The 69322-nt window shown below is 48.8% G+C and overlaps 4 protein-coding genes across 4 annotated transcripts; 3 read left to right on the forward strand and 1 right to left on the reverse strand.

The window, feature by feature from the left end:
* The first annotated feature begins 2706 nt into the window (after window positions 1–2706).
* On the forward strand, window positions 2707–11805 carry LOC139315509 (BPTI/Kunitz domain-containing protein-like). Its single transcript, XM_070941871.1, has 5 exons — window positions 2707–2812; window positions 4341–4511; window positions 8347–8508; window positions 10245–10452; window positions 10887–11805. Exons 1-4 carry the CDS (start codon window positions 2707–2709, stop codon window positions 10403–10405), a joined length of 600 nt encoding a protein of 199 aa, XP_070797972.1. The 3' UTR covers window positions 10406–10452; window positions 10887–11805.
* Window positions 11806–14106: 2301 nt separating this feature from the next.
* LOC139315508 (BPTI/Kunitz domain-containing protein-like) lies at window positions 14107–23391 on the forward strand. The gene is made up of 5 exons (XM_070941870.1): window positions 14107–14212; window positions 15736–15906; window positions 19900–20061; window positions 21798–22005; window positions 22440–23391. Exons 1-4 carry the CDS (start codon window positions 14107–14109, stop codon window positions 21956–21958), a joined length of 600 nt encoding a protein of 199 aa, XP_070797971.1. The 3' UTR covers window positions 21959–22005; window positions 22440–23391.
* A 2267-nt stretch (window positions 23392–25658) lies between these two features.
* Window positions 25659–34583, forward strand: LOC139315510 (BPTI/Kunitz domain-containing protein-like). The gene is made up of 5 exons (XM_070941872.1): window positions 25659–25764; window positions 27288–27458; window positions 29893–30054; window positions 33264–33400; window positions 33870–34583. The coding sequence occupies exons 1-5, from the start codon at window positions 25659–25661 to the stop codon at window positions 33876–33878; spliced, it is 585 nt and encodes a 194-aa protein (XP_070797973.1). The 3' UTR covers window positions 33879–34583.
* Window positions 34584–40671: 6088 nt separating this feature from the next.
* On the reverse strand, window positions 40672–48792 carry LOC139315516 (eppin-like). Its single transcript, XM_070941878.1, has 4 exons — window positions 48708–48792; window positions 47455–47631; window positions 42657–42827; window positions 40672–41667 (listed from the first exon to the last, which is right to left on the reverse strand). The coding sequence occupies exons 1-4, from the start codon at window positions 48790–48792 to the stop codon at window positions 41663–41665; spliced, it is 438 nt and encodes a 145-aa protein (XP_070797979.1). The 3' UTR covers window positions 40672–41662.
* Between the last annotated feature and the right edge of the window lie 20530 nt (window positions 48793–69322).

The raw sequence follows: 69322 nt of genomic DNA on the forward strand, positions 1-69322 counted from the left end.
CTCTCGGCTCTCTCAGCAGCGTCGGCAGCGTTGGAGCGGCACAATTTCCACTCTCCCTTGCCGCTTCCAACTCCGGGAACGTCCAGGGGCAAGGAAGGTCTCAAAACCCTCGCCCCGGACCCATCTGACTAAACCAGGGGTTGCTGATGGTCGAGCTCCCCTGTAGTACCCCCTAAGGCCCCGAAAAGTCCTCCATCTCACCGCAGCGCTTCACCACGCGACCACCATCTTGCACATGCGTATAAAAAAAAAACCAAAAAAAACATGTGTGTGTGTGTGTGTGTGAGCTTGTGTGCATATGTATGTATTCTTGTGAACATACAGTTCTGCTGGGAGACTTCATTGAATTAACTCTATTGATAAGGTCTGTTTGCAGACCTTATCTTTTGATGTGTGGATTAGGTCTGGGTGTCTCAAAGGTGCTTTTTCAAGAGGCAGCTGGACTTTCTGGTTGACCTGGATGACTAAGAATCTCCGTAGACATTGGGTCAGGATAACATTTTGGGGTCTGAGGAAGTTTGCTCATTTGAGTAACTTGGAGACACAGATTCTCACACCATTCTGTTCATGTTTTAAGAGAAGATGGAAACAGCCTAAAGGATAAAACATATTTGAATATAAACCTTCTCACACACGCCACTCTCCCCCCCCACCCCCAATATGGGTGCTTGGGGGGCACCTTCCTCTGAGGGAAAGACCGATTCCACCTGTCCCAAAGGTGGTTCTTTGTTTTTCAAGACGCAACTGGACTTTCTGAGGTATTTTTCCTTTCCGCCTGTCTCTTCTTTTCATGATGGACGGATCTGGGATCAGGCAGGTTGCAGCTGACAGTGTGGAAACCTTGTGTAGAAACATAGCATCCACCATCACCCCACCCCACCCCACACACACAGAAGAATGAAATGTTTTGAGGAATATTTAAAAAGGGAGGATAAAATATTTCCCCTAAAAGAGAAATAAAAAATCGTAAGGGAGACAAAAGCTCAGAGCCACAGCTCCCTCCCCCCAGCAGATATTTGGTGCCCATTGGAAAAGACTGGGCCATCCTATCTACAAGTCATTCAGCCTCAGGGTGAAGGGATTAAGACCCTCCAGGACATAATAGGATTAAACCTCTAAGACATCGAGCTCACTACATCACGCAATCTCCTAAGGACATTGCATCACCCTCAAACTTCCACCAAACCTGGGAGCTCAGGCAACCTACAGAGCCAGCTGTGACCCCTACAACAGACAATAGAATGCATGTTCTTGCACAGGAACAGGAACTTCAAGTGCAAAGCCCAAGAGAAGGTATAAATAGCCCGCCCCCCCCCACTCTCAACTTCATGGGCAGCTACCCAGGTCCCACGTGGTTCTGCTTCACCATTAAACCATCTTTCCAATCAGCCTCCATGTTTCCAGAGTCTTTCTCCTGGTTTCGAACTGAACCCAGATGGACGTTTCTTCCCCCACTCACACCCCTTGTGTCTCCATAAGGGTTGGTGGTGGAGGTGCCCGTCTCTCTGGAGCCAGCACTAGCTTGCATGCTGCCCAAGGAAACCCTCCCTCTGCATGCTGGAGGGAGGGGAGGCCTCTGGTCTTAGCCCTCATCTGTGGCAATGTGCAGGTGGCCAGGAGGGTGGAGACAGTCCAGCAACGGCAGGTCCCACTTCCCAGCCAGATTCGGAAGACAATGAATCTGAAGCAGACTTTCCCTCGCCTGGCACAGATCCACCAGGTCCATGGAGCACAAGCAAGTGGAACAAAATGTTCCTCACACAGTTGTGACACAAACTGTGCTGTTTGCGTTCTCACACCTGACCTCGGGAAACTGACATGGAAGTCAAGATTTGCGTTGAGATCTTGGAATGCATGTTTTGTTATGATTGACAGCAGTATTGTTCAACCCTGGCAGCTTTAAGATGCTGGCTGAGGAATTGTGGGAGTTGAATTCTGCCTACTCAACCACTTTTTGAGGTCCATGCACTTTTGGGGAGCAAAAGTACCAAGAGCCTTGGTACTACAGTGGTTTAAAGCACCCTGTTATTAACACAGCTGCCTGCAATTTACTGCTGGTTCGAATCTCTCCAAGGCTCAAGGTTGACTCAGCCTTCCATCCTTTCTAAGGTAGGTGAAATGAGGACCCAGTTTGTGGGGGCAATAAGCTGACTTTGTATAAATATACAAAAGTATGAAGGCTATTGCTTAATGCACTGTAAGCCGCCCTGAGTCTCCGGAGAAGGGCGGCATATAAATCAAATTAAAAAAAAAAAAAAAAAAAAGACAGGTTCACCTGTTCCCCAAAGCCAAAGCTCCCACCACTTCGCTTTTGAACTTGGAGAACATAGGATTTGCTCCACCTCCACCACTCCCTTCCTAGTATCCTCTGGAAAGGGGTCTCTGTCCATCCCCCACAGCTCAGGACTCTTCAGCCAGCCCAGTCTATGTTGGATGTTGCCAGTCCAGGGGGGTTCAGCCCAACCCCAACCTCACCCCCATCCTTCTAGTCTGACCATTGCAATATGCACACATTACACAAGATTATTGCATTTCTGGAATCCACTGCTGTGTCCTTCCTCCTTCTGAGGTTGACTCTCCTGTCCAGAGGAAGCACTGCATTGGGAAAGTCCCACAAACCTGCAGTTAAACCGCCACCAGCCCCTTCCTCCAGCTTTATATACTCCTACTGCCTTGGCCAAGAGACCTCATTCCTCCTGAGAGACCATGTGGGCCAAGCTTCTTCTCGTTGGGGTGCTCCTCTCCTTCTCTGCTGACCTCCATGCTGCTGATCATGGAGATGGTGATGAAGAGAGCCTGAGACCTCTGAACAGTGAGTAGCCCCACAGGAAACCCCTGGTGGGAGATGGGCCTGAGAAGCCGGTTTGGCTGGGCTGGGACTATTTTCTCTTCTGGGGTTGCAGATTAACAGAGTTGGAAGAGACCTTGTAGGCCATCTAGTCCAACCCCCCACCCAAGCAGGAGACCCTACAGCATTTCTAACAGATGGCAGTCCAGCCTCTTCTTCAAAGCCTCCAGTGATGAAGCTCCCACAACTTCTGAAGGCAACTTCTGTTCCATCGGTTGATTGTTCTCACTGTCAGGAAATTTCTCCTTATTTCCAGGTTGAATCTCTCCTTGGTCAATTTCCATCCATTGTTTCTTCTCTGGCCTTCAGGAGCTTTGGAAAACAGCTTGACCCCCTTCCTCCTCTCTGTGGCAGGCAGCCCCTCAAATATTGGAAGGCTGCTCTCAGGTCTCCCCTGGTGAAACTTCCCTGGGGCGAGTTTCAGGCTCCGGCCCCCTTCCTTTCCTGCAGGGCCATCCCACCCCTCCCAAGGCAGAAAGCAAGCAGGCAGCTGGGCTTCTTGGCCTGCTGCAGAGTGAGACCCTCTCCTTCCCAGGACCCCTTTTCCAGCTGGCAGACCTTGCAGACCCTGTCCCAGGTTCTCACCTGGCCTCCCTCATTGCCAGGAGCATCTTCTGGCTGCTGCTGCTTGGTTGGGAGTTTGCTCTTATGCCTTTGGGGAAGGGGGAGATTCACATCCAGGACCTTTAAGGGTGACCAGCTTCTTCTGGCGTGGATTTTTCCAGGCAGCCCACATTCTTGGGGTGGCTTCTGTACTCTGGGGATAAACTTCCTTGCTCCCTCCATGGGCGAACCCAAAGGACACGGTGGTGTGACCTACTGGGAATTTATCCACTCATTTTCCCACCTGTAGTAAACATCCCACCGAAGGATTCATTTACTTTGCTAAAGTTTCTGCCATTTGTTAATCACTTGCAATGATTTATTCCATTTTCCCAGCCAAATGAAAAGACTTTGCATTCTCCAAAGCCCCTGAAGGCAGAACAAGAAGCACCAGAGACTGAGCAGCCACTTGTCTGAAATTCTACAGGATCTCCTGCTTGAATAGGAGGGTTAGACTAGAAGACCTCCAAGGTCCCTTCCAGCTCTAGTCTGATTGATTGAGTTGTTGGCCTTCCTCTGCCCCAGGAGCTACTGACGGAGGCTTTGCACCCCTCAGCCCCTTCCCCTCCTGCTAAGTATCTACCTGAAGCACAGAGAACCTGCTGCCTTGGCCATTGCTGTGCTGGAACATGGGCCCCACCCAGGGCCTCCAGGTGGAGGGGAGGACAGTAATCAAAGAGCACATTTATATAAAAATATTTATTTCTATATATTTATAAATATTACATTTTATGTTATATATTTATCAGTATTTATTTTATATATTTATTGAATTATGTATATCCTGCCTTTATTGCTTTTTTATAAATAACTCAAGCGTAGTTAGAAGTAGGTGAACATATCTAATCCACCTGACAATACCCCCCCCCAATCCCTCTGGGACCTCCAGGTTTCTGCCAGTTGCCTCCAGATCGTCAAAAATGCAGCGACGAGTCCTCCCTCCGGGTCTTCTACAACTCCCAGGCGGGCGTGTGTGAAAAGTTTGTCCATCAAGGCTGCAAAGGCAACGGAAACAACTTCGCAACACAGCTAGAATGCCTGCAGGCCTGTGCCAGCCGTGGTGAGCAAGCGGGTGGGGGGAGGGAGGGAGAAGGCTGAGCCGGGAGGGAATTGGGGCTCTTTTTATATATATATATATATATATATATATATATATTTATTTATTTATTTATTTATTTATTTATTTATTTATTTATTTATTTATTTAAAACAAAAACATGAAACACATCTTTTCAAAACAAAGCTTTTGCTCCAGTCACATATTCAAGCAAATCATTAACAAATCTTATTTTTCAATTGACACAACTAAATATGTTAAACAAATCTTTCCCTCAAATCTATCGATATAACTATGCCATTATCCCCAAAAACCCATTACTTAATCTTGAATCCTAACCAATTATCAATCCATCTTTCTCTTTCATTTGCTTAGATGGATATATTTTAACAATGTGAATCATACAATTATATTAAACATTCCAAAAATATCTAATTTCAACATACCCATTTTGTTTCTAATTATTAAACTCAAAATTTATACTCTTTATTTCTATTATTATTAAGCCGCCCAGAGTCCCTTGGGAGTTGGGCGGCATAGAAATATGATAAATTAAATTAAATTAAATTAAATTAAATTAAATTAAATTAAATTAAATTAAATTAAATTAAATTAGTTTAGTTTAGTTTAGTTTAGTTTAGTTTAGTTTAGTTTAGTTTAGTTTAGTTTAGTTTAGTTTAGTTTAGTTTAGTTTATTTGATTTGTATACCGCCGTACTCCCGAAGGACTCAGGGCGGTGAACAGCCAACAATAAAATACATAAATACACAAAATTTAAAAACCCGATAAAATCAAATTAAACTTTTTGGCCCAGACAAATTAAAATACCCCAATAATTTAAAAACAGATTAAAATTTACATATTTAAAAAGGGAAGAGGGAAAAATTAAATTAAATTAAATTAAATTAAACCTAACTTATTCATTTTATCTTAACTATCATTCTCAACATGCACCTCGTCAGTTTAATTATCCCACCTCATTTTATATTTTCCAAAAAAGAAAAAAAAACAATGTTATTATCATTTATCTTTACTGTTAAACCAATCATTTTTATTTCTTAACTATAACACAGCATAACCATTTATTTGGCTGTTGAACACAGCATATCCTTTTTTATTTTTTGGCTGTTAAACACAGCATTTCATTTTTATTTTTTTGGCCGTTACACGGCATATTCAGTTTTGTTTTGGCTGATACACAGCATAACCATTTTGTTCGGCTGTTCAACACAGCATAATATAACTTTTTGGCTGTTAAACAGAGCATTTTCATAATTGGTTTAACTTTCAATCTCTACTTAAACCTTTCTTTGTTGTTTCCACCCATTTATACATTGCTTTTTCACATAGTCATTATTTTTCTGTATCCCTTTTCATAACATTCATGACATTTTAACATTGAGACATGGTTCTTGCTTAAGACATATCTTTAAATGTATTTAATTCCTTTTAACATTTTCAGTTAATCATATTTATCCTTATTCTTTCCTTTAGCATTTTAACTTTAAAACATAGTTCTTGCATCAAGCATATCTTACATGTATTAATTAATTTCTTTTAACATTCTTAATTTTTGTAAAAACCTCCCTTTTAATATTACAATCCATTTTTACTTTATTTTATTTTTAATCACATTATTTTCATTTCCTCACCTGCAAACATATAATTCTTTCCATTCTCCAAGATTGGTTTTGTTCTCCATAAATCAAGTTAATTCTCTTTTCTTATTTTTATTCCAGACATAATATATCAAATCTTTTTCTTTTAGGGCTGCGCTTAATCCTTCTTCTGTTCCTGCGCCAGTGTTTAAATTATTATTATTTCATCTGTAGGAGTTCCATTGTAGATTTCTTTTCTTTTCAGCATTATTTTATTTTATTTTATTTTATTAAATTTCTATACCGTCCTTCTCCCGAAGGACTCAGGGCGGTGAACAGCCACGAGATAAAACACATAAATACAAAAAATTTAAAATGAATTAAAAACGAATTAAATAATTTGGCTGAATTTAAAATACCCATGATTTAAAACAAATTAAAATTTACATTTAAAAAATTTAAAAAATTTACATTTAAAAAGGGGAGAAGATTTAGGCCAGGCCACCTTGATGGAATAGGAAAGTCTTAAGCACGCGACGGAAGGTGCGCAGATCCGGGATCCTCCGTATCTCCGGGGGGAGCTCGTTCCAGATTGTAGGTGCCCCCACAGAGAAGGCTCTCCCCCTAGGGGCCGCCAGTCGACATTGTTTGGCCGACGGCACCCGGAGGAGCCCCTCTCTATGGAAGCGTACTGGCCGGTGGGAGGCTATTGGTGGTAGCAGGCGGTCCCGTAGATAACCAGGTCCTAAGCCATGGAGCGCTTTAAAGGTGATAACCAGAACCTTGAAGCGCACTCGGAAGACCACCGGGAGCCAGTGCAGCTCGCGCAGGAGAGGTGTTACATGGGAACTCCACGTTGCTCTCATAACCACCCGTGCAGCCGCACTCTGCGCCAGTTGGAGCCTCCGAGTGCACCTCAAGGGAAGCCCCATGTAGAGAGTGTTACAATAGTCCAGACGAGAGGTGACGAGGGCGTGAGTGACTGTGTGTAGAGAGTCCCGATCTAGAAAGGGACGCAGCTGGCGGATCAGGCGAACCTGATGAAAAATCCTCCCGGTCACGGCCGTCAAGTGCTCTTCTAAAGACAGCTGTGAATCCAGGAGGACACCCAAGTTGCGAGCCCTCTCCGTGGGGGCCAATGATTCGCCCCCAATAGTCAGCGATGGCACCAGCTGACTATATCGGGACATCGGAAACCACAGCCACTCGGTCTTGGATGGGTTGAGCCTGAGCCTGTTTCTCCCCATTCAGATCCGTATGGCCTCCAAGCACCGGGACATCACTTCAAGGGCATCGTTGGGGTGGTCCGGGGTGGAGATGTACAGCTGGGTGTCGTCAGCGTACTGATGTACTTCACCCCGAAACCACGGATGATCTCGCCCAGCGGCTTTACATAAATGTTGAACAAAAGGGGCGAGAGGACCGACCCCTGCATCATAAAACTGTCTGCATACAGGAAGGAAAAAACCTCCTCCACAAAGTTCAGTAATCTTTATCTGTAAAGCTCAGTTTCCCATAACAAAGGGAAGTTATAAAGTTCCTCTTTACGCCAGATGGTGTCTCTCTATAATCCACGTTTCCATTAGTCATGCAAGCCTCCATTTTATTTATTGTTATATAACCATCCAATCTTCTTCTTTTAATTAAAAAGGTATCAAATCTTCTTTTTCTATTCCTTGTAAAAATCCAATTCAAATTTTTAAAGTGCTTAGTCTTTTAACCATATCTCCAAATTAATTCTCATAGTTCTGTTCCAAAATTAGTTGTTTCATGGGTCTTTATCTCTTTAAAGTTGTAAATTTAAAAAAAAAAATGCCAAAGCCCTTTTGTTGCATAGCCGCTATTTTAGGTTAGGGGTCTTCTAATTATTAGTAATGCTCCAAATGTTGTTACAAGCCTGGGCTGTTGTTACTCACCCAGCTTCAAAAGGCTCTGTTTTTCTCCGCTTAACTCCAGCACTTTTCTTCCCCAGTTGTCCCAGCTTCGTGGCAGCCGCCATGGCTGCCGCCCCTGCCGCCGACTCACAGAGGGTTCCCTCTGACCTCTGAGGAACTTGCATGTTCCTCTTGGTCATCCGAGGTGCCCCTCTTCTTCCCCCGTCCCTGCAAGATGGGTTCAGTCTGAAGACCCATTGGCGGTGGTTCGGCAGCCGGGGTTTTCGCGGGACTCATCAGAGCCCACTATTTCTCCAACTGTCTCGCCGCGATGCCAAACCGGAAGAACTTTCTGCCTCCCTCCAGATATCTGCCAACTCCCAAGTGATTCTGGGTTTGGTGACGCCTTTCGGTCCCGCTTCTTCTACAACACCGTCTCCAAGGCCTGTGAGAGTTTCCTCTACAAAGGCAGCAGAGGAAACGCCAACAACTTTTGGGATGAGGAAACCTGCACCCAGTTCTGCACAGGTAAGGCGGGAGGGACCCCCAAGGCGCTTTGCTCCGCAGCAGAGGCCAGAAAAGGAAGCAGTCCCAGGGGAAAAGCAAGCCGTGTCCAGCAGAGGGAAGCGGGCTCCCTGTACGTAGGACCTCCACCTCAAGGAATTTTCTATCTTTCCCGTGGGCTCTTACAGGGAATGCTGGATTTACAACCACAATTGCACCCCAAATTTCTATCGCTAAGTGAGACAGTTGTTAAGTGTGTTCCTCCCCATTTTGCGACCTTCCTTGCCACAGTAGTGGGGCCACCTCCAAGCCATGTCCAGTTGCCTCCCTTCCCTGGGCCTCTCCTTCTCATCAGTTGATTCCTGGTCTGGGACTCTGTAGGTTCCCGCTGAAACTGCCACACCTAGAATCCTGCATCCAGTTTTGGTCCCCATACTATAAAAAAGATGTGGAGACTCTGGAAAGAGTGCAGAGAAGAGCAACCAGGATGATGAGGGGACTGGAGGATAAAACAAACGATGAACAGTTGCAGGAACTGGGTCTGGCTATTCTAGTGAAGAGAAGGACCAGGGGAGACAGGATAGCAGTGTTTTGATATTTGAGGGGCTGCCACAGAGAGGAGGGGGGGTCAAGCTATTCTCCAAAGCACCTTTGAAAGCCAGAGAAGGAACAATGGATGGAAACTGACCAAGGAGAGATTCAACCTGGAAATAAGCAGAAATTTTCTGACAGTGAGAACAATCAATCAATGAAACAGAAGTTGCCTTCAGAAGTTGTGGGAGCTTCATCACTGGAGGCTTTCAATAAGAGACCAGACTGCCATCTGTCAAAAATGGTGTAGGGATGTGATGGTGAACCTATGGCACGTGTGCCCAAAGTGGCATGTGGAGCCATGTCGCCTGGCACACACAGCATTGCCCTTTCCTCTTCCGGGTTTCTGGTGCACATGTGCCTGCAACAATCAGCTGGCCTTTGTGCGTGCAGCAGTGGTGGAAACTAGAAGAGCTGGTCTGTGAGCTGGGAATGGGGCTTCCTTGAAATCCGGAAGTGGGAGTGCCCAGAAAGAAGGAGGACCAATGAGAATTCTCCCTTCTGCAACGTCATCAGTCTCCAGGCAGAGTCTCCCTTGACTTCACCCACTGGAGGAGAGAATTCCGCGCAGAGAACCCCAAGTTGGTTCTTCAAGCCAAGATCCTACACCCACTTTTTCCACCTCTCTCTCAGCAGAACTGACTCTCCTCCTTCTGGTGAAGTCCCAAAGGATTCTGCCCGGAGACTGATGACGCTCAAGCAGGGAGAATTCTCATTGGTGCTGCCCCTCGTTCTGGCCCCTCCCATCTCAAAAGTCCGAGATAAACACGTCCTTCCCTCCCCCCAATGCAGAATTGCAGATTCTTCCACTGGGGCTGGACAAATCTGGCCAGACACACATGCGCGTGAGCATGCATGCCTTGAGTATGTGGGCCACCAGCTGATTGGCGCATGTGCGGCAGTAACCGGAAGACTTGCTGGCTGGTGCACATTCCAGAAACTGGAAGGACCTTATCCAGTGCACGCAAACCCCCTGGGCAGCTCCTCTTCCTGGTTGCGGCCCTGACAAGCATGTCCGCGCGAACATGCAAAGTATTCCTTTTTCGGCACTCGGTGCTGAAAAGGTTCGCCAACACTGGTGTAGGGTCTTCTGCTTGAGCAGGGAGTTGGACTAGAAGATCTCCAAGGTCCCTTCCATGTCTGTTGTTCAGCTGCCATCTTTCCTGCAGGACCACGAAGACGGTGTCCAACGCCCCATGGATTTGGCATCTGTATTTCACAATGCGAATCAGATGCCAACTGTGGAGGAGGGTTATTGTGCTGCCCCACCGGCTGTGGCACTGCCTGCCAAAGAGGAGTTTTGGAGGTAGGGCTCCCATTTCAGGAGTGAGGGAGGATGGAGACGGAGAAGGTGGAAGTGGATGCTTCAGGTCAGGGGTGGGTTCTACTTACCTTTACTACTGGTTTGTAACAGGAACATGTGCACATGCTCGCTTTGCTCACCTGAGCGCCTTGCTTCTGGTGATGTCAGGGTCAGTGGGTGGAGCCTCCCGCCGATTTTACTACTGGTTCTATAGAATCGGTCCGAACAGGGGGCAACCCACCACTGCTTCAGGTCCTCTTTGCTGTCCCGCCACCCCCATTGCTGTCGGATGGCAGATGGGGCCCCCACCTTTTCCTGGGCATCAGGAAACCTTCCCAGGAAGGACTGTCTGGGCAGTGAAGGGCTGCCTGATCGTGGCAGGGTGGGGGCAAGGGTTGACCGTGGGTCCCCTGGACCAGGAGCCCCAGGGGGGGTGAGGGGATTGTGAAGCCCCTTATCAGTGTCCCTGCTGCTTCCCAAGGTGAATCTCTCTCCTTTCCTTCGACAGGAGCGCTAATCCTCCCCCAGGAAGAAGGTCTGGCTCTCGGAATGGCCGTTCTTGGATCCAACTCAAAGTGAAGACCCAGCTATGCTGAAAGTCTTCCTCCTCCCTCCCTCCCTCCCTCCCTCCCACGCCCTCCTTCTCCTCCTCCCTCCCTGCTCCTCCTCCCCCTCTCTCCCTCCTTCTCCTCTTCCTCTCACTCTCCTTGCCCCTTCTCCTCCTCACTCACTCCTCCTCCCTTCCTCCCTTCCTCCTTGCTCCTCCTCCTCCTCCCTCCTTCCTTCTCCTCTTCCTCTGACTCTACTTGCCCCTTCTCCTCCTCACTCACTCCTCCTCCCTTCTTCCCTCCCTCCTTGCTCCTCCTCCTCCTCCCTCCTTCCTTCTCCTCTTCCTCTCACTCTCCTTGCCCCTTCTCCTCCTCACTGACTCCTCCTCCCTTCCTCCCTCCCTCCTTGCTCCTCCTCCTCCTCCCTCCTTCCTTCTCCTCTTCCTCTCACTCTCCTTGCCCCTTCTCCTCCTCACTGACTCCTCCTCCCTTCCTCCCTCCCTCCTTGCTCCTCCTCCTCCTCCCTCCTTCCTTCTCCACTTCCTCTGACTCTACTTGCCCCTTCTCCTCCTCACTCACTCCCTCCTTGCTCCTCCTGCTCCTCCCTCCCTCTCTCCCTCCTTCTCCTCTTGCTCTGACTCTACTTGCCCCTTCTCCTCCTCACTCACTCCTCTTCCCTCCCTCCCTCCCTCCTTGCTCCTCCTCCTCCTCCCTCCCTCTCTCCCTCCTTCTCCTCTTGCTCTGACTCTACTTGCCCCTTCTCCTCCTCACTCACTCCTCCTCCCTTCCTCACTCACTCCCTCCTTGCTCCTCCTCCATCCCTCCCTGTTCCATCTGAGGGGTCTTTGCTCCTCTGCCTGTTCCTGCTCCCTGCTCATCTTCTTGCCCTCCCCCCCTTGATGGAGATGATAACCCCTCCAATAAAAGATCTTTTCCTCTCACTCAAATCCCCTGCAGTCTTTCATTTTTCATCCTTGTAACCATCCTCAGTCTGGACCGTCCGTCTCGGGGGCAGCATCCTCGCTTTGCACACGTTTCCCCCGGATGAATCCTCAATCCTCTCAGCATCCCTGCTGCCAGCCTCCATCACTGGAGGGTTTCAAGCAGAGGTTGGCGAACATTGCTCTGAGGACCTCTGCCCTGGGCCGGGTTGGAATAGAGAACCAATGGCTGTCCATTTCCCCCTCCTCAGAATAACTGAATAACAGAGTTGGAAAGGACCTCAGAGGTTTTCTAGTCCATGTTCAAGTGCAAAGCCCAAGAGAAGGTATAAATAGCCCGCCCCCCCCCCCTCAACTCCATGGGCAGCTACCCAGGTCCCACGTGGTTCTGCTTCACCATTAAACCATCTTTCCAATCAGCCTCCATGTTTCCAGAGTCTTTCTCCTGGTTTCGAACTGAACCCAGATGGACGTTTCTTCCCCCACTCACACCCCTTGTGTCTCCATAAGAGTTGGTGGTGGAGGTGCCCGTCTCTCTGGAGCCAGCATTAGTTTGCATGCTGCCCAAGGAGACCCTCCCTCTGCAGGCTGGAGGGAGGGGAGGCCTCTGGTCTTAGCCCTCATCTGTGGCAATGTGCCGGGAGGGTGGAGACAGTCCAGCAACGGCAGGTCCCACTTCCCAGCCAGATTCGGAAGACAATGAATCTGAAGCAGACTTTCCCTCGCCTGGCACAGATCCACCAGGTTCATGGAGCACAAGCAAGTGGAACAAAATGTTCCTCACACAGTTGTGACACAAACTGTGCTGTTTGCGTTCTCACACCTGACCTCAGGAGACTGACATGGAAGTCAAGATTTGCGTTGAGATCTTGGAATGCATGTTTTGTTATGATTGACAGCAGTGTTGTTCAACCCTGGCAGCTTTAAGATGCTGGTTGAGGAATTGTGGGAGTTGAAGTCCACTCATTTTAAAACTGCTACGCTTGGGAGACTCTGGGTTTAAGAAGAAGGTTGTGGAAAGGGGCACCACTGACGGATACTCCACAGGCTGAGGGTGAAACCGGACTGGCATCCAACACGCCTTTTATAACATCCTCAGACAAATGCAAGGGAGCAAAAGTATTTCTTTTTCAAATCTTCGTCACCTTTTAGGTCTTTTCCCAGGTACCATCACCATCTAAAGTTTAAAAGAAAAACCTTAGGAGAAGCAAATATTTCTCAATAATTTGTAGCTGGAAAGGACAAAAGAAAAAGGGAGAAAATGCTTTAGCAGGATCTCTCACACCGACCATGTTGAAGGTCCCATGAACAATCCTATTGGGTTCCTCCAGTCCTAATACCCAGAATTCCCAGCCAGCACGAGGTTGTGGCTGAGAATGTTGTGCCTTGTGGTGATGAGACCCTGCAGAGACCAAGTGGGGTTCCACCCTGGATGAGAAGATGAAGAAGAAAGGATCCCTTCGCCTCTTGCTTGGTTGAAGGAGCTTGGTGGCCCCCAGCTTGTCTCTTCAGCCAGCACAAGTAGCCCCCAGACATCCCCCTCCAGCGAGAATTTACCTACATTCTGCCTACTCAACCTCTTTTTGAGGTCCATGCATTTTCGGGGAGCAAAAGACAGGTTCACCTGTTTCCCCTCCCCAAAGCCGAAGCTCCCATCGCTTCGCTTTTGAATTTGGAGAACATAGGATTTGCTCCACCTCCACCACTCCCTTCCTAGTATCCTCTGGAAAGGGGTCTCTGTCCATCCCCCAAAGCTCAGGACTCTTCAGCCAGCCCAGTCTGTGTTGGATGTTGCCAGTCCAGGGGGGTTCAGCCCAACCCCAACCTCACCCCCATCCTTCTAGTCTGACCATTGCAATATGCACACTGGGGAGAGTTATAACAGTATAACAGAGTTGGAAGGGACCTTGGAGGTTATCTAGTCCAACCCCCTGCTCACACAGGAGACCTACACTATGGATTCAAACTGCCAAACTGCCGACCTTTTTGATCGACAAGCTCAGTGTCTTAGCCGCTGAGCCACCTAGCCAGTCTAGAGTTCAATCATTACGCAAGATTATTGCGTTTCTGGAAACCACTGCTGTGTCCTTCCTGCTTCTGAGGTTGGCCCTCCTGTCCAATGGCAGCACTGGATTGGGAAAGTCCCACAAACCTGCGATTATACCGCCACCAGCCCCTTCCTCCAGCTTTATATACTCCTACTGCCTTGGCCAAGAGACCTCATTCCTCCTGAGAGACCATGTGGGCCAAGCTTCTTCTCGTTGGGGTGCTCCTCTCCTTCTCTGCTGACCTCCATGCTGCTGATCATGGAGATGGTGATGAAGAGAGCCTGAAACTTCGAAATAGTGAGTAGCCCCACAGGAAACCCCTGGTGGGAGATGGGCCTGAGAAGCCGGTTTGGCTGGGCTGGGACTATTTTCTCTTCTGGGGTTAAAGATTAACAGAGTTGGAAGAGACTTTGTAGGCCATCTAGTCCAACCCCCCACTCAAGCAGGAGACCCTACAGCATTTCTGACAGATGGCAGTCCAGCCTCTTCTTCAAAGCCTCCAGTGATGAAGCTCCCACAACTTCTGAAGGCAACTTCTGTTCCATGGGTTGATTGTTCTCACTGTCAGGAAATTTCTCCTTATTTCCAGGTTGAATCTCTCCTTGTTCAGTTTCCATCCATTGTTCCTTCTCTGGCCTTCAGGAGCTTTGGAAAACAGCTTGACCCCCTTCCTCCTCTCTGGGGCAGCCCCTCAAATATTGGAAGACTGCTCTCAGGTCTCCCCTGGTGAAACTCTCCTGGGGCAAGTTTCAGGCTCCGGTGCCCTTCCTTTCCTGCAGGGCCATCCCACCGCTCCCAAGGCAGGAAGCAAGCAGGCAGCTGGGCTTCTTGGCCTGCTGCAGAGTGAGACCCTCTCCTTCCCAGGACCCCTTTTCCAGCTGGCAGACCTTGCAGACCTATCCCAGGTTCTCACCTGGCCTCCCTCATTGCCAGGAGCATCTTCTGGCTGCTGCTGCTTGGTTGGGAGTTTGCTCTTATGCCTTTGGGGAAGGGGGAGATTCACATCCAGGACCTTTAAGGGTGACCAGCTTCTTCTGGCGTGGATTTTTCCAGGCAGCCCACATTCTTGGGGTGGCTTCTGTACTCTGGGGATAAACTTCCTTGCTCCCTCCATGGGCGAACCCAAAGGACACGGTGGTGTGACCTACTGGGAATTTATCCACTCATTTTCCCACCTGTAGTAAACATCCCACCGAAGGATTCATTTACTTTGCTAAAGTTTCTGCCATTTGTTAATCACTTGCAATGATTTATTCCATTTTCCCAGCCAAATGAAAAGACTTTGCATTCTCCAAAGCCCCTGAAGGCAGAACAAGAAGCACCAGAGACTGAGCAGCCACTTGTCTGAAATTCTACAGGATCTCCTGCTTGAATAGGAGGGTTAGACTAGAAGACCTCCAAGGTCCCTTCCAGCTCTAGTCTGATTGATTGAGTTGTTGGCCTTCCTCTGCCCCAGGAGCTACTGACGGAGGCTTTGCACCCCTCAGCCCCTTCCCCTCCTGCTAAGTATCTACCTGAAGCACAGAGAACCTGCTGCCTTGGCCATTGCTGTGCTGGAACATGGGCCCCACCCAGGGCCTCCAGGTGGAGGGGAGGACAGTAATCAAAGAGCACATTTATATAAAAATATTTATTTCTATATATTTATAAATATTACATTTTATGTTATATATTTATCAGTATTTATTTTATATATTTATTGAATTATGTATATCCTGCCTTTATTGCTTTTTTATAAATAACTCAAGCGTAGTTAGAAGTAGGTGAACATATCTAATCCACCTGACAATACCCCCCCCCAATCCCTCTGGGACCTCCAGGTTTCTGCCAGTTGCCTCCAGATCGTCAAAAATGCAGCGACGAGTCCTCCCTCCGGGTCTTCTACAACTCCCAGGCGGGCGTGTGTGAAAAGTTTGTCCATCAAGGCTGCAAAGGCAACGGAAACAACTTCGCAACACAGCTAGAATGCCTGCAGGCCTGTGCCAGCCGTGGTGAGCAAGCGGGTGGGGGGAGGGAGGGAGAAGGCTGAGCCGGGAGGGAATTGGGGCTCTTTTTATATATATATATATATATATATATATATATATATATATATATATATATATATATATATATATATATATATATATATATATATATATATATATATATATATATATATATATATATATATATATATATATATATATATATATATATATATATATATATATATATATATATATATATATATATATATTTATTTATTTATTTATTTATTTATTTATTTATTTATTTATTTATTTATTTATTTATTTATTTATTTAAAACAAAAACATGAAACACATCTTTTCAAAACAAAGCTTTTGCTCCAGTCACATATTCAAGCAAATCATTAACAAATCTTATTTTTCAATTGACACAACTAAATATGTTAAACAAATCTTTCCCTCAAATCTATCGATATAACTATGCCATTATCCCCAAAAACCCATTACTTAATCTTGAATCCTAACCAATTATCAATCCATCTTTCTCTTTCATTTGCTTAGATGGATATATTTTAACAATGTGAATCATACAATTATATTAAACATTCCAAAAATATCTAATTTCAACATACCCATTTTGTTTCTAATTATTAAACTCAAAATTTATACTCTTTATTTCTATTATTATTAAGCCGCCCAGAGTCCCTTGGGAGTTGGGCGGCATAGAAATATGATAAATTAAATTAAATTAAATTAAATTAAATTAAATTAAATTAAATTAAATTAAATTAGTTTAGTTTAGTTTAGTTTAGTTTAGTTTAGTTTAGTTTAGTTTAGTTTAGTTTAGTTTAGTTTAGTTTAGTTTAGTTTATTTGATTTGTATACCGCCGTACTCCCGAAGGACTCAGGGCGGTGAACAGCCAACAATAAAATACATAAATACACAAAATTTAAAAACCCGATAAAATCAAATTAAACTTTTTGGCCCAGACAAATTAAAATACCCCAATAATTTAAAAACAGATTAAAATTTACATATTTAAAAAGGGAAGAGGGAAAAATTAAATTAAATTAAATTAAATTAAACCTAACTTATTCATTTTATCTTAACTATCATTCTCAACATGCACCTCGTCAGTTTAATTATCCCACCTCATTTTATATTTTCCAAAAAAGAAAAAAAAACAATGTTATTATCATTTATCTTTACTGTTAAACCAATCATTTTTATTTCTTAACTATAACACAGCATAACCATTTATTTGGCTGTTGAACACAGCATATCCTTTTTTATTTTTTGGCTGTTAAACACAGCATTTCATTTTTATTTTTTTGGCCGTTACACGGCATATTCAGTTTTGTTTTGGCTGATACACAGCATAACCATTTTGTTCGGCTGTTCAACACAGCATAATATAACTTTTTGGCTGTTAAACAGAGCATTTTCATAATTGGTTTAACTTTCAATCTCTACTTAAACCTTTCTTTGTTGTTTCCACCCATTTATACATTGCTTTTTCACATAGTCATTATTTTTCTGTATCCCTTTTCATAACATTCATGACATTTTAACATTGAGACATGGTTCTTGCTTAAGACATATCTTTAAATGTATTTAATTCCTTTTAACATTTTCAGTTAATCATATTTATCCTTATTCTTTCCTTTAGCATTTTAACTTTAAAACATAGTTCTTGCATCAAGCATATCTTACATGTATTAATTAATTTCTTTTAACATTCTTAATTTTTGTAAAAACCTCCCTTTTAATATTACAATCCATTTTTACTTTATTTTATTTTTAATCACATTATTTTCATTTCCTCACCTGCAAACATATAATTCTTTCCATTCTCCAAGATTGGTTTTGTTCTCCATAAATCAAGTTAATTCTCTTTTCTTATTTTTATTCCAGACATAATATATCAAATCTTTTTCTTTTAGGGCTGCGCTTAATCCTTCTTCTGTTCCTGCGCCAGTGTTTAAATTATTATTATTTCATCTGTAGGAGTTCCATTGTAGATTTCTTTTCTTTTCAGCATTATTTTATTTTATTTTATTTTATTAAATTTCTATACCGTCCTTCTCCCGAAGGACTCAGGGCGGTGAACAGCCACGAGATAAAACACATAAATACAAAAAATTTAAAATGAATTAAAAACGAATTAAATAATTTGGCTGAATTTAAAATACCCATGATTTAAAACAAATTAAAATTTACATTTAAAAAATTTAAAAAATTTACATTTAAAAAGGGGAGAAGATTTAGGCCAGGCCACCTTGATGGAATAGGAAAGTCTTAAGCACGCGACGGAAGGTGCGCAGATCCGGGATCCTCCGTATCTCCGGGGGGAGCTCGTTCCAGATTGTAGGTGCCCCCACAGAGAAGGCTCTCCCCCTAGGGGCCGCCAGTCGACATTGTTTGGCCGACGGCACCCGGAGGAGCCCCTCTCTATGGAAGCGTACTGGCCGGTGGGAGGCTATTGGTGGTAGCAGGCGGTCCCGTAGATAACCAGGTCCTAAGCCATGGAGCGCTTTAAAGGTGATAACCAGAACCTTGAAGCGCACTCGGAAGACCACCGGGAGCCAGTGCAGCTCGCGCAGGAGAGGTGTTACATGGGAACTCCACGTTGCTCTCATAACCACCCGTGCAGCCGCACTCTGCGCCAGTTGGAGCCTCCGAGTGCACCTCAAGGGAAGCCCCATGTAGAGAGTGTTACAATAGTCCAGACGAGAGGTGACGAGGGCGTGAGTGACTGTGTGTAGAGAGTCCCGATCTAGAAAGGGACGCAGCTGGCGGATCAGGCGAACCTGATGAAAAATCCTCCCGGTCACGGCCGTCAAGTGCTCTTCTAAAGACAGCTGTGAATCCAGGAGGACACCCAAGTTGCGAGCCCTCTCCGTGGGGGCCAATGATTCGCCCCCAATAGTCAGCGATGGCACCAGCTGACTATATCGGGACATCGGAAACCACAGCCACTCGGTCTTGGATGGGTTGAGCCTGAGCCTGTTTCTCCCCATTCAGATCCGTATGGCCTCCAAGCACCGGGACATCACTTCAAGGGCATCGTTGGGGTGGTCCGGGGTGGAGATGTACAGCTGGGTGTCGTCAGCGTACTGATGTACTTCACCCCGAAACCACGGATGATCTCGCCCAGCGGCTTTACATAAATGTTGAACAAAAGGGGCGAGAGGACCGACCCCTGCATCATAAAACTGTCTGCATACAGGAAGGAAAAAACCTCCTCCACAAAGTTCAGTAATCTTTATCTGTAAAGCTCAGTTTCCCATAACAAAGGGAAGTTATAAAGTTCCTCTTTACGCCAGATGGTGTCTCTCTATAATCCACGTTTCCATTAGTCATGCAAGCCTCCATTTTATTTATTGTTATATAACCATCCAATCTTCTTCTTTTAATTAAAAAGGTATCAAATCTTCTTTTTCTATTCCTTGTAAAAATCCAATTCAAATTTTTAAAGTGCTTAGTCTTTTAACCATATCTCCAAATTAATTCTCATAGTTCTGTTCCAAAATTAGTTGTTTCATGGGTCTTTATCTCTTTAAAGTTGTAAATTTAAAAAAAAAAATGCCAAAGCCCTTTTGTTGCATAGCCGCTATTTTAGGTTAGGGGTCTTCTAATTATTAGTAATGCTCCAAATGTTGTTACAAGCCTGGGCTGTTGTTACTCACCCAGCTTCAAAAGGCTCTGTTTTTCTCCGCTTAACTCCAGCACTTTTCTTCCCCAGTTGTCCCAGCTTCGTGGCAGCCGCCATGGCTGCCGCCCCTGCCGCCGACTCACAGAGGGTTCCCTCTGACCTCTGAGGAACTTGCATGTTCCTCTTGGTCATCCGAGGTGCCCCTCTTCTTCCCCCGTCCCTGCAAGATGGGTTCAGTCTGAAGACCCATTGGCGGTGGTTCGGCAGCCGGGGTTTTCGCGGGACTCATCAGAGCCCACTATTTCTCCAACTGTCTCGCCGCGATGCCAAACCGGAAGAACTTTCTGCCTCCCTCCAGATATCTGCCAACTCCCAAGTGATTCTGGGTTTGGTGACGCCTTTCGGTCCCGCTTCTTCTACAACACCGTCTCCAAGGCCTGTGAGAGTTTCCTCTACAAAGGCAGCAGAGGAAACGCCAACAACTTTTGGGATGAGGAAACCTGCACCCAGTTCTGCACAGGTAAGGCGGGAGGGACCCCCAAGGCGCTTTGCTCCGCAGCAGAGGCCAGAAAAGGAAGCAGTCCCAGGGGAAAAGCAAGCCGTGTCCAGCAGAGGGAAGCGGGCTCCCTGTACGTAGGACCTCCACCTCAAGGAATTTTCTATCTTTCCCGTGGGCTCTTACAGGGAATGCTGGATTTACAACCACAATTGCACCCCAAATTTCTATCGCTAAGTGAGACAGTTGTTAAGTGTGTTCCTCCCCATTTTGCGACCTTCCTTGCCACAGTAGTGGGGCCACCTCCAAGCCATGTCCAGTTGCCTCCCTTCCCTGGGCCTCTCCTTCTCATCAGTTGATTCCTGGTCTGGGACTCTGTAGGTTCCCGCTGAAACTGCCACACCTAGAATCCTGCATCCAGTTTTGGTCCCCATACTATAAAAAAGATGTGGAGACTCTGGAAAGAGTGCAGAGAAGAGCAACCAGGATGATGAGGGGACTGGAGGATAAAACAAACGATGAACAGTTGCAGGAACTGGGTCTGGCTATTCTAGTGAAGAGAAGGACCAGGGGAGACAGGATAGCAGTGTTTTGATATTTGAGGGGCTGCCACAGAGAGGAGGGGGGGTCAAGCTATTCTCCAAAGCACCTTTGAAAGCCAGAGAAGGAACAATGGATGGAAACTGACCAAGGAGAGATTCAACCTGGAAATAAGCAGAAATTTTCTGACAGTGAGAACAATCAATCAATGAAACAGAAGTTGCCTTCAGAAGTTGTGGGAGCTTCATCACTGGAGGCTTTCAATAAGAGACCAGACTGCCATCTGTCAAAAATGGTGTAGGGATGTGATGGTGAACCTATGGCACGTGTGCCCAAAGTGGCATGTGGAGCCATGTCGCCTGGCACACACAGCATTGCCCTTTCCTCTTCCGGGTTTCTGGTGCACATGTGCCTGCAACAATCAGCTGGCCTTTGTGCGTGCAGCAGTGGTGGAAACTAGAAGAGCTGGTCTGTGAGCTGGGAATGGGGCTTCCTTGAAATCCGGAAGTGGGAGTGCCCAGAAAGAAGGAGGACCAATGAGAATTCTCCCTTCTGCAACGTCATCAGTCTCCAGGCAGAGTCTCCCTTGACTTCACCCACTGGAGGAGAGAATTCCGCGCAGAGAACCCCAAGTTGGTTCTTCAAGCCAAGATCCTACACCCACTTTTTCCACCTCTCTCTCAGCAGAACTGACTCTCCTCCTTCTGGTGAAGTCCCAAAGGATTCTGCCCGGAGACTGATGACGCTCAAGCAGGGAGAATTCTCATTGGTGCTGCCCCTCGTTCTGGCCCCTCCCATCTCAAAAGTCCGAGATAAACACGTCCTTCCCTCCCCCCAATGCAGAATTGCAGATTCTTCCACTGGGGCTGGACAAATCTGGCCAGACACACATGCGCGTGAGCATGCATGCCTTGAGTATGTGGGCCACCAGCTGATTGGCGCATGTGCGGCAGTAACCGGAAGACTTGCTGGCTGGTGCACATTCCAGAAACTGGAAGGACCTTATCCAGTGCACGCAAACCCCCTGGGCAGCTCCTCTTCCTGGTTGCGGCCCTGACAAGCATGTCCGCGCGAACATGCAAAGTATTCCTTTTTCGGCACTCGGTGCTGAAAAGGTTCGCCAACACTGGTGTAGGGTCTTCTGCTTGAGCAGGGAGTTGGACTAGAAGATCTCCAAGGTCCCTTCCATGTCTGTTGTTCAGCTGCCATCTTTCCTGCAGGACCACGAAGACGGTGTCCAACGCCCCATGGATTTGGCATCTGTATTTCACAATGCGAATCAGATGCCGACTGTGGAGGAGGGTTATTGTGCTGCCCCACCGGCTGTGGCACTGCCTGCCAAAGAGGAGTTTTGGAGGTAGGGCTCCCATTTCAGGAGTGAGGGAGGATGGAGACGGAGAAGGTGGAAGTGGATGCTTCAGGTCAGGGGTGGGTTCTACTTACCTTTACTACTGGTTTGTAACAGGAACATGTGCACATGCTCGCTTTGCTCACCTGAGCGCCTTGCTTCTGGTGATGTCAGGGTCAGTGGGTGGAGCCTCCCGCCGATTTTACTACTGGTTCTATAGAATCGGTCCGAACAGGGGGCAACCCACCACTGCTTCAGGTCCTCTTTGCTGTCCCGCCACCCCCATTGCTGTCGGATGGCAGATGGGGCCCCCACCTTTTCCTGGGCATCAGGAAACCTTCCCAGGAAGGACTGTCTGGGCAGTGAAGGGCTGCCTGATCGTGGCAGGGTGGGGGCAAGGGTTGACCGTGGGTCCCCTGGACCAGGAGCCCCAGGGGGGGTGAGGGGATTGTGAAGCCCCTTATCAGTGTCCCTGCTGCTTCCCAAGGTGAATCTCTCTCCTTTCCTTCGACAGGAGCGCTAATCCTCCCCCAGGAAGAAGGTCTGGCTCTCGGAATGGCCGTTCTTGGATCCAACTCAAAGTGAAGACCCAGCTATGCTGAAAGTCTTCCTCCTCCCTCCCTCCCTCCCTCCCTCCCACGCCCTCCTTCTCCTCCTCCCTCCCTGCTCCTCCTCCCCCTCTCTCCCTCCTTCTCCTCTTCCTCTCACTCTCCTTGCCCCTTCTCCTCCTCACTCACTCCTCCTCCCTTCCTCCCTTCCTCCTTGCTCCTCCTCCTCCTCCCTCCTTCCTTCTCCTCTTCCTCTGACTCTACTTGCCCCTTCTCCTCCTCACTCACTCCTCCTCCCTTCTTCCCTCCCTCCTTGCTCCTCCTCCTCCTCCCTCCTTCCTTCTCCTCTTCCTCTCACTCTCCTTGCCCCTTCTCCTCCTCACTGACTCCTCCTCCCTTCCTCCCTCCCTCCTTGCTCCTCCTCCTCCTCCCTCCTTCCTTCTCCTCTTCCTCTCACTCTCCTTGCCCCTTCTCCTCCTCACTGACTCCTCCTCCCTTCCTCCCTCCCTCCTTGCTCCTCCTCCTCCTCCCTCCTTCCTTCTCCACTTCCTCTGACTCTACTTGCCCCTTCTCCTCCTCACTCACTCCCTCCTTGCTCCTCCTGCTCCTCCCTCCCTCTCTCCCTCCTTCTCCTCTTGCTCTGACTCTACTTGCCCCTTCTCCTCCTCACTCACTCCTCTTCCCTCCCTCCCTCCCTCCTTGCTCCTCCTCCTCCTCCCTCCCTCTCTCCCTCCTTCTCCTCTTGCTCTGACTCTACTTGCCCCTTCTCCTCCTCACTCACTCCTCCTCCCTTCCTCACTCACTCCCTCCTTGCTCCTCCTCCATCCCTCCCTGTTCCATCTGAGGGGTCTTTGCTCCTCTGCCTGTTCCTGCTCCCTGCTCATCTTCTTGCCCTCCCCCCTTGATGGAGATGATAACCCCTCCAATAAAAGATCTTTTCCTCTCACTCAAATCCCCTGCAGTCTTTCATTTTTCATCCTTGTAACCATCCTCAGTCTGGACCGTCCGTCTCGGGGGCAGCATCCTCGCTTTGCACACGTTTCCCCCGGATGAATCCTCAATCCTCTCAGCATCCCTGCTGCCAGCCTCCATCACTGGAGGGTTTCAAGCAGAGGTTGGCGAACATTGCTCTGAGGACCTCTGCCCTGGGCCGGGTTGGAATAGAGAACCAATGGCTGTCCATTTCCCCCTCCTCAGAATAACTGAATAACAGAGTTGGAAAGGACCTCAGAGGTTTTCTAGTCCATGTTCAAGTGCAAAGCCCAAGAGAAGGTATAAATAGCCCGCCCCCCCCCCCTCAACTCCATGGGCAGCTACCCAGGTCCCACGTGGTTCTGCTTCACCATTAAACCATCTTTCCAATCAGCCTCCATGTTTCCAGAGTCTTTCTCCTGGTTTCGAACTGAACCCAGATGGACGTTTCTTCCCCCACTCACACCCCTTGTGTCTCCATAAGAGTTGGTGGTGGAGGTGCCCGTCTCTCTGGAGCCAGCATTAGTTTGCATGCTGCCCAAGGAGACCCTCCCTCTGCAGGCTGGAGGGAGGGGAGGCCTCTGGTCTTAGCCCTCATCTGTGGCAATGTGCCGGGAGGGTGGAGACAGTCCAGCAACGGCAGGTCCCACTTCCCAGCCAGATTCGGAAGACAATGAATCTGAAGCAGACTTTCCCTCGCCTGGCACAGATCCACCAGGTTCATGGAGCACAAGCAAGTGGAACAAAATGTTCCTCACACAGTTGTGACACAAACTGTGCTGTTTGCGTTCTCACACCTGACCTCAGGAGACTGACATGGAAGTCAAGATTTGCGTTGAGATCTTGGAATGCATGTTTTGTTATGATTGACAGCAGTGTTGTTCAACCCTGGCAGCTTTAAGATGCTGGTTGAGGAATTGTGGGAGTTGAAGTCCACTCATTTTAAAACTGCTACGCTTGGGAGACTCTGGGTTTAAGAAGAAGGTTGTGGAAAGGGGCACCACTGACGGATACTCCACAGGCTGAGGGTGAAACCGGACTGGCATCCAACACGCCTTTTATAACATCCTCAGACAAATGCAAGGGAGCAAAAGTATTTCTTTTTCAAATCTTCGTCACCTTTTAGGTCTTTTCCCAGGTACCATCACCATCTAAAGTTTAAAAGAAAAACCTTAGGAGAAGCAAATATTTCTCAATAATTTGTAGCTGGAAAGGACAAAAGAAAAAGGGAGAAAATGCTTTAGCAGGATCTCTCACACCGACCATGTTGAAGGTCCCATGAACAATCCTATTGGGTTCCTCCAGTCCTAATACCCAGAATTCCCAGCCAGCACGAGGTTGTGGCTGAGAATGTTGTGCCTTGTGGTGATGAGACCCTGCAGAGACCAAGTGGGGTTCCACCCTGGATGAGAAGATGAAGAAGAAAGGATCCCTTCGCCTCTTGCTTGGTTGAAGGAGCTTGGTGGCCCCCAGCTTGTCTCTTCAGCCAGCACAAGTAGCCCCCAGACATCCCCCTCCAGCGAGAATTTACCTACATTCTGCCTACTCAACCTCTTTTTGAGGTCCATGCATTTTCGGGGAGCAAAAGACAGGTTCACCTGTTTCCCCTCCCCAAAGCCGAAGCTCCCATCGCTTCGCTTTTGAATTTGGAGAACATAGGATTTGCTCCACCTCCACCACTCCCTTCCTAGTATCCTCTGGAAAGGGGTCTCTGTCCATCCCCCAAAGCTCAGGACTCTTCAGCCAGCCCAGTCTGTGTTGGATGTTGCCAGTCCAGGGGGGTTCAGCCCAACCCCAACCTCACCCCCATCCTTCTAGTCTGACCATTGCAATATGCACACTGGGGAGAGTTATAACAGTATAACAGAGTTGGAAGGGACCTTGGAGGTTATCTAGTCCAACCCCCTGCTCACACAGGAGACCTACACTATGGATTCAAACTGCCAAACTGCCGACCTTTTTGATCGACAAGCTCAGTGTCTTAGCCGCTGAGCCACCTAGCCAGTCTAGAGTTCAATCATTACGCAAGATTATTGCGTTTCTGGAAACCACTGCTGTGTCCTTCCTGCTTCTGAGGTTGGCCCTCCTGTCCAATGGCAGCACTGGATTGGGAAAGTCCCACAAACCTGCGATTATACCGCCACCAGCCCCTTCCTCCAGCTTTATATACTCCTACTGCCTTGGCCAAGAGACCTCATTCCTCCTGAGAGACCATGTGGGCCAAGCTTCTTCTCGTTGGGGTGCTCCTCTCCTTCTCTGCTGACCTCCATGCTGCTGATCATGGAGATGGTGATGAAGAGAGCCTGAAACTTCGAAATAGTGAGTAGCCCCACAGGAAACCCCTGGTGGGAGATGGGCCTGAGAAGCCGGTTTGGCTGGGCTGGGACTATTTTCTCTTCTGGGGTTAAAGATTAACAGAGTTGGAAGAGACTTTGTAGGCCATCTAGTCCAACCCCCCACTCAAGCAGGAGACCCTACAGCATTTCTGACAGATGGCAGTCCAGCCTCTTCTTCAAAGCCTCCAGTGATGAAGCTCCCACAACTTCTGAAGGCAACTTCTGTTCCATGGGTTGATTGTTCTCACTGTCAGGAAATTTCTCCTTATTTCCAGGTTGAATCTCTCCTTGTTCAGTTTCCATCCATTGTTCCTTCTCTGGCCTTCAGGAGCTTTGGAAAACAGCTTGACCCCCTTCCTCCTCTCTGGGGCAGCCCCTCAAATATTGGAAGACTGCTCTCAGGTCTCCCCTGGTGAAACTCTCCTGGGGCAAGTTTCAGGCTCCGGTGCCCTTCCTTTCCTGCAGGGCCATCCCACCGCTCCCAAGGCAGGAAGCAAGCAGGCAGCTGGGCTTCTTGGCCTGCTGCAGAGTGAGACCCTCTCCTTCCCAGGACCCCTTTTCCAGCTGGCAGACCTTGCAGACCTATCCCAGGTTCTCACCTGGCCTCCCTCATTGCCAGGAGCATCTTCTGGCTGCTGCTGCTTGGTTGGGAGTTTGCTCTTATGCCTTTGGGGAAGGGGGAGATTCACATCCAGGACCTTTAAGGGTGACCAGCTTCTTCTGGCGTGGATTTTTCCAGGCAGCCCACATTCTTGGGGTGGCTTCTGTACTCTGGGGATAAACTTCCTTGCTCCCTCCATGGGCGAACCCAAAGGACACGGTGGTGTGACCTACTGGGAATTTATCCACTCATTTTCCCACCTGTAGTAAACATCCCACCGAAGGATTCATTTACTTTGCTAAAGTTTCTGCCATTTGTTAATCACTTGCAATGATTTATTCCATTTTCCCAGCCAAATGAAAAGACTTTGCATTCTCCAAAGCCCCTGAAGGCAGAACAAGAAGCACCAGAGACTGAGCAGCCACTTGTCTGAAATTCTACAGGATCTCCTGCTTGAATAGGAGGGTTAGACTAGAAGACCTCCAAGGTCCCTTCCAGCTCTAGTCTGATTGATTGAGTTGTTGGCCTTCCTCTGCCCCAGGAGCTACTGACGGAGGCTTTGCACCCCTCAGCCCCTTCCCCTCCTGCTAAGTATCTACCTGAAGCACAGAGAACCTGCTGCCTTGGCCATTGCTGTGCTGGAACAGGGGCCCCACCCAGGGCCTCCAGGTGGAGGGGAGGACAGTAATCAAAGAGCACATTTATATAAAAATATTTATTTCTATATATTTATAAATATTACATTTTATGTTATATATTTATCAGTATTTATTTTATATATTTATTGAATTATGTATATCCTGCCTTTATTGCTTTTTTATAAATAACTCAAGCGTAGTTAGAAGTAGGTGAACATATCTAATCCACCTGACAATACCCCCCCCCAATCCCTCTGGGACCTCCAGGTTTCTGCCAGTTGCCTCCAGATCGTCAAAAATGCAGCGACGAGTCCTCCCTCCGGGTCTTCTACAACTCCCAGGCGGGCGTGTGTGAAAAGTTTGTCCATCAAGGCTGCAAAGGCAACGGAAACAACTTCGCAACACAGCTAGAATGCCTGCAGGCCTGTGCCAGCCGTGGTGAGCAAGCGGGTGGGGGGAGGGAGGGAAAAGGCTGAGCCGGGAGGGAATTGGGGCTCTTGAGTCATTTTACAGACTCTTCTGCATATCAAAGATCTCTCCTAATATTGTGCCAATTCTAAGATATTAATGCAAGCTGCATATTTTGAGATATAGCCTACTAACCTGGCATTTCCACCATTTGCTGAATTAATGGCTGATTATTGGCCAGCAATAATGATGCCCCCCTCTCACGGACGTGGCCTTCTGTTCTACCGAAGGCCTACCTTAAGGACGGGTTTTGGAACCCCGAGTGGTGGCATGCCTCGAAGCGTCGTCTGAGGGGGGTTTTAATTAGGGTTTTTAATCAACTTTTAAGGGGACCCGGGAGGAGGGTGGTGAGAGATGACGGCTCCTGCAGCTCAGCAACCTGGCCCGTCGGACGGTTGTGGGGGGAGGAGGGGAGGGGGGGAACGAAGAAGTTTGGTGGAGAGAGGGTTTTTCAATCCCGGTGATGGTGGGGAAGAGCAGGGCTGGTGGGAGGAGGGGGTTTGGAGAGCCCTGCCACTGTGTTCGAGCAGTGGGGCTCTCCTGTCCCCTCGGGCCATCCTGCCCCCCCGGCGGTGACGGAGTGCGGACCCCTAGATTCCGGCTGGTATACCTGAATGCCAGCTCTGTGGTGAATAAGGCCCTCCTCATCCAAGATCTTATTGACGAGGAGGAAGTGGACCTGGCTTGTATCATCGAGACCTGGTTAGGGACGGAGGGAGACTGGATCCAGGCTGTTGTCAACGCTTCGCTGAGGGAGGGGGTCTTCCCCGCTGCACTCAAAGAGGCGGTGGTTTGCCCCCTCCTCAAGAAGCCCAACCTGGACCCTGACTCCCTTAATAACTACCGTCCAGTCTCCAACCTCCGCTTTTTAGTGAAGGTTGTTGAGTCCGTGGTGGCACAGCAATTCCCTCAATTCCTGGAGGAAACTGACTACCTGGATCCTTACCAATCTGGTTTCAGGTGCGGTCACAGCATGGAAACGGCATTGGTCGCCCTAGTGAATGATCTCTGGCAGGCCCGTGATGGGGGTTGTTCCTCCATCGTGGTCCTTCTTGACCTCTCAGCGGCTTTCGATACCATCGACCATGGTATCCTACTGCAGTGACTCGGGAGGTTGGGGATAGGAGGCACTGTTCTGCAGTGGTTCTCCTCCTATCTCTTGGGCTACTTGCAGTTTGTATCAGCGGGGGGTCAGAGATCCTCCCAGAGACCCCTCACTTGTGGGGTGCCCCAGGGATCGGTTGTCTCCCCCCTGCTCTTTAATATCTATATGAAGCCGCTGGGTGAGATCATTTGTGGTTTTGGGGTGAGATGTCACCAATATGCGGCTGATACCCAGCTTTATATCTCCATCCCGGATCACCCTAGGGATGCCCTTTCTGTGATGTCCCTTTGCCTGGAGGCGATGCTGGCTTGGATGGGTAGGAACAGTCTCAGACTCAACCCATCCAAGACTGAGTGGCTGTGGATGCCGGCATCTCGGGATCTAGAGGTACCATCTTTAGTGATAGGAGGGGAGACTCTTACCCCCTCCGCTAGGGTTTGCAATCTGGGTGTCCTCCTGGATTCTCGGCTGTCCATGGATGACCATCTGACGGCCATAACCAGGGGAGCCTTCGCACAAGTACGTCTTGTGCACCAGTTGCACCCTTTCCTAGACCGAGATGCCCTCGCCAGAGTCACCCATGCCCTTGTTACTTCTCGGTTGGATTACTGCAACGCCCTCTCCATGGGGCTGCATCCGGAGGTTCCAGCTGGTCCAGAATGCGGCCGCACGGGTAGTTACGGGAGTTCCTCGTTACTCCTATGCAACACCTCTCCTGCGCAAGCTGTACTGGCTGCCGGTTGCTCTCCGGGTCTGTTTCAAGGTGCTGGTACTTACCTATAAAGTCCTACATGGCTTAGGCCTGGGGTACTTGCAAGACCATCTTCTGCCTTCTTCCCACCGTCCCGTGCACTCCCACAGAGCAGGCCTCCTCAGGGTGCCATCAGCCAAACAATGTCGACTGGCGGCCCCCAGGGGGAGAGCATTCTCGGTTGGAGCACCGACCCTCTGGAATGATTTGCCCACCAAGCTGAGGATAGCCCCGGACCTCCTCTCCTTCGCCGCGAACTGAAGAGGTGGCTCTTCCGTCAAATAAATTGATCTGCTAGAGGTTGCACAAACTGTAATAATTTTAAATATGGTTTTTAAGGGGTTTTTAACTTATTTTGTGATTTTGTGGTTTGTATTATTGATTGTTGTTGTAAGCCGCCCTGAGTCCTTCGGGAGAATGGTGGCATATAAATCGCAAAAATAAAATAAAATTAAATAAATAAATAAATAAATATTGGCAAGAAGAGATTGGGAGGGGGGGGCGGAATACACTTCAAGAAACACTTTGAATCTTCTGCCTCCCTCCAGATACCTGCCAACTCCCAAGTGATTCTGGGTTTGGTGACGCCTTTCGGTCCCGCTTCTTCTACAACACCGTCTCCAAGGCCTGTGAGAGTTTCCTCTACAAAGGCAGCAGAGGAAACGCCAATAACTTTTGGGATGAGGAAACCTGCACCCAGTTCTGCACAGGTAAGGCGGGAGGGACCCCAAGGGGTTTTGCTCCGCAGCAGAAGCCAGAAAAGGAAGCAGTCCCAGGGAAAAAGCAAGCCGTGTCCAGCAGAGGGAAGTGGGCTCCCCGTACGTAGGACCTCCACCTCAAGGAGTTTTCTATCTTTCCCGTGGGCTCTTACAGGGAGTGCTGGATTTACAACCACAATTGCACCCCAAATTTCTATCGCTAAGTGAGACAGTTGTTAAGTGCATTCCTCCCCATTTTGCGACCTTCCTTGCCACAGTAGTGGGGCCACCTCCAAGCCATGTCCAGCTGCCTCCCTTCCCTGGGCCTCTCCTTCTCATCAGTTGATTCCTGGTCTGGGACTCTGTAGGTTCCCGCTGAAACTGCCACAGTTGGAATATTGTGTCCAGTTTTGGTCACCACACTATAAAAAAGATGTGGAGTCTCTGGAAAGAGTGCAGAGAAGAGCAACCAGGATGATGAGGGGACTGGAGGATAAAACAAACGATGAACAGTTGCAGGAACTGGGTCTGGCTATTCTAGTGAAGAGAAGGACCAGGGGAGACAGGATAGCAGTGTTTTGATATTTGAGGGGCTGCCACAGAGAGGAAGGGGGTCAAGCTATTCTCCGAAGCACCTTTGAAAGCCAGAGAAGGAACAATGGATGGAAACTGACCAAGGAGAGATTCAACCTGGAAATAAGGAGTATTTTTCTGACAGTGAGAACAATCAACTAATGGAACAGAAGTTGCCTTCAGAAGCTGTGGGAGCTCCATCACTGGAAGCTTTCAAGAAGAGACCGGACAGACACCTGTCAAAAATGGTGTAAGGCCGTGATGGCGAACCTATGGCACGTGTGCCCAAAGTGGCATGTGGAGCCATGTCGCCTGGCACACACAGCATTGCCCTTTCCTCTTCCGGGTTTCTGGCGCACATCCACACACGACAATCAGCTGGTCTTTGTGCATGCAGCAGTGGTGGAAACCGGAAGAGCTGGTCTGTGAGTTGGGAACGGGGCTTCCTCATTCAGAGTGTCCAGAAAGAAGGAGGACCAATGGGAATTCTCCCTTCTGCAGCGTCATTGGTCTCCAGGCAGAGTCTCCCTTGACTTCACCCACTGGAGGAGAGAATTCCGCGCAGAGAACCCCAAGTTGGTTCTTCAAGCCAAGATCCTACACCCACTTTTTCCACTTCTCTCTCTCAGCAGAACTGACTCTCCTCCTTCAGGTGAAGTCCCAAAGGATTCTGCCCGGAGACTGATGACGCTCAAGCAGGGAGAATTCTCATTGGTGCTGCCCCTCGTTCTGGCCCCTCCCATCTCAAAAGTCCGAGATAAACACGTCCTTCCCTCCCCCCAATGCAGAATTGCAGATTCTTCCACTGGGGCTGGACAAATCTGGCCAGACACACATGTGCGTGAGCATGCGTGCCTTGAGTATGTGGGCCACCAGTTGATTGGCGCATGTGTGGCAGTAACTGGAAGACTTGCTGGCTGGTGCACATTCCAGAAACCGGAAGGACCTTATCCAGTGCACGCAAGCCCCCTGGGCAGCTCCTCTTCCTGGTTGCGGCCCTGACAAGCATGTCCGTGCGAACGTGCAAAGTGTTCCTTTTTCGGCACTCGGTGCTGAAAAGGTTCGCCAACAGGATATACATGAAGGAGAAGGTCTCAAAATGCCTAATTTAAGACTATATTATGAGGCAGCTGTTTTATCAGCAATGAGCGATTGGATGAATTTAACAGAAGAAAGAATATTGAATATTGAGGGATATGATTTGGTTTACGGCTGGCATGCTTATTTATTATATGATAAGAAAGTGGATAAGACTTAAAAGTCACATATTAAGGAATGCTCTATTGCGTGTCTGGAAAAAGTATAAGTATAAACTAAACGAGAAGTTACCAATATGGGCAATACCCAGACACGCGATAGAGAATATAAGTGTAGAGCAAAAACAAGATGTGACTACATATAAAGAGCTTCTTAACAAGGTAAGAGGTGTACTACAACTAAAATCTTTGAATCAACTAAGAGAAGAAAGGATAATTCAAGCATGGTTTCAGTATGGACAGCTGCAAGCTAGATGGAGAGAAGATCAGAAAATTGGTATCCTGCAAAATGAGGAGAACTTGGTAAAACAAATTAGAGATCAAAGTCAAATGCATATAAAAAGGTTGTATAATGCATTGGTAGAAATAGATTCAGAAACGGAGTTAGTTAAGGACTGTATGATAAAGTGGGCACAAAATATTGAAGAACCAATAATGATGGAAATGTGGGAAAAAATATGGGTTAGAAATGTGAAGTTTACGCAAGCCCAAAATTTAAGAGAGATTTTTATAAAATGTTTTATAGATGGCATCTAGAGCCTGTATGTATCCAAGTGTGCAACCTAAGTGTTGGAGATGCGAATGTGATGATGCCACGTATTATCATATATGGTGGACATGTAAAAAAATTAAGGCATTTTGGATAAAAATATGGTGGATTATCCAAAACATTCTTAAAAAGAAGATAAAATTTACTCCACAGTTCTTTTTGTTGGGTATAATTACAGACTGTACGGTCATAGAGACTAAATTGATTTTAAATTTAATAACAGCAGCCAGACTTTTGGTGGCACAGTATTGGAAGAAGGAAGACTTACCTACTATTGAAGAATAGACACTAAAAGTAGTGAATTTAGCAGAGATGGCAAAAATTTCAGCATACTTGAAGGACCATTCAAATGAAAGATATATATATCAGAATGGAGTAGATGGATTGACTATATTCAAAACAAATATCGGACTAAAAAGTTTCAAATAGCTTATGAATGAAACAAAAATTTTTGTTTTGAATTATGTTTTGTTAGTTGAAAGGGGAGTTAAAGAGCAAGAGGGAGTTTGGAGACTACAGAAAGTTAGCATATTTTAGTTTATGTTTGTTAAATGTTATACCCTGTATTTGCTCTGGGAAGTCCGGGGTGGGTGGGTGGGGGGAGGGGGATTGGAGGGAGAGGGGTGATGAGGGTTGTGGGGTGGGTGGAGGAGGGAAGGGGGGGAGGAGGGATGGGAAAAATTGTTGTATACCTGATAAAACTTTTTAATAAAAAGAAAGAAAGAAAAAAAGAAAAGGTTCGCCAACACTGGTGTAGAGTCTTCTGCTTGAGCAGGGAGTTGGACTAGAAGACCTCTGAGGTCCCTTCCAAGTTTGTTGTTCAGCTGCCACCTTTCCTGCAGGACCACGAAGACGGTGTCCAACGCTCGGTGGAAATGGCGAGTGTTTGATACAATGCGAATCAGATGCCGACTGTAGAGAACCGTCATTCTGCTGCTCCGACGGCTGTCGCTCTGCCTGCGTAAGAGGAGATGAGGAGGTAGGGGTCCCATTTCAGGAGTGGGGGAGGATGGAGAGGGAGAAGGTGGAAGTGGATGCTTCAGGTCCTCTTTGCTCTCCCGCCACCCCCATTGCTGTTGGATGGCAGATGGGGCCCCCGCCTTTTCCTGTGCATCAGGAAACCTTCCCAGGAAGGACTCTCTGGGCATGGAAGGGCTGCCCTGATTGTGGCCGGGTGGGGGCAAGGGTTGTCCTGGGGTCCCCTGGACCACAAGAGCAGGGGGTGGAGGTGGTGAGGGGATTGTGAAGCCCCTTATGGGAAGGGAAGAATCCCTGGTATGAAGCAGATGTTCCCACTCCCTCAGGACTGGACCTCTTCCCTGGTGGTCCTCCAGCCACTCGGTCAAGCTCAGGGCCTGTGAACTGGGAGGGGGGACCAGACTCTGCCCCCCACTGGGGGGGGTTCTCTGCTGCTTCCCAAGCTGAATCTCTCCCCTTTCCTTCGACAGGAGCTCTGATCCTCCCCCAGGGAGAAGGTCTGGCTCTGGGAACGGCCGTTCTTGGATCCAACTCAAAGTGAAGACCCAGCTATGCTGAAAGCCTTCCTCCTCCCTCCCTCCCTCCCCCTCCCTCCCTCCTTTTTCTCCTCCCTCCCTCTCTCTCTCTCTCCCTTCTTGCTCCTACTCCTCCCTCCCTCTCTCCCTCCTTCTCTTTCTCTCTCCTTGCCCCTCCTCCTCCCTCCTTCCCTCATTCTCCCTCCCTCTCTCCCTTCTTACTCTTACTCCTCCATCTCTCCCTCCTTTTCCTCTCACTGTCCTTGTCGTTCCTCCTCCTCCTTCCCTCATTCTCCCTCCCTCCCTCTCTCCCTTCTTACTCCTCCTCCCTCCCTCCCTCTCTCCGCCTCTCTCCTTTCTACTCCACCTCACTCACTCCCTCATTCTCCCTCCCTCTCTCCCTTCTTACTCCTACTCCTCCCTTCCTCTCACTCTCCTTGCCCCTCCTCCTCACTCAACTCCTCCTGTCCTCCCTCCCTCCCTCTCTCCCCCTCTCCTTTCTATTCCTCCTCTTCCTCACTCACTCCTCCTCCCTTCCTCACTCACTCACTCCTTGCTCCTCCTCCATCCCTCCCTGCTCCATCTGAGGGGTCTTTGCTCCTCTGGCTGTTCCTGCTCCCTGCTCATCTTCTTGCCCTCCCCCCTTGATGGAGATGATAACCCCCCCAATAAAAGATCTTTTTCTCTCACTCCAATCCCCTGCAGTCTTTCATTTTTCATCCTTGTAACCATCCTCAGTCTGGACCGTCCGTCTCGGGGGCAGCATCCTCGTTTTGCACAAGTTTCCCCCAGATGAAACCTTGATGCTCTCAGCATCCCTGCTGCCAGCCTCCATCACTGGAGGGTTTCAAGCAGAGGTTGGCGGCCATTGCTCTGAGGACCTCTGCCCTGGGCCGGGTTGGAGCACACACTACTTCTGGTGGCAAAATATTCCACTAATTAATTGTTCTTGCTGTCAGGAAATTCTTCCTCAATTCCAAGTTGCTTCTCTCCTTGTGTCAGCACTTCAACCTGCATTTACTCTAGTGCTGACATAAGAAGGAGAAGAGGGGGCAGCTGGCAAGAGGACGCTTGACTTCTCACCTACTTATTTTCCCTGAAGATAATGTTTCCGAGGAGATGAGATGGGAGGGGGGGACATTCCTGGGAGCTGAAGTGGGAGATATGGGGAGAGTGATTTGGGAAGAGGGCCAATGAGATGCAGAGAATTGGGGAATGGAAAGGGAAGGTTTTGGGGTCAGGAAGTCAGTGTTGGCTACGCCACAATCGGGGACAGGTTGTCGTGCTTAATAAAATGAAAGATTTCTTCAAAGACTATTTGTTTGGAAATGCAATTTATTTTAATTGAGACAACATCAAAACCTGACAGATAGCCAACACTCCTTTCCAAGCCAAGCTGGCTGACCTCCAAACCTCCAGCTCCCTTCCAGATGTATGGAGTGAATGGAGACGCAGCCCGGACGTCATGGCAGAAAGTAAGATGTCCGAAGAGAGCTTAATTCAGGCAACTGGAAAAGAGCCAGTTCTGATCCCAGCCAGCTTGGATGCTACGGGGCTTCAGGATATTATGGAGCCTCAAACCCCCCTCCTCCATCGAAGCTGCCAGACAGCCAAGATCAGACGATCGTGCCACAAACCAAGAAGAGAAAAGATGAGTATTCGGAGGTTTTGCCAAAAGCTGCAGAGTCTGAGTTTCCCATCCTGAGCGTTCAGGGGAAGGGGAAACCCCTAAGTGAATTGGGGAGGGCAGACTGGCTATGGGACTGGCAGCAGGCCAGGCACCAAAAAGCTTCAGGGAAGCCACTTGAGAGCCCCATAGATGAATTGAAGGAGAAACTTGACCGTGCCATCCTTGGGGAGGAGGGGCCATCATGCAGGCCAAAGGAGAAGAGGGAACCAATCTGGGCTGATGAACCAAGAGGCCGTAGACTGAAGCACAGCCCTTCCCCCCCCCACACCAGAAGGAGAAGAAGCCCAAAGATGCCTCCATGGGTTCCTCTCTTACACAGCAAGCAGAGCAGTCTGGATAGGACATCACCTCCCCACCCTAGAATGAGCGATGAAGAAGAGGACCAGCGGCACCGAGGCTAGGCTTACAGAGCCCCGCGCTGGGAGGAGAGGGCAGCGAGGGAGGACCCACCCCATTTCAGAGGGAAGTTCGATGGCGATCCAGACCAGCTAGCCCAATTCCTCGACACAGCTGAGATCTACATCGAGTGCTAGGGACACCTCTACCCATTTCCCAGAGCCCTAGTGAGTGCCATTTCAGAAGGGTTGGAGGGAGAAGCAAGGAGGTGGTCAGCAGCCCTCTACAAGAACAGGGCCCCCCAACTGCAAGACGCAGATGGGTTCTTACAACTACTACGAGCCCAGTTCGAGGAGGCAGAGGAGGACCCCTATGTGGAGGACGAGCTCAGGAACCTAATGTAGAAGGGGAGGCCCATCAGAGAGCATATCCGTGAATTCAGGAGAGTCATTGGGACCTTACCTCCCTTACCAGAGTGACTACTGGTGTATTTCTTTAGAACAAGCCTAGACAAGCAAATCGCCCAAGTGACCACTTATCGGGACATCCCGAACCGACTCTCTGAATGGTTCCAAGTAGCAATAAAAGTTGACAGAGGGTTGCGAGCCAACAACATGTCAAAGCAACCAGATGGCAAGCAGAGGGGCCAACCGGACCAGGGACCACCCATTAGACGAGAAACCACAGCATCACAGCCCACCCAGAGGCCTGTCGTCCCACGGAGCCCACTGAGGTGCTACAGGTGTGGGGGGATTGGTCACCTGGCTGCAGCGTGTGGAACCCCGAGCCCGAGATCAGACCCACCGCCCAAGGCACGACCAGAAAAAGGGCCCAAGTGCACCACCAACACGCCACGGAAAATCCCCCAGGGTCCAGAGGTCTTCACCCACCTAACCAAAACAAGGGGGACCCCAGATGATGGAAATCAATCCCCCGAACTGTATGACAGCGAGGACGAGGGTGAAGACGACCCAATGGTGAGTGGACCCATCCACCCTTTTCTTTTCCCTATACGCCTAACGGCTCCAAAAACAGGAACCCAAGGGACTTTCCAAACCCTAATAGATTCAGGCTGCATGAAGTGCCTGATTAACCTACCCACAGTCCTAAAATTAGGGATCCGAGTCAAAAAGCTCAACCACCCAATTTGATTTGAACAAGTTGATGGGTCTGTAGTGGGGAGAACTTACGCCACACATCTGACCAAACCAGTGAAGCTGGAGCTAGCAGATCACTGGGAAACAATTCAGTTCATAATAGCCCCCAAAATGACAGATCCAGTCATACTGGGACTCTCTTGGCTAGACAAATAGGGCCCCATCATCTGGTGGCAAGAGGGAACCCGCAGACTGAGGATAGCAAAGGGCCCCCAAATCCTGCCACTCCAACCAGGCGAGACGCCCCACACACAGGGGCCCCAATTCCTCCCGCCGCAACAAGGGTCCCTCCCTAAGGGTACACCAGAGCACCTGGCGGACGCATCCGACAGCTCCCATGAGACAGAACAAATCCCAGAGGAGTACCAAGACCTTGCAGAGGTGTTTAGCAAGGCCGAGTGTGACGTTCTGCCTCTCCACTGCGAGGCCAATTGTGCCATTGAGATCATCCCTGGGGCAAAACTACCTAAACCCAAATTGTATGCCATGACGCCCCGTGAAATGCAAGAAATGTGGAACTACATAGACAAGAACCTACAAAGGGGTTTCATTGAGCCAGCCAAACCACGGGTCGTGGCACCGGTCCTCTTCAAAGAGAAGAAAGACAGCTCTATGTGCCTGGTGGTTGATTTTAGAAGTATCAACACTGTCTGTGTACACAACTTATATCCCCTTCCCCTCATGAAAAACATGCTAGCTCACCTGGCCAAAGGGGAAGTTTTCACCAAATAGACCTCCGTGAAGCCTACTACCGGGTACATATCAGGGAAGGAGATGATTGGAAAACAGCATTCAACTGCCCCCTAGGGAGTTTCCAATTTAAGGTGATGCCATTTGGACTGCAGGGAGCCCCGGCGGTGTTCATGCAATTGATAAATGAGGTTCTACATGAGCACCTCTATAAGGGGGTCCTCGTCTACCTAGATGACAGTCTCATTTACACGGAAACCATACCCCTCGTCCGTCAAGTGCTGGAAAAACTTGTTCCGGTCGTGCCTTGGGCGGTGGGTCTGATCTCGGGCTCGGAGTTCCACATGCTGCAGCCAGGTGACCAATCCCCCCACACCTGTAGCACCTCAGTGGGCTCCGCGGGACAACAGACCTCTGGGTGGGCTGTGATGCTGTGGTTTCTCGTCTAATGGGTGGTCCCTGGTCCGGTTGGCCCCTCTGCTTGCCAGCTGGTTGCTTTGACATGTCGTTGGCTCGCAACCCTTTCGCAAGCCCCACATGAGAAAAGATGTAGACAGTTATGTGAAAAGTTGTACCATCTGTGCCACGATGAAAAAACAACCAGGAAGACCTTCCAGGCTGCTGCAGCCAGTAGCTGAACCGACAAGGCCATGGGAGGAGATTGCAATGGACTTTATAGTAGAACTACCGAAGAGTGGTGGAAACATAGTGATCTGGACTGTAATAGACTTATTCTCCAAACAGGCACATTTTATACCCTGCAGCGGGCTACCCTCAGCCCGCCAGTTGTCCAAACTGTTCCTGAAACACATCTACCGCCTGCATGGAGTACCCAGAAGAATAATCTCCAATCGAGGTGTCCAGTTCACAGCAAAATTCTGGAGAGAATTCCTACAGTCCATAGGGTCATCTCAAGGCCTCAGCTCAGCGTTTCACCCGAGCACCAATGGGGGGGCGGAGAGACTGAATGCCATGATAGAACAATACCTGAGGTGCTACGTCAACTACCAACAGTCTAATTGGGTGGACCTCCTATCTTTTGCGGAGGTCACGTATAATAATGCTGTCCACAGTAGCACAGGACTAACCCCATTTAAGGTAGTGAGTGGTATGGATTTTGTCCCCATGCCAGAGTACCCAAGGGAGCCCCCTTCCTCATTCAATTTGACCGATTGGATGGAAATGTTGAAAGAAACCTGGGAAAACGTCAAGAAGGCATTAGTCAAGGCAACACAATTCTATAAGAAACAAGCAGATAAGCACCGAACTCCCCAAAGACCATTCCGAGTGGGAGAGAAGGTCTACCTCTCCACCAAGTATTTGAGACTCAGACTCCCGAGTAGGAAACTGGGCCCGAAATTTATAGGACCATTCCTATAGTAAAAGTAATCAACCCGGTTACAGTACAACTGCAGCTGCCCCGACTACTAGGGAGGATACACCCCGTTTTCCACAGTAGCCTCCTGAAACCTGTGGTGGAGTCAACTTTAAGGCCGGTGCCACGTGACCCCCCCAGGCCCCTGGTCATTGGGGGCCACACTCACTATGAGGTACAGCGAATTCTCGATTTGAGGTGGCACAGGGGTCACCTCCAATACTTAATCAAGTGGAAGGGTTACCCCTTGTCAGAGGCTTCCTGGGTGAAAAGCAGAAACATCCAAGCTGACTGCCTTATAGCCAAGTTCCATGCAGATCACCCGGGCAAGGCGGGAGGGGGCGGGACCCACACCCCCGGATGGGGTAACGGTACTTAACTTGTTGTTTGTCTTACACAGGCCACCCTGGAAAAATGAAGGGGGAGGGGCCGGATGTCAGCACTTCAACCTGCATTTACTCTAGTGCTGACATAAGAAGGAGAAGAGGGGGTAGCTGGCAAGAGGACACTTGACTTCTCACCTACTTATTTTCCCTGGAGATAATGTTTCCGAGGAGATGAGATGGGAGGCGGGACATTCCTGGGAGCTGAAGGGGGAGATATGGGGAGAGTGATTCGGGAAGAGGGCCAATGAGATGCAGAGAATTGGGGAACGGAAAGGGAAGGTTTTGGGGTCAGGAAGTCAGTGTTGGCTACGCCACAATCGGGGACAGGTTGTCGTGCTTAATAAAATGAAAGATTTCTTCAAAGACTATTTGTTTGGAAATGCAATTTATTATAATTGAGATGACATCAAAACCTGACACCTTGATTCATTTCCACCCATTGCTTCTTCTCCTGCCCTCAGGTGCTTTGGAGAATAGCTTGAGCCCATCTTCTTTCTGGCAGCCCCTCAAATATTGGGACATTGCTCTCATGTGATGTCCTCCTGCTCCTCCTCCCTCCTTCCCCATTCCTTCCTTCCTTCCTTCACCTGACTAGGTGGCTCAGTGGCTAAGGCACTCAGCTTATCGATCAGAAAAGTCAGCAATTCAGCGGTTTGAATCCCTATGATAGGTCTCCTGCGTGAGCAGGGGGTTGGACTAGATGACCCCCAAGGTCCCTTCCAAGTCTGTTACTGAGTTCCTCCTTTTCCCTCCTCCTCCTCCCTCCTCTCCAATTCACCAGTGGAATGGCTTGTCCCCGGAGATGATGGGTGCTTCATCACTGGAGGCTTTCAAGAAGAGACTGGACAGCCATTTGTCCAGAATGGTATAAGGTCTCCTGTTTAAGCAGGGGGTTGGACTAGAAGTCCTCTGGGGTCCCTTCCATTATGCTGTTACTCCTTTTCCCTCCTCCTCCCTCCCTCCCTCCCTCCCCCCCTCCTCCTCCCTAATCCCCCACTCCTCCTCCTCACCCTGGAAGGTGGTCCCTCTGACTCCTTCTTGCTAGTAGCCCATCAACTGACCAACCACAAAACAAACTCTCTCACACCCAGGTTCAGACCATTTGGTAAAATTTCAGTGTCTTTAATGTGTGTTTTCTCTCATTATGTACAAGCAGAGCCCTATAGGGAACAGTTTGGGGTTGAATTGGTTGGTTGGTTGGTTGGTTGGTTGGTTGGTTGGTTGGTTGGTTGGTTAGTTTGGTCATTCATTCATTCACTTATTCATTCACTTATTCATTCATTCATTCATTCATTCATTCATTCATCAGCCTTCTATCCCAGCATGCATGCAGAAACACACAGAACACACATACACACACATGCCCCATCTTTTCCCCACCACTCTGCCCTCTAAGGCCCATTGGGCTGGTAAAGAGTGACCAGTGAGTGTCCGGGAGGGGATCTCCAGCTTCCAGTCCACCCTTCAGACATTGTTCATGTTCCTCTTTCCTCAGATTCAGGGCTGCCTGAGTCAGGATGGGGCCATTTTGTGCCTGCGATGACCCAAGGCTACCCCCCAGCTCTCTCCTCTGAAGGTGGAAGCTTTGGCCCCATTGCAGTCAAACTAGGAGTCAGGTCCCCAAGGGCCAGGGGCCCTCTGTGTTTGGAGAACTCTCTGTCCCTCTTTCTCCCGAGACCCCACTGCCTGGCAAGCAGGACCCTTCCTGGGGGCAAGCGGAGTGTGAGTGAGAGGAAGTCCCCTCTGGCCAGACTGACCAGGACTGCCAGTGCCTTCATCTAACCTGCAGGGATGGGAAAGAGGACCAGCCTATCTCACCACCCAGCCTGGGGAGGGACATAGCCAAGGCACCCGCCAACCAGGACCAGCCCAGGGAGTGTGAGGGAGGGTCGTTTGGGGGCAACTGCACAGAGACACAACACAGAGTATATGGAGGGGAAGGGGGAGGGAGGGGGATGCAGACAAGGCAGATTCCACCACTCGGAGGCATCACTCTATTCCCATCTGAGTCAGGGCTCCAGGAAAGCAGCTGAGTCGGGAGTCCAATCTGGTGATTTTGCCGGCTCTGTTCCAGCCAACAGTTAGGCGCTCCCTGGAAACGGAAGGATGGTGGGTCAGGCTAAGGAGGCAATGGAGACAAGACCGGATATTGGCAACCTCAAGAAACACAGGAATGTTGCATCCTAGTGTAGAAAGTTGGCACCCACCCCTCTCCTAGAAGAATGAAATGCTTTAGGAAATATTAAAAAGGCAGAATATTATATTTCCCCTAAAAGAGAAATAAAAAAATCGTAAGGGAGACAAAAGCTCAGAGCCACAGCTCCCTCCCCCCAGCAGATATTTGGTGCCCATTGAAAAAGACTGGGCCATCCTATCTACAAGACAAAAGTCATTCAGCCTCAGGGTGAAGGGATTAAGACCCTCCAGGACATAATAGGATTAAACCTCTAAGACACCGAGCTCACTACATGGTGCAATCTCCTAAGGACATTGCATCACCCTCAAACTTCCACCAAACCTCTCAGACAACCTACATGGCCCCATGGGAGTCTGACAACAGCCAATAGAATGCATGTTCTTGAACAGGAACAGGAAGCTTAAGTGCAAAGGCCAAGAGAAGGTATAAATACCCCTCACTCTCAACTCAAAATGGTCAGCTGCCCAGAACCACCCATGTGCTTCTGCTTCATCATTAAACCATCTTTCCAATCAGCCTCCAGCCTTCATTTTGTCTCCAGTGCCTTTCTCCCAGCTTGCAACTGAAGCAGATGGTATTTCTTCCAACGCTAGGTTTAAAATAGCAGGGGTGATACCCATTGGGCGAAAACTCTAAACCAGAGATGTCCAACCTTGGCAACTTTAAGAGTTGTGGACTTCAAGTCCCAGAATTCCCCAGCTAGAAAAAAATGTCAAAATCCAAGAAGGTATAAGTATTTCAGACCATGCACATCTTCACCAACTGAGAGGTGTCGTCAAAAGGGAGCTCCAGAGAAGATCTAGAGGACCAACACTGGTGTCCTCTGCTAGGCCCATGAGAAGTGCCTTCAACTGTCCAACTTCTGGATCCTCCTAATATTTGCTTTCGGCTGGCGAGAGGTTGGTACTCACCTTTGGTGAACCTGCAGGTTCCAAGACACTCGTCTTCAGATTCAAAATTGTTCTTGTTGCCACCACAGCCGCCATAGATGAACCGCTCACATTTGTGAGTGGAAGCATTGTAGAAGAAGCGTGGGAACATCGCCTTGCAGATGCCACAGACGGAGGGCAGCTGGCAAACATCTGCAGCAGCCAGAGAGACACAAGATGAGACAGGAGACAAAGGGAAATCGTCTCTAGAAGTTCTCTAAGGAGGAGAAATAGTCCTAGAAAGTTCCCTGATATTTAGAAGCTCATTTTTGATATATGGAATCTGCAGTGAGTTACATAATTTTTTTTTTTTAAAAAAAGAACATGCTAGAAGCATTTCACAGAGGCTGCAGTCAGTGGCGCCATCTTGAGGCCAATCCCCCCACCCACAGTCATTGAATTGAATTGAATCAAATACTTTATTTGACCTAGTGTGATTAGACATATAAGGAATATGTCTCCGATGAAGAAGCTCTCAGTGTACATGCAAAGCAACAGAGCAAAGCATTTAATGAAGGAGAGAAGCAACCTGGAATTAAGGAGAGGATAACTAACCAGTGGAACAGAAATCGTGGGTGCTCCATCACTGGAGGTTTTTAAGAAAAAACTGGACAGCCACCTGTCTGAAATGGTAGAGGCTTTTCTGCTTCAGCAAGGTCCTTCCAGCTCTACTCTGATTCTGAAATAATCTTACAATTTGCTAAAGAGTAGTAATCATCATCATCACCATAAGGCGTAAGAAAGAATGCATGTCATCAGCTGGACACCCATCTTCTCAGAAAGGTTGGGGGAGGTGAGATGTTTTGCAGGAGAAAGTTTAGCTGTCCCCAGCCCATAGTACGGTGGGATGTGTCATACGTGAGGCTATGAAAGTGGTGCATCGCTCTCCCTTGTATAAAGCCAGTCCTATCTTTGGGTGACGTGGTAGCCTCATGTCCTAAAGATGGCAGATGGCAGGTCTCCCACGAACCGGGCAAGATACATCGAGTTACCGTACTTTTCAGAGTATAAGACACACTTTTTCTCCCCCTAAAAGTGGGTGAAAATTGTGGTGAGTCTTACACACTGAATGTTGCCAAAGCCCCACCCACCCACCAGCCCCCCCCTTCAGCTGTTTTCGGCCTCCGCGCGTTGCATTTCTGACCTCCACGTGTTGCATTTATGGCCAGTTCCAGGAAGTGGGGATTGGCGGCAGTGAATGGGACGCGCCGAACAGGTGGTGGCAAACGGGTGGTGGCAAACAGGCCACAGCAAGCGGGCTGCAGTAAACGGGCCATGCCGTATGGGATGCGGTAAATGGGCCACACCAGTGGCGAACAGGCCACAGAGAATAGGTGGCAGCGAACAGGCCGTGCTGAATGGGCCTCGCTGAACAGGCCATGGTGGCAGCGAACAGGCAGCGGCAAATGGGTGGGGACGAATGGGCTGCAGTGAACAGGCTGCAGCAGCAGCAAATAGGCCACGGCAAACAGGTCATGGTGAAGGGGCCGTGGCAAATGGGTGGCAGTGAATGGGCAAAGGCAGATTTTTTTTCTTGTTTTCCTCCCCCAAAAAGGTAGGTGCATCTTATACTCCAGTGCATCTTATAGTCTGAAAAATATGGTACTTCCAAGTAGTTTTCTTTATGGTTCCTCACCTACAGACAGAATCTTGCCAGACTAAAGGTTATGATTTGCATATTACAAATAATACCCTGGAGAATCTCTAGGGAGGAGCCCTCTTAACTCCCTTCCTCCCAACCAAACTATCTGCTGTCTTTTTGCTCTCTGGAATGCAGCTTCTCCCTCCTGGAATCCAGACTACATTCCACCACACATCTGCCATCTGCTTGCTTGGCAGACTTCCTAGCGCTTGGCCAGGGACCCGGGGGGCCCACCTTTCAGGGGTCCATCACACAGTTGGGGAAATCAGTGTCTGGGACCCCACAGCTCATTCCCACTTCAGATTTGGCAATATCTGGTCAGTTGTTGGACAAAAGACAAGCACTAATGTCCGTGAAGCCACAAGCAGGGAATGTAAGCTGCAGTGCCTTTCTACCCCACAACCTCCTAAGTGCTCTGCTGGCCCCAGACCTATGCCATTGCAGACAAATGCTTGTCTAGTTTCTTCTTGAAAACCCTCAGTGTTGGAGCACCCACAACTTCTGGAGGTAAACTGTTTCACTGGTTAATTGTCCTCCCTTTTTGGAAGTTTCTCTTTCATTCCAGGTTGCTTCTCTCCTTGATGAGTTTCCATCCGTTGCTTCTTGCCCTGCCTTCCGGTGCTTTGGAGAATAGGTTGACCCCCTCCCTCCTCTTTGGGGCAGCCCCTCAAATACTGGAAGAACTCCTATCAAGTCAAACCTAATCCTTCTCTTCGTTACACTAGACATCCATTTCTTGCAACCATTCTTCATATATTTTAGCCTCCAGACCCTTTCTCATTTTTATAGTGATAAGTGTGGTGTTTATACAGAATAACAGAATTGAAAGGGACCTTGGAGGTCTTCTAGTCCACCCCCTGCTCGGGCAAGAGATCCTATACCATTCCAGACAGATGGTTGTCCAGGCTCTTCTTAAAAACCTCCAGTGATGGAGAACCCATGATTTCTGGAGGCAAATTGTTCCACTGGTTAATTGTCCTCACTGTTTCTCCTTAATTCCTGGTTGCTTCTCTCCTTGATTTATTTCCATCCATTGCTTCTTATCCTGCCCTCAGGTGCCTTGGAGAATAGGTCGACACCCCCCCCCCTCTTCTTTGTGGCAGCCTCTCAAATACTGGAAGGCTGCTATCCTGTCACCCCTGGTCCTCCTTTTCTCAGGACTCTCAGAAGGCAGAGAGGGAAAGAGGAAGGTGCGAAGGAAGGAGCAAGTGAGGGATAAACAAATCTGCAGAGCTGCCAAGCAAAGCAAGAAGCCAAGCAGGCTGGGCAGCTCCCTGGGGCCTGGGGGGGGGAGAGACCGGAACAAATGAAACCTCCGGAGCTCTGAGTCATCCCCTCCCCTGAGGAATGCCACACTGGCCACGTGCATCTGCTGAGTCAACAGCCCCACCCTGGCGATGACACACGGGGAGATTCCCTCCCAGCACTAAGCCCAGAAACTGGAAGAAATGTCAGGCATGCAACAGAGAAGTGTGGTGGGGCAGGTATCAGCATTCTCACCACCATCACCCCCAAAGAGCCAAGTCCTCCCTCCCTCCCTCCACGCCCTCCCCCGCCCCCCCGCTTCAACCTAAGGCTGGTGAGGAAGTTGCCATGATCTGGAAGGGGCTGGATTTCAAGCCCTGGGAAGGGCGGGGTTTCTGCAGGGGAGCTGGCACTGGGCACAGTTGCACCTGGCAGGATTGCCGCCACTTTGGGGTTTTCCAAAAGGCCGCTGGACTTTCTTGAGTTTTTCATCCAAGAATCTGGAGGCTTTGAAAGAGAGACTGGACAGCCATTCGTCCGGAATAGGGTTAGGGTTTCCTGTTTGAGCAGTAGGTTGGATAAAACAGCAATCCCCAACCTTTGTGGCTTGCTTGACTGACTGGAGGGGGGAAAGAGGGAAACTGGGCCATGTGAGCGGTGGGCCAGAGCACGTGGGCACATACACAGCCCTTACACAAATGCCAGGTGCCACCCACATGTGCAAGTGCCCACCAGCCTGCCACTTGTGCAAGTTGAGCTCTGTGTGTGCGCGCGCACTCCAGCCAGCCACTCGCAGAGCCCTATTTCAAATAGGCCATCGCCAGTAGTGGGCCACATCCGGGGAGGGTGGGGACCCCTGGATTAGAAGACCTCCAAGCTCCCTTCCTACTCTGTTATTCTGTTAAGAAGCTTCTTCAGTTCTCACTTCAGAATTCACCAAAGAAGCTTCTTAGATGGGAAGCGAAACGTTTTCAAGGGGGAAAAAATCCAGAATGTCCCATTGCCTTTTGGGGAAAAAAAATCACCTTTGGGACTACCATGACCTGGACTATGATGGAGAATCTCCGTAGACATCTACTCGGAGCCATTGCAAATAGGAACGGGGTACCCCAGTGGGAACCTCCGAAGAGTAGCAGAATCAGAGAGAAATTGAGGGGAGAGAGGAAAAGATCCATCCAAGAAAAGGGACCTGGAAGGTTGACCCTTGCAACATCTAAGCTTTGAGGATGGTCTCCTAGGAAGAGTTGATGGGGCATCATGAACTCTTTGGCTGCCTTGTTCTGCCTGGAGACAGGATTGCCAGAGTAGAGTCGTCAAACACTTTCAATTAGCAGTTGGCTGAGTCTGCTAAAAAGTATACAGAAAGGAACCTGGCAATCCAACTGAAAAGCAGTTACGAAAAACTAACAAAACTTACAAAACTTACAAAAACTTATGACGCCAATGGAGAACAAAATTTCTGTTGCTAAAATGTTAAGTGCCCCGTTTTATGGCCTTTCTAGACACGGTTGTTAAGTGAATGGCTGCAGCTGTGAAGTTAGTAAGACGGTTGTTAAGTGAATGGGGCTTCCCCATTGACTTTGCTTGTTAGAAGCTCACAAAAGGGGATCACGTGACCCTGGGACACTGCGACCATCATAAGAGTCCAACTTTGATCCCATGACCGCAGGGGTGCTGCAATGGTCATAAGTGTGAAAACTGGTCATAAGTCACTTTTTTTCAATGCTATTATAACAGTCACTAAACGAACTTTGTGAGGGCTGCTCTTGTTTCATTCAAGCCTTTCTGCTCTGGCTGGGAGTGGAGCCTGGGCCAAAGGCAGCCGTGAGGCTCCACAAAGGAGATTTGGCACCTGGCTAGGACTCCCTCCTCCTCCCACAGGCCCAGGCTCACCCGTAATGGCTTCCTCGCAGATGTAGCCACAGTCTCCCGGGCAGCATTTCTGGGTGCCTGGGCAGTGGTGATCCCTGGCGCAGGTGGAGCAGGACGCGTTCTTCTGGCAGGCGCTGCAGTCCTGGGTGTCAAAGACGTCTCCCAAGGGGGGCACGTTGTAGCAGTAGCCCTCCTTAGCTGTAAAGAACAAATGAGAAGTGAAGCCCAGGGAGAGGACAATGGGCAGAGGGGGCTCCATTTTGGGGAGAAGAGACTCTGGGAGCTAAGTCCACTTTGGAAGTATTTTGGCCAGAAACGTGAACGGTCCTGTGGGTCTTTAGAAAGGCTCCTGAGGGTCCCGGGTTTCAACCCCCTACCCCACGTCTTACGCTAACTCATAGGGCTGCTGGGAATGAATGAAGAAGGAAAAGGGGGCAAGGGAAACGCCCACCCTTGAACCCCAGAAGAAGGTCAGGATTCACAGGTCACCCAGAGTTGCTGTATGAGGAAGATGGGCAGTTTCTAAATATATTATCTATTTCTGTCTGTCTATTTCTATTTCTATTTCTATTTCTATTTCTATTTCTATTTCTATTTCTCTCTCTCTCTCTCTCTCTCTCTCTCTCTCTCTCTCTCTCTCTCTCTCTCTCTCTCTCTTTCCAAGGACTGCATCCTTGAGTAGCATCTAGCATTGCTGGAATGAACAATGTCCACAAAAATAGACCAATAATCTCTGCCCACCACAATCAAGCCTGGTCCAGGGAGAAGAGAAAGAATTGAGGTTTAGTCAAAAAAATTGCATATACACAAAGCAGTCTCAGCTTTCAAGGCTGCCATCCTAAAGTTTTGACCCCAGCTTGAGGGGCCCCTTTGAAAAAAGAGGCCCATCCAAAGGCCGATTCTTCCATTCCAGAAGACTTCCAGTATCCACCCCAGGAATAAGGGGAGCCTCCAGCTCTCAGGGAGTTTGGGGGACTGGGAACCTCCACAAGGGGCTCGGTCACCACGTAGCCAGTTCCGGGCACTGCAGGTAAGATCCAGGGGAGATTTGAAGGCTGCAGGGCTTGGATCTCCCACTGTTCTAAAGGTGTCCTGAGCCTGGAAACCCAACTATAAATAAGACATTTTGGGCTGCTGAAAGAGATGCAGCCGGAAGCAGTGCACAGGGGTGTGTGTCTGTGTCTGTGTGTGTGTGTGTGTGTGTGTGTGTGTGTATACACACAGGGGAACGCCCGTTTGGAGATGAGGCCCTCCCATTGGCTGCCTGCACTCACCTTGGTCCTCTTTGCCAGCCAAGGAAGCCCCCTGGGCGCCCAAGACAAGCAGAGCCAGGGCAAGGAGGAGCCCCTGGACCTTCATGGTGCTGCTGGAGCTGCTGCTTCTGCGTCTGAGCCCCAGAGCCCAGCCAGGCTGGATTTAAAGAGCCCGACAGGTGGGGCTGCCTGGATGCCGACTCTGACAGGAGCCTCTCCCAGCAGCTGTGTGGATTCCCCACTAAGCCCTGCCCAGACAGGTTCCCCGAACATGGAGGAGGAGGAGGAGGAGGAGGAGGAGGAGGAGGAGGAGGAGGAGGAGGAGGAGGAGGAGGAGGAGGAGGAGGAGGAGGAGGTGGCGCTGGGAGGCTCCCACACGTGGGCAGCCAGCTGGGCTGGAGGTGAGGGGCAGGCAAAGCAGGGGTGGCCCAAGCCAAGTGGACCTGTGCCTCAACCCTGCCGTTGCACTCTGCGTGGACTTGGCTTGGAGGTCAGAAAAGGCAGCCAGATGACCTCTTGGCTGCCAGGATAAACCCAGCTGGTGCAGGGGAGCTAAAGAAAGCCAGGCAGCCCACCAGAGTCCTTCTCCTAGAGGGAGAACCTCCGTGGCCACCTTCAGCCCATCTTCTCTGTGTACCCACCCCATCCTCAAGGATCCAGGGCTTTGCCAGGGCTGATGGCTGCATCCGGCATGGAAGATTGACCACTTCCTCCTTGAAACCAGCTGGGAGTCAACAGGAAAGGATTACGCCTTGTCCAGAAGCCAATTCTTGATGACTTCCAAGAGCTTCTCCAACTGGTTGGCCCACACAAAGGCAACCATGAAGGACACCAAATTATCTTTGTGCTTCCTGGTCCCGTCCCTGCTTCCACCTCCTCCAGTCTGCAGGATTCATGAGTTGCAACCTCCAACCTGCTCACCTGGAATCCAACATGCCCATTCCACCTCCTGCCACGCTTGCTGCCCTCTGCTCTTAGGTGGGCACAGGGCCCCCTTGGCCTCCTCTCCATGAGCCACCTGAGGAACAGGCTCAGAAGCCCATGGTGCTCACTCTTCCAAGCCATCCGTGTAGGTTTGGGTCCTCAGGCATCCAGGTAGTCCTCAATTTATGACCACAATTGAGCACAACATTTCTGTTGCTTAATGAGACAGGTGTTAAGAGAATTTTCCCTCATTTTATGACCTTTCTTGCCAGAGTTGCTAAGTGAATCACTGCAATTGTTAAGTGAGTAATGTGGTTATAAAGTGAATCTGGCTTTGTCTGAAGGTCACAAAAGGAGACACTGAAACCGTCATAAATAGGAACCAATTGCCAAATGTCTGAATTTTGATCACTTGACCATGGGGATACTGTGACGGTCATAAGTGTGTCATAAATCACTTTTGTCAGTGCCCTTGTAACTTCAAATGGTCACTAAATGAACTATGTAAGTCGAGGTTTACCTGTAGAACAAGGTGGAGACTATTACAGGCAGCCCCTGGAAAATGACTCACAGGCCATCAGTTTAATGGCAATAGTCACTAGAAGTCATGCTGTGAACAGAATGAATGAATGAATGAATGAATGAATGAATGAATGAATGAATGAATGAATGAATGAATGAAGTTCCTGGCTGTTCAGGCTGGAGGCCAACCACCTGGGCACCAGGCAGGTGAATACCCAGCTGTTAGGATTTGCCCACTCCTACCCTTTCAAAATCTGTATGTACGTATGTATGTATGTATGTATGTATGTATGTATGTATGTATGTATGTACGTATTTATTAATTTATTTATTTATTTATTTATTTATTTATTTATTTATTTATTTATTTGCCACCCATCTCACCGTTAAGACACTCTGGGTGGCTTAGAAATGATAGAAAGATAAATATAAAAATAGAATAACAGAATAACAAAGTTGGCAGGGACCCTGGAGGTCTTCCCATCAATTGCTCTCCCTGTCAGAAAATTCCTCCTTATTTCCAGGTTGAATCTCTCCTTGTTCAGTTTCCATCCATTGTTCCTTCTCTGGCCTTCAGGTGCTTTGAAAAATAGCTTGACCCCCAACTCCTCTCTGGGGCAGCCCCTCCAATACTGGAAGCCTGCTCTCCTGTCTCCCCTGGTCCTTCTCTTCACTGGATTAGCCAGGCCCAGTTCCTGCAACTGTTCTTCATGTATTTTAGCCTCCAGTCCCCTCATCATCCTGGTTGCTCTTCTCTGCACTCTATTTCTAGAGCCTCAACCTCTGTTTTCTGCATGTGTCTTTTTTTGTCTTTTTTTGTCTTTTTTTGTTTGTTTAAGGTCTTCCCTAAGCTTGTTGTGTAGCCATACAAGTAGTCCTTCTCTTACAAACATTCATTTAACGACCATTTGAAGTTACGACGACACTGAAAAAAGTGACTTACGATCATTTTTCCCACCTAGGACCCCTTCGGTCAAGTGATCAAAATTCGGATGCAACTGGGTCATATGTGTCCCCTTTTGCGACCTTCTGACAAGCAAAGTCAGTGGGGAAGCCAGATTCACTTAACAACTGTGTTACTAATTTAACAACTGCAGGGATTCACTTAACATCTGTGGCAAGAAAAGGTCGTAAAATGGGACAGAACTCACTTAACAACTGACATGCTTAGCAACATAAATGTTGGGCTCAATTATGGTCGTAAGAGGCTTCTGATCTCCACATTTTGTTCTTCTTAATTGACTGTTTGGAATTATACAGAATACAAAGAACAGAGCTGGAAGGGACCTCGGAGGTCTTCTAGTCCAACCCCCTGCTCAGGCAGGAAATCCTGTTTCTGGTAGTCTCTTTCTTTAGGAATTCCTTTTCCCACGACCTTCTCTGGCCATGGAACCCCACTTATCAGTTACTCTGAGTTTATTAAAATTGAGTTGAAATCCAAGAAGCATGTTTGACTACTGAGATGTAGTTTTCTTTCCTTTAAAACAATTCTCCCATCATTGCAGCATTCCACCCTCTTTCTGAAACTTCATTTCTCAATTAAACATATTTATTAATTAGTATCAAGTCAAGGAGAGCTTCTGCTTACATCATATCAAATTTTATTTTATTTTTAAAATTTTATTTGCTGCCCATCTGGTGACAAGGCAACTGTGGTCCACAAGACAAGTCACACAAATGATAAGGGGATTAAATTAAAGTCTCCCGTTGCTACAATTTATGTCAGCTGTGTCTGCAACAAATTATGGGGACGACGAAAGAGGGACTGCCGTCATCATCACACCCATGGCAATTATGCACTTCCATCACAATGTTTGCTAACATAAATAAATGTTAATATGTTTAACAAAGACCAAGTAAGGAGATTCCCGTAACAGAAACACAGATTTCTGTCACATTGCACAGATGTTACTACCCTAAGAGTGCAAAGACCATAATCTTTATTTCCCAAACTCTGAGCACTAACGAAAGTCATAAATTTTATGAGGCAATGTCCTTTCGTGCTTTCAACAAGTGGCTTAAGCAACCCCATTAACGCAATTCTTTCATTCCTCCTCCCTCCCTCCCTCTCTCTTTCCCTCCCTCCCTCTCTCTTTCCCTCTCTCTTTCTCTCTCCCTCTCTCTCTCTCCCTCTCTCTTTCTCTCCCTCTCTCTCTCTCTCCCTCTCTCCCTCTCTCTCTCTTTCTCTCTCTCCCTCTCTCCCTCTCTCCCTCTCTCTCTCTTTCTCTCTTTCTCTCCCTCTCTTTCTCTCTCCTTCTCTCCCTCTCTCCCTCTCTCTCTCTCTCTCTCCCTCTCTCCCTCTCTCCCTCTCTCTCTCTTTCTCTCTTTCTCTCCCTCTCTTTCTCTCTCCTTCTCTCCCTCTCTCCCTCTCTCTCTCTCTCTCTCCCTCTCTCCCTCTCTTTCTCTCTCTTTCTCTCCCTCTCCCTCTCTCTCTCATTCTCTCTCTGCCTTTAGGAGCGTCAAAGTCTTTCTCTGAGGTTTCCATCTCAGCTCAGTTTTAAGGCCTCACATTCAAGATCATCCCACTTTGGCTAAAAACAATTTTATCAGGCCTTGTGGAGGACATTTTGTTTAACACACCAAGGACTCCACAGCTCTCCTCCTCCTCCTCCCCATAAGCCCCCCCCCTCTCTCTTCTAGCACTGATGATGTTATCTAGTTGTGTCATGAAATGTCTACAAGAAAGCAACCAAGGTCAGAGAGCACCAAGGACTCCACAAACTTCCTCCTCCTCCTCCTCTGCATAATCCCCCTGCCTTCTGGCATTGATTTGGTTGCCTAGTTGTGTCATGAAATGTCTGCAAGAAAGCAACCAAGCTCACCAACTACCAAGGACTCCACGGCTCTCCTGCTCACCCTCCTCCTCCTCCTCCTCCTCCTCCTCTTTGCAAACCCTTACCCCTTCTAGCACTAATGATCTTACTTAGTTTGGTAATGAAACGTCTGCAAGAAAATCACCAAGCTCAGAGACCATAAAGGATCCCGCAGTCCTCCCCCTCCTCCTCCTCCATAAACCCCACTCCCTTCTAGCACTGATCTGCCACCTATTTGCTCTGACTGTTAGTAGTTCAGATTCTTGTAGGGAGCGTTAGCTTGCAATAAACCTGTATTCATCTGCATCGCCTTGGCTGGCTCCTCATTTCCTGTGCTGCTCCTTAGATTTCCCTTTGTCCTTGTCCCAGCCTCAGGGGCTGAGAGAACCAATCTGCATCCTCTTCCTGGGATCGGAAAGCTTCTCTCTGTCGGCTGATTTCTTGGTTTGCCAAGAACCGACAGAAAACGAAGCCTATCAGGAGAATCATTTGGGGTTCCAACTCGAGCTGGGGTTGCGCAAGAATAAATAAAAATGAAATCCAGGCACCTGTGAGGAAAGGAGAAATATTTTTTATTCCCGAAAGCAAAGAGGTTTGCTTGGGGGAGGGGCAGATACAGAGAAAATGGGGTACAGAAGGATTGTTTTATAGGGGAGCTTGTCCTGGGGGTGGAAGTGTGCATGTGCTGATTGTAGGTAGAGTGACACTTGAGTGGGTGGGTGGGTGGGTGTCTGTGTAGGTACATGTCATCTTTATTTTGGTGAACATGCAGTTCTCCTGGGAGACTGTTTTAATTAAGTCTGTTTGTGTTTACAGGCCTTCTCCTTTGATATGTGGATTAGGTCTAAGGTAACCTATTGGGGGGTTTAAGGAAGTTTAAGTAAAAGATTTTCCCCCGTTGGCTATTTTTATTTAGTTTCAGCTTGACTATCATTTATCTAGTGGAGACGCTGATTTTCAGTCCATTGTGGATTCTGTTCATGTTTAAGGGAAGTTGGAGACAGTACAAAAGATATAAAATATATTTGGAGATAAAACTTACCACAAGCCAGAGACTCAGGGTTGCTGGGGCTGGTGGAGAAAAGCGAATCTGACCAAGTTGGGGAAGGGCTCACCTAACCTGAGCTGACCACAAGAACAACCTATCATGAGGTCACCACTCATGTTGCATCAGGATTTGTCAGCCAACAGTTTTGTTTAAGGTTGCGCAATCCCTTCTGGCGGAAGGCAGAGGCATCACTCGGCCTCTGTTTGCATAACGTTGTGCGGATGGCTGCTCCCATTCACCACAGTTTGAACTCTCCATGGGTGGAACTGTTCTTGCCACCAGGTCTCCCCGAATTATTTGGGCTTTAACAGATTGTTAATCTGTTAGAGTTGGAAGGGAACTTGTAGGTCATCTAGTCCAACCCCCCCACCCAAGCAGGAGACCCTACACCATTTCTGACTGATAGCAGTCCAGTCTCCCCTTAAAAGCCTCCAGTGATGAAGCTCCCACAACTTCTGAAGGCAACTTCTGTTCCATTGGTTGATTGCTCTCCCTGTCAAAAAATTCCTCCTTATTTCCAGGTTGAATCTCTCCTTGGTCAGTTTCCATCCATTGTTCCTTGTGTGGCTTTCAGGTGCCTTGGAAAACAACTTGACTCCTTCCTCTCTGTGGCAGCCATGCCAACTTCCTTCAACCGTTCATCGTATATTCATTGTATGTTCACTGTACATTGCTTCCTTTTGGCCTGTGGTCTGCAGGGAAAGAGGGAGTGGTGTCTGGCTTGACTTGGGGCTAGAGCCATGTCCTTCTAGGCTCCTCCTGGGCTCCCTCTAGGCCAGGGAGTGCAAGTAGCTGCGTCTGGAGGAAAACCACAGAGGGATGGAGAGATGTCATGGCAGCTCCATCACTGGAAGCTTTCAAGAAGAGACGGGACTGTCATCTGTCAGAAATGGTGTAGGGTCTCCTGCTTGGGTGGGAGGTTGGACTAGATGACCTACAAGGTCCCTTCCAACTCTGTTATTCTATTCACCTGAAGATCCAGCTGCTCTGGACCCCAGCCACTTGGCTTAACTAGCATTCCACCAGCAATCTTCTCTTTTGTGGGCAGAGGAGGCCAGACAAGGAATAATGGATGGAAATTGACCAAGGAGAGATTCAACCTGGAAATAAGGAGAAATGTTCTGACAGTGAGAACAATCAACCCATGGAACAGAGGTTGCCTTTGGAAGTTGTGGGAGCTTCATCCCTGGAGGCTTTCAAGAAGAGGCTGGACTGCCGTCTGTCAGAAATGGTGTAGGGTCTTCTGCTTGGGCGGGGGGGTGGACTAGATGACCTACAAGGTCCCTTCCAACCAGTGGTGAGTTGTTACCAGTTCGCACCAAATCGGGCGAACCGGTAGCGGCGGCAGCAGGAGGCTCCGCCCACCTGCCCGGATGCTTCTGAGCATGCACAGAAGGTCCCGCCCACGCGCATGAGTGAACCGGTAGCGATGGGATTTGGAATCCGCCCCTGCTTCCAACTCTGTTAATCTGTTAAAATGATGATGCGCAGTTAGAGTGCCTGAAAGGAAGTGGGTTCAAGTCCAGGCATGGATGGAAACAGGATTGATCTCACTGGCTGGTGAACTTCATTGTAACCTGAACAGGAGCAAATGCACTCATTCTGCTCACATTGGCCCTCTCAGACGGAGCGTCTGTGAGGGCAAAGAGTTGGGTGTTACAGTGGATGTGCCTAGTGAAGATAGTTAGGAAGTCTATGGAGATTCTCCACCATCCAGGTCATGGTTGCCCCAAATATGCTTTTCAAAGAGCCTTGGTAGTACAGTCGTCTAAAGCACCCTGTTATTAAGAACAGCTGCCTGCAATTACTGCAGGTTTGAATCTCGCCAAGGCTCAAGGTTGACTCAGCCTTCCATCCTTTCTAAGGTAGGTAAATTGAGGACCCAGTTTGTGAGGGCAATAAGCTGACTTTGTATAAAATATACAAAAGAATGAAGGCTATTGCTTAGCGCATTGTAAGCCGCCCAGAGTCTCCGGAGAAGGGCGGCATATAAATCAATTTTTTTTTTAAAAAAAAAAAAGGCAACTGGACTTCTTGGGGGGGGGGGATTCCTTGAAAACATTTCACTTCCCATCCACGGTGTCTTTTTTCAGTTCTAACTGAATGGTGGGGCATGAAAGGATTTATATTCTTTGCGTTCATCTGGTCACCAGGACTCTGAAGGTCACTTGTTAGCTTTCTGAGAGGGAGTTAAGCATGTTTATATTAAAGAGAAGGGCCAGGGGTGACATTAACAGATTAACAGAAATAACAAGAGTCAGAAGGGACCTTGTAGGTCATCTAGTCCAACCCCCCGCCCAAGCAGGAGACCCTACACCGTTTCTAACAGATGGCAGTCCCGTCTCTTCTTGGAAGCCTCCAGTGATGGAGCTCCCACGACGTCTGGTGGCAACTTCTGCTCCATTGGTTGATTAATGATAGCAGCCTTCCAATATTTGAGGGGCTGCCACAAAGAAGAGGGGGGGTCCACCTGTTCTCCAAATTAGCTGAAAGCAGGACCAAAAACAATGGGTGAAACTCATCAAGGAGAGAACCAACCTACAACTAAGGAGAAATGTTGAGACAGTGAGAACAATGAATCAGTGGAATCCAGAAGTTGCAAATGCTCCAACACTGGAGGGTTTAAAGAAGAGATTGGACAGCCGTTTATCTGGAATGGCCTGGGGTCTCCTTCTTGAGGAGACTAAAAGACCTCCAGGGTCCCTTCCAGGCCTAGGATTCTAGGATTCTGTGGACTCTTCTAGCGTGTTGCGTGATTACAGCTTCCTATTCTTTGTGTTTATATTTTTGTGCACTGTGTTTGTTTTTATATAAGGCTTTCATTGAGTCCTATTGTTTGCAGAAGTAGACAAAGACAATTAAAAAAAACTTTCTGTTTGCTCTCCCCGTTCACTTGCTTCTTAAAACCGCCTGCATTAGGTTCCTCCCACAGTCCCACAGCAGCCTCTGCTTACTCAACAGGAAGCATTTGTGATGGGCGATCAGCAGGGGTTGGGGTTAAATATTCATCGAATCCCAAGGCAGGATTGTCTTTGCTCTCGCTCGGCTGGAATTATGAAACGAATAAGGCGAGGGGGGCATTAAGAAGACACTCTCTTTTGTTGTCTGGCATTCCCCGAATTGCCTCATTGCACGAAAGCCATCCGTCACACGTCTTTGTCTTCTGAGTACCGCATTATTTTCCAAGGTGGGGCTGAAGCTCCAGCCAAGTTGCAGCACCAGTTTCGGTCCTTCAGGTGACTTTGGATGCTGCTCAGGTCTCAGCCGTGCTGGTGGATTGGGCAGGAAGCAAAACACTCAATGCAGTGGATGAAATCAACAGGCCGGAGGGAGGAGAACTACTCCAAGGAACTGTGGTTACATAACAGCTAGAGGAGGACAAAAACCTGGTCTCGGTCTTTCTGTAACATAGAATCCCAGGGCTAGAAGGGCCTTTGGAGGTCTTCTCGTGAGCCAGGGGTCTCCGATCTTGGTCTCGGTCTTCCTGTAGGAGGGAACATAGAATCCCAGGGCTAGAAGGGACCTGGTAGCCAAATCTGGCCCTAGGTTCTCCCTCGGTTTACCTTCCCAATCAGCAATCGAGTCGGAAGATCATTTAAAAGCAGTTTATTAGGGTACCCTGATAAAGTGGGATCTCTCTATGAAATAGGAGAGGGAGAACCCCGAGTCCCATCTTACATTCCTTTTTTATAATTAACACAACAAAGAAAATAGAAGAGGAAAGTTGATTGGGCAAGATAAAAGTATCCTCCCCTTTCCATAGGAAATCAGTTACATGTAGTCAAACATGTTACATATTTGCATCCCATAATATCACCCGTGTTCGTTCAAAGGAGGTCTAACATCAGAAGAAGCGTAAATTGTTAAGGAAAAAGGTTGTTTGGAGTTCACAAAAGAGATAAACCAGACCCCAATTTGTACTTTTTTTCTTATCTGGAGCTCATCTCCAGCCTGTTTATCACTTTAGGAATGTTAAAAGCTAATAAATGGAGCATCGTTTTAAAAGAGAGAAAATAAAATACAAAGGAAGTGGGTTAGTTAGCAAGTTACAAAATCCATGTCATGTGCCCCTCAGACCTCAGAGGTCTTCTAGTCCAGGCGTCTCCAACTTTGGCAACTTTAAGACTTGTGGATTTCAACTCCTGGGAGTTGAGGTCCACAAGTCTTAAAGCTGCAAATTTGGAGACACCCCCTCCCCCCCCCATTCTGGTCCAACCCTCAGCTCATGGCAGGAGCCTCCTACCCTCCCAATCCAATGGCTGTCCAACCTACCTCCAGTGATAAGAGCCCCCGCGACCTCTGGAGGCCACCTGTTCCACCGGTTAATTGTTCTCCTTTCCTCTCCAGCTGTCAGGGACAGAAGGAGGTTTGTGTCAGGATTGGCATCAGGATGGTCTCTCCAAGACCACATTGGGGGAAGCCTTCAAATCCAGGAGTTTCTAAGGGAACATTTCCTCAATGTTCCAGCACTCTCTTCTGGCCAAAACTTTAAGACAGGTTCCCACGTGCCTAAGGTGGGACTAGAACTCCCAACCTCCTGGTGATTGGCCCAAAGTCACCCAGTTGACTTTCACACCTAGAACTCCCCACCCAGGGGTAAAATGTACTTACCCTCGCCACCAGCTCACTGTTGTGCACATGCCGTTATCTGCACATGCGCATAGCCTTCTGTGCATGTTCAGATGATCAAACTGGTTTGGGGGTCAAACCGGTTTGGGGGGTCTGGAGCTGCCGCTACTGGCTCTCCGAACTAGCCGCTGCCGGCCCTACCGGCTTCCGCAAGCCAGTTAGAGCCAGCAGCATTCCACCCCTGTCCCCATCCCCTGGTCATTGGCCCAAAGTCACCCAGCCGGCTTGCATAGCTAAGACAAGACTAGAATTCCCCTAAGGCGGGACTAGAACTCTCCATCCTCTGGTGATTGGTCCAAAGTCACCCAGCCAGCTTTCATGCCTTAGGCAGAACTAGAACTCCTGGTTTCTAAGCAAGCACCTTCACCACTAGACCAAACCTACTGGAAGGAGAGCCTCACTTGCCAGGCACCGTCTCTGGCTTCCTGGTTAGACGAACCCTCCTTTTGGTGGCCTTCAATGCGATGCATGGAAAGTCATCATTCTAAGCTTTGCTGCATCTTTCATGAGTCTGATTTTACATTTTGACTCGGAGAAGGGGCCTTACTGGTGCAAAGGCCAGCTCCTGCCCCAGATGGCTCCTCAAGGACCCTCACTCCAAAGACTCTGGTTTGGAGGGGCCAACAGGGGCCCCTGGCCAGCCAGGAGGGTACGGAAGGCCCTGTCCTGATCCCTTTTGCAAGCTTGGAAGTCACCGAGGGCCAAACTGCCCTTATTCCATGCTGGATCTGGAAGTTTTCCCAGCAGGATTTCAAACCATCCTTGAACAGATGGAAGCCAAAGTACAGTTTGCTAAGCTGGTTCATGACAGGAACACAACCGATAACCGGGCAGGATCCCCTGTCCCTTTGGCCGCATTCAGCTGCCTCTCGATTCCCATAAGTCACTTAAAAATCAGATGCCATGATAAGATGTGAGAGAAGAGGCAAGGAGAGGGCATCCGTTTTTTAAAATAAGATTAAGGCAGGGCTCCCCAAATTTGTCCACTTTTAAGACTTGTGGACTTCAATTCCCAGAATTCCCCAGCTAGTGCTGTTGGCTGGGGAATTCTGGGAGTTGAGGTCCACAAGTCTTAAAATAGCCGAGTTTGGAAAGCGCTGGGTTAATGAAACGGTGCTGCTTATTCAATGGCACCTTCCTCGTGTTTAGATCAGGGACCTGAAGCTTGCAAGCAGAAGCCACTTGTGGGTTTGAGTCATCCCCTTTCTCCCTACAACCCCCATAGGCAGCCCCCACAATTTCCATGAGGCACAAAAGGTGGGCCATTCGTACTCTGAATGGCTCTGAAAATTTGCTTCCTTTATGCCAATTAATGCTATGTTTGTCAATGCAGCACGTAATTAGGTTTTAAGGTAGTCCTGATGCCTTGGGGTTGCAGAGAAGGTGGGCCACATGTGAGGGCCACAGGGTCACATCAAGGAACACGGGACAAGCCACATCTCTCAGGCAGGGCAGCCTTCCCAGCCTTACCTCATGACTGATGTTGATAGGGAATACCATCAGTGTTAGATGGTAGGGTATGACCTACCGGTAGTTTGGCTCATGAAACATCTGTAAGAAAACAGCCAAGCTCAGAGAGCATTAAGGACCCCACAGTCTTTCCTCCTCCTCCTCCTCCTCCTCCTCCTCCTCCTCCTCCTCCTCCTCCTCCTCCTCCTCCTCCTCCTCCTCCTCTCCACAAACCCCACTCCCTCCTAGCACTGATGATGATTCCTAGCTGGGTAAGGAAACATCTACAAGAAAACAACCAACCTCAGAGGGGACCAAGGACCCCACCGTCTTCCTCCTCCTCTCCACAACCCCCCTCCCTTCTAGCACTGATGATGTTCGCTAGTTGAATCATGGAATGTTTGCAAGAAAACAACCAAGCTCAGAGAGCACTAAGGACCCTTCAGTACTACTCCTCTTCCTCCTTCTCCTCCTCCTCTCTGCAAACCCCACTCCCTCCTAGCACAGATGATGATCTGTAGTTGAGTAAGGAAATGTCTACAAGAAAGCTGCAAGCTCAGCCATCACCAAGAATCCATAGACTAAGCCAAGATGGGTAGTGTGGCCAGTGAGGAGGCCTTCCTGGCACTCACCTGGCACCCCACCCCACCACCAGCCTTGCCCCACCCAAGCAAGGCAAGGAATGCAGAGGTTATGGCTCTCCCTGCTTCTTCCCCCACTGCATCCAGTTTTGGTCACCACGTTCCAAAAAAGATGTTGAGACATTGGGAAAAAAGTGCAGAGAAGAGCAACTAAGAGGATTAAAGGCCTGGAGACTAAAACATATGAAGAACAGTCGCAGGATTTGGGTTTGACAAGTCTAGAGAAAAGACGGATTGGGGGGGCAGGATAGCAGTCTTCCAAAGCTCCTCAAGGTAGGACAAGAAGCAATGGGTGGAAACTAATCAAGGAGAGAAGCAACCTGGAATTAAAGAGAAACTTCCTAACAGTGAGGACTATTCACCAGTGGAACAGCTTGCCACCAGAAGTTGTGAATGCTCCAACACTGGAGGTTTTTAAGAAGAGCCTGGACAGTCACTTGTCTGAAATGGAATAGGGTCTCCTGCTTGAGCAGGGGGCTGGACTAGAAGACCTCCAAGGTCCCTTCCAACTCTATTCTGACTCCTTCCTCAGCCCCAGCCCTTTCCTTTCCTTGGCCAAGGACACCTGGGCAAGGCTGGAGGAAGGACGCCGGTGTTGTATTTCTGCTGATGAAAGAAAGGAGAGAGGCCCCCAGCGGAAGCCTCCATCATTTGAGGCATGAATCAAGAGGACAAGCCAAAGACACCAAAAGGCGCCCACGTGCCACTTAAAGTGACATTTCCTAAGGTGCACAGCAGCAACGGAAGGCACAGGGGGGCGCTGCTGGGCTTAGAGAGAGGCTCAGCTTTCAAGGTAGGCAAGGTAGGTAGAGGCAGCCAAGGGAATAACAGAATGCCAGAGCTGGAAGGGACCTTGGAGGTCTTCTAGTCCAACCCCCTGCTCAGATAGGAGAGGAGACCCTAGACCATTCCAGACAAGTGGCTGTCCAGTCTCTTCTTAAAAGCCTCCAGTGACGGAGCCCCCACAACTTCTGGAGTCAAGTCCTTCCACTGATTAATTGTCCTAATCAGAGATCGAACACCAACAAAAGGAGCCGGGAACAAAATTGTGGAAGTATTTAAGCCCATCCAGAATAAATCTAAAACACCCCACTTTGCTTACTTGCCACAACTGGAAGTCTGGGCGTGGTGGGTTTTCTTTCTTGGCTCATGGAAGATTTTGCCTGTCTTTCTCCTTGCCTCCAGCCATGGAAGAGCCCAAGATACAAGCCACAAGCCAGCTTCTTCCTGGCTAGTCTTTAGACATTTAGGAATGTAGCCCAACATCCTTCTTAAGTTTCCTTAGGACAGGAAAAGATTCTCAGGCATCTCTTCCCCTCCCTCCCTCCCTTCCTTCCTTCCTTCCTTCCTTCCTTCCTTCCTTCCTTCCTTCCTTTCTTTCTTTCTTTCTTTCTCTTTCTCTTTCTCTCTCTTCTTTCTTTCTTTCTTTCTCTCTTTCTCTCTCTTTCTTTCTCTCTCTCTCTCCCTCCCTCTCTCTCTTTCTCTCTCTCCCTCTTTCTTTCTCTTTCTTTCTCTCTTTCTCTCTCTCTTCTTTCTTTCTTTCTCTTTCTTTCTCTCTCTTTCTCTCTCTTTCTCTCTCTCTCCCTCTCTTTCTTTCTCTCTTTCTCTCTCTCTTTTTCTCTGTTTTTCTCCCTCCCTCTTTCCCTCCCTCTCTCTCCCTCCCTCTCTCTCTCCCTCCCTCCCTCTGTCCCCCCTCTGTGTGGAGGGGGGGCAATAGGGTTTCTAGAGGTGTCCATCACAGGTAGTCCTTCAGTTGTAACCACAATTGAGCCCAAAAGTTCTGTTGCTAAGCATGTCGGTTGTTAAGTGAGTTTTGTCCCATTTTGTGACCTTTCCTGCCACCGTTGTTAAGTGAATCACTGCAGTTTTTCAGTTAGTAACACGGTTGTTAAATGAATCCAGCTTCCCCATTGATCTTGCTCACCAGAAGGTGGGGAAAGGGGATCACGTGATCCCGGGAGCTGCGACCGTCATAAGTCTTGTCAGTTGCCCAGCCCCCGAATTTTGATCATGTGACCATGGGGCTGCTGCAACGGTCGTAAGTGTGAAAACTGGTCCTAAGTCACTTTTTCAGTGCTGTTGTAACTTGGAATGGTCACTCAACAAGACATCGTGGAACCCAGCCACTGTCTTAAACGGTGGCATGAAGTAACCCAACCGATGAAAAGGCTTCCTTTGTCCCGGCATTGCGTGTGATGGGAAAGCAGCAAAGACGGAGAGGCCAGAAAGTTTGACGTCTGTTTCTTCCCAACGGCCGGAGGGAGCCAAGCCCAAGCCCTTGGGCAGCAGCAACTTCAAAGGAACTCTGGGATGGCTGGCCCCGAGTTCAAATCCCTCGGCTGGGGGGCTGCCTGGCTTTCTTCCCCAGACAGGGAAGTCCTGGAGTCGCCCCCCACCCCACCCCCGAGCGGCTCTTCCTCGCGGATCGGCCCCTGGGGCCCAGTTGCCAGAGGCTGCCGTCCCACTCCTGGGTGCTTTGCCCTCTGCTGCGGAGAAGCCACACGCTTTGGCTCCAGTAAAGGAGAATATTTGTAGCTCGGAGTGAAATGAGGGGTCCTTGCTGCTCTCTGAGCTGGGCGGTTGTCTTACAATGCAGACGTTTCATTATTCAAGTGGGTAACATCATCAGTGCCGGAAGGGAGAAGGAGGAGGAGGAGGAGGAGGAGGAGGAGGAGGAGGAGGAGGAGGAGGAGGAGGAGGAGGAGGAGGAGGAGGAGGAGGAGGAGGAGGAGGAGGAGGAGGAGGAGGAGGAGGAGGAGGAAAGACTGTGGGGTCCTTGGTGCTCTCTGAGCTGGGTGGGTTTTCTTGCAGACATTTCATGACCCAACTAAGTAACATCATCAGTGCTGGAAGGGAAGGGGTTTGGGAGGAAGAGGAGGAGTGTGATTGGGGGAGTTGCATATTACATGGGTTTGATATTAATGGCTGGATCTTTTGGTTTGGTTTTGATCAATAAAAATGTCCTACAGCTGCTGATTAAAATATCTGGAAATTCATGGGGAGGGTGCTGTCTTCATCCCCCCCCCCCGTCCCCCACCCACCCCCCAGCTCCAGCAAATGCCTCTTCAACCACTTTCTAGCCCTTCCAGTGACCTTGGAAGAGGATCCTGCTTCCAGGCTTAGCTAGATCTTGCAGATTTGGGGGGGAACCCCAATAAAGGCATTATCTGAATAAACCATGATCCTTGCCCGTTGTAGCAAGACAATGCAGCTGGTGTCAGAGGGAGAGCATCAAGCTCACGTAAAGTGTTAGTAGCACTTTATAACACCTTGGTAAACCCACACTTGCATCCAGCTTTGGTCGCCATGATATAAAAACAGATGTTGAGACTCCAGAAACAGTGCAGAGAAGAGCAAGAAAGATGTTTAGGGGACTGGAGGCTAAAACATAGGAAGAAAGGTTGCAGGAACCGGGCATGGCTAGTCTAGTGAAAAGAAAGACCAGGGGTGACATAATAGCAGTTTTTCAATATCTGAGGGGCTGCCACAAAGAAAAGGGGTCAACCTATTTTCCAAAGCACCAGAAGACAAGAGAAGAAACGAAGGATGGAAACTAATCAAGGAGAGAAGCAATCTGGAACTAAGGAGAAATTTCCTGATAGTCAAAAGAATTAACCAGTGGAACGACCTGCCTCCAGAAGTTGTGGGTGCTCCATCACTGGAGGTTTTTAAGAAGAAACTGGGCAACCATTTGTCTGAAATGGTATAGAGTCTCCTGCTGCAGCAGGGGGTTGGACTAGAAGACCTCTAATATCCCTTCCAACTCTTATTCTTTGAAAGGAACCTGGCCTTCTCCTGGATCAGCAAAGTCTGCCCGAGAAGGTGGGCGAGGACCCAGGTGCCAACAGGCCAGCTGCAGAGCTGTGGGCAGAGGTTTGGCATGCCACGTACAGCAGACGTTCTGAGAGCACAAGTCCATTCCTGACCTTCCCATAGATGAAGCCTTTTACTTCATTGGTTGGGTGGAAGCTTCATGACTCCAGCTCCTCCTCTGGCAACCCAGAGCTACTCTCGGCCAGCCCTCCTTCCAGAAGATCCGCCGGCCTGGAACTCTGCTGAGACTCCACAGGACTCCCCCTCTTGGATGCTTCCACCCTTTCCCCCAGGTAATATTTTCATCTTCCAACCTGAACATTTGCCTCCAAAAAGAGGCCGCAAGTACCCCATTACACAGGGATTTCCACCACCTGAGCTTGGTTTTTTTCTCTTGCAGATGATTCTTTACCCATCGGTGGTCAGTCCTCATGGCCACCAATGATGATCCCTCGGTTGGGTCATGAAACGTCTGCAAGAAAACCACCAAGCACCAAGGCCCCCCATACTCCTCCTCCCCCTCTCCCCCTCCCTTCTAGACCTGATGATGTTACCTAGTTGGGTAATGAAACATCGGTGCTGAGTGTTCCTTTTAACTTCATTAGAAGCATTTGCATTATTTTCAGGCCAATTTTCAGTTTTGTCTTCCTTGTTCCTGATTTCTGGGGTGTTAGACATTCTCCTCTTTTGAGTCACCCACAGATTGATCAACATTCCTCCCCACCTTCCATCAAAACTATTGATAAAAAGAATACTGTGGGACCTTTTGTCTGCAGAGGGGAGCACTTCCTCCTCCTCCCTCCTTTCAATGAATCGGGTGCTTAGCCGCCCCCCTTTCCCCCTCCCCCCCACCACTCCGGGCCTTTGATCCTTCACCAGGAATTTAAAGTGTGTGCAGTGCCTGATATAAACCCAGAATATGTCTTTCCCTTTGCAAAGGGGAGATTTTTCCTGCAATGGACAAGATGTTCTTTTTGCTCCCAAATTGGCCAGTTCAGAGACTTCAGAGTCCTCCCACAAGATGCTGTGATCTCTGAATTTAAGCCGTTTCACAGACAGCCTGGAGGGAAGTTGCATCCCACGGAAGCGGTGCCAGTACTTCTCCACTCTCAAAGCCTGAAAGGGTGAATTTTGATCCAGAATCACACTAAAACAGGAATGCGAAAAGCATGGCCAAAGTTTCAGATGTTGAGAATTGAATGTTTCCTGTTCAGCTAAGTTGCCTTTGCTGAATGCTGAGGGACTTTGGTTTCAATAGAAGAGAATAATTGTACGAAGGAAGACGAATCTACGTGTCCCAGGATCCAATCTGGGTTGCTCACCAGGACAGAGGTTTTGACTTACTTCCCAGCTTTTGGACTCTTGTTGGAGCCCGTCCTCAGGGAAATTCTCTCTGGCCTAGTCAGAGAACTTCCTGAGGATGGGCCGAGGCAAGAGTCCGAAAGTTCGGAAGGCAAAACCTCTGGTCCAGGTGACCGACCCAGATTGGATCCTGTAGAATATTTGTAGCTGTGCACGGATGGTATTCCCTAGTTTAGCAATGAAACATCTGCAAGAAAACAACAAGCCCGGAGAACACCAAGGACCCTACAGCTCTCTCCTCCTCCTCCACCCCAGAAACCCCACTCCTAGATGTTTGATAATGAAACATCTGTAAGAAGATCACCGTGCTCAGAGAGCACCCAGGAGCTCACAATTCTGGTTTTGTTTCTCTCCTAGCAATGACTGAGTTTAGAAATCCCGTTGTGCCCTCAGCCCTTGCTTGGGACTGGACCTCAGCCTGAGCAAGATTTGGATTCTGTTCTTGGTACTCATGGGCCCTGTGGCTGTGCTCCTCCTCCAGGCTTCCCTGGTGCTCTGGGCCAACCTCTGCATGACCTCTGGAGACCTTGGTGAGTGAGGTCAACCGAAAGGGGAAACAGGAAGGCTGGGGGTTCAGCCTCCCGCCCTCCCTCCTTTCTTCTCCCAGCTTTCCAACCCAGGGCTCCCTTATTTTCCCTGCCATCTCCTTCTTCCTGTTTTACGTGACCAGGAATCTGCATCCTCCCTCCTGACGGAGGCCTCTGCTACACCCTGCAAGAACGGTGGTACTTTGACTACGAGAAGAAGACCTGCCTGCCCTTCTCCTGGACTGGATGCGGAGGAAACGAGAACAATTTCGAAAGTTGGCCTGAATGCCAGGAAGCCTGCAGCCGCTACGGTTAAGTGGGAGGGCCGATCCCACCTGGGCTGAGCAGAGGCCGTGGGATCAGGCTGTCTACAGTAGCAGGGGTTCCCCACCTCGGCTACTTTAAGGCGTGTGGACTTCAACTCCCAGCATTCCCCTGCCAGCAGAGCTGCAATCTGAAACCTGCCAATTGTAACTGTCAAAGACCAGCTTTGATGTAGAGTGTATCCCATTAGCCTGTAATGTTCTTTAATGCAGTTCTTAGTCATTAATTTTTGTTCCATTTGTGAACTTCTGGAATGTCTTTGAGATCCAGCAGAATTAGCACTGTTGATGGTCCCTACATCTCTTCCCCAATCTTGTTCTATATGAGCATATGGGTGGGTGGGTGGGTGGATGGATAGAAAGAGAGTTGGATGGAGAGAGAAAAGTAGATGGAGAGAGAGAGAAATAAAGGGATGGATGGATGGGTGGGTGGGTGGGTGGATAAAGGGATGGATGGATGATGAAAAGAGAGAGAGATGGATAAATGGAGAGAAATGGGATGGATGGAGAGAGAGAGAGATAAGGAGTTATACACACAAAGAAGGGCTGAGCTTCTGGAACAGAATCCTTTGTGGGGGCAGGAAACGGAGGCCATAACCTCCGCTCACTTTAAAAGACACAGAAATTGCACCTCTTCCCTCTGAACTCTTTTCATTGGTCAACTTGCTTCCTCTTCTGGAGCTCGTGGCCACCAGAAGGAAAATCTGCCCTTAGTTGCCACACCCTTCATCTTGGAGGACATCTTGACTCCAGAAGGAAAGCCCAGGGAGGATTCGGCTCATTCCTGGGGCTTGGGTGGACATGAGGAACACCAGAATCCCTCATCCAATCTCCCTAACATGATCATAAGAGATTCTCTTGGCCCCCAAGCTCCCGAGATGATCCCAAGGACAGTCTGTTGGTTTTGATTCTGGTGTGAAGATTCCCACGCCAGGGGACCTGACCCCCACCACCCCTGAAAAGACCCTTCCAGGTCATAAGTGGGGGGGAAGGATGGCAGATGGGGTCTTTCCCCCCTTTTCCCCTCTGTTCTTCCAAAAGCCAAACTTGGGGAGATTCTTGCCAACTGAACGTTTCCTTGTCCTTTCAAGGAAAGGTTGGGAGCCCAGCATGGACTCCGGAAGCCTCCAGGATCCAAGCGTTGATTTGGATGCTCAGCTTTTTTCACAGGCTAAATGGGACAATGGCAAGAGAAGATCCTTTGGGGAAGAATTTTAATTTAATTTAATTTCCAATTTATATACCGCCCTTCTCCCTGAGGACTCAGGGCAGTGTACAGCCAAGATAAAAAACATAGAATACAAATATTAAAAAAACATTTAAAAATATATATAAATTTTGGCCCGAAAGTTAAGAAATCACAGACTGATTAAAAGAATTTAAAATTTCTTCTTAAGCCAACCCGGCTTGCTGGAAAAGATGGGTTTTAAGGGAACGACGGAAGGCACTGAGGTCATGGATTCTCCTTATCTCCGGGGGCAACTGATTCCAGAGGGTAGGAGCCCCCACAGAGAAGGCCCTCCCCCTGGGGGTCACCAGCCTACATTGTTTGGCTGATGGCACTCTGAGGAGGCCCTCTCTGTGGGAGCGCACGGGTCGATGGGAAGTCGTCGGTAGCAGAATCAGGGGAAAACACCCAGCAGAGGCGGAAGTCCATTCCTGGCATTGGGGAAATCTCTCTTCCTGGGGCTAATCCAGAGGTTGCGTCAGCCAAATTAATAATGTACAGCATGACACAATGGAACCTGTGTTCATGGTGAGAAACTGTAAGGATCATGAAATCGTGGTGACCAAAAGTGTGAATGAAGTAATATTAGGAAAGGTTTCAGAAGAAACAGAATAACAGAGTTGGAAGGCACCCTGGAGATCTTCTAGTCCAACCACTTGCTAAAGCAGAAGACCCTATACCATTTCAAGCAAATGGCTCTCCAGTCTCTTTCTGAAAACCTCCCGTGATGGAGCATCCACAATTTATGGAGAGAAGACCTTCCACTGATTTATTGTTCTCGTTTTGGGAAGTTTCTCCTTAGTTCTCTTCTTGATTAGTTTCCATCCATTGTTTCTTGTCCTCTTGTCTTCAGGTGCTTTGGAGAATAGGTTGACTGCCTCTTCTTTATGGCAGTCCCTCAAATACTGGAAGACTGCTATCGTGTCACCCCTAGTCCTTCTCTTCATTAAACTAGACATTCCCAATTCCTGCAACCATTCATCGTACAGTTAAGCCTCCAGCACCCTAATGATCTTTGTTGCTCTTCTCTGCACTCTTTCTAAAGTTTCAACCTTTCAGGATTGAGAACCGGGGGATAGATCCATGGGGCAGAGAACAATCATGTGAGTTTCAGTGGCGGCAACTCCAAGGCTTACACTGGGTGGGAAAAATCAAAAAGCAAGATTGGTGTTAGATCAGGCGCAGGAACAGAAGACGTGACCAGCTCGATACATGTAACAGCTTTATTTACAAAGTAACAAGTAAAAGAAGACTGCTGGCACGCTGCCGGAGCTCTCCTTATATTCGCTCCCGGCAGACGCACCGCCCCTAGACAGGGATTCAAATCTCCCGCCCGATGGCTGGCAGCCAATCAGGG

The sequence above is a fragment of the Pituophis catenifer genome, unplaced genomic scaffold (genome assembly GCF_029215685.1).
Source record: "Pituophis catenifer annectens isolate HBS135680 unplaced genomic scaffold, rPitCat1.0.hap2 SCAF_3, whole genome shotgun sequence".
Classification (NCBI taxonomy): domain Eukaryota; kingdom Metazoa; phylum Chordata; class Lepidosauria; order Squamata; family Colubridae; genus Pituophis; species Pituophis catenifer.

Bases quoted from the DNA above. Each gene is read 5' to 3' on its own strand.
- LOC139315516 (XM_070941878.1), bottom strand. From the start codon at position 48,792: ATGAAGGTCCAGGGGCTCCTCCTTGCCCTGGCTCTGCTTGTCTTGGGC. The intron at 47,632-48,707 runs GTGAGTGCAGGC...TGTTCTTTACAG, and splicing joins GGCTGGCAAAGAGGACCAAG to CTAAGGAGGGCTACTGCTAC. The intron at 42,828-47,454 runs GTGAGCCTGGGC...TGGCTGCTGCAG, and splicing joins CTGCGAGGAAGCCATTACGG to ATGTTTGCCAGCTGCCCTCC.
- LOC139315509 (XM_070941871.1), top strand. From the start codon at position 2,707: ATGTGGGCCAAGCTTCTTCTCGTTGGGGTGCTCCTCTCCTTCTCTGCT. The intron at 4,512-8,346 runs GTGAGCAAGCGG...GCCTCCCTCCAG, and splicing joins GCAGGCCTGTGCCAGCCGTG to ATATCTGCCAACTCCCAAGT. The intron at 8,509-10,244 runs GTAAGGCGGGAG...TCTTTCCTGCAG, and splicing joins CTGCACCCAGTTCTGCACAG to GACCACGAAGACGGTGTCCA.
- LOC139315508 (XM_070941870.1), top strand. From the start codon at position 14,107: ATGTGGGCCAAGCTTCTTCTCGTTGGGGTGCTCCTCTCCTTCTCTGCT. The intron at 14,213-15,735 runs GTGAGTAGCCCC...TGGGACCTCCAG, and splicing joins GAGCCTGAAACTTCGAAATA to GTTTCTGCCAGTTGCCTCCA. The intron at 15,907-19,899 runs GTGAGCAAGCGG...GCCTCCCTCCAG, and splicing joins GCAGGCCTGTGCCAGCCGTG to ATATCTGCCAACTCCCAAGT.
- LOC139315510 (XM_070941872.1), top strand. From the start codon at position 25,659: ATGTGGGCCAAGCTTCTTCTCGTTGGGGTGCTCCTCTCCTTCTCTGCT. The intron at 25,765-27,287 runs GTGAGTAGCCCC...TGGGACCTCCAG, and splicing joins GAGCCTGAAACTTCGAAATA to GTTTCTGCCAGTTGCCTCCA. The intron at 27,459-29,892 runs GTGAGCAAGCGG...GCCTCCCTCCAG, and splicing joins GCAGGCCTGTGCCAGCCGTG to ATACCTGCCAACTCCCAAGT.